The sequence below is a fragment of the Panulirus ornatus genome, chromosome 11, assembly GCF_036320965.1.
Source record: "Panulirus ornatus isolate Po-2019 chromosome 11, ASM3632096v1, whole genome shotgun sequence".
NCBI lineage: Eukaryota > Metazoa > Arthropoda > Malacostraca > Decapoda > Palinuridae > Panulirus > Panulirus ornatus.
In genome coordinates this window covers 61,655,549-61,727,637 of record NC_092234.1, presented here as the reverse complement: position 1 = coordinate 61,727,637, position 72,089 = coordinate 61,655,549, and the positions used below count along the sequence as shown (strand labels likewise).

Genomic DNA, 72,089 nt, shown 5'->3' with positions numbered 1-72,089 from the left:
GACGACCATCGTGTGTCACAGAAGGTCAGCAGAGGTCACACAAGCTTAAGAAGCCAAGACGAGTCGACGGCCAAGCCAGAGCGAGGCCTTTGCGGAAGCTCATCTTAATGACTGAAGATTCATGGATGTTCATGATTTATCTATGAAGCGGTTATGGGAGTTAATGGTAATCATGGATCTCCGCGGTGTAGCGGTTAGCCCTTGTGAGTCGCGGGCCTCGCGGTGTTGAGCCTGCGTAGATTCGAATCCCGGTCGCAGCAGTCGGGCCACAATCCATCCTCCCACAGAGGGTGGTCAATAAATTGGGTACCTGGCTAAGGATATATATATATATATATATATATATATATATATATATATATATATATATATATATATATATATATATATATATATATATATATCCCTGGGGATAGGGGCGAAAGAATACTTCCCACGTATTCCCTGCGTGTCGTAGAAGGCGACTAAAAGGGAAAGGAGCGTGCGTCTGGGAAGGGAGCCAAGTGAGGATATTCCCTCAAAGGTTCAGTCCTCTGTTCTTAACACTACCTAGCTAACGCGGGAAATGGCGAATAGTCTGAAAACAATATATATATATATATATATATACACGGTGGCTTTGTTTAGGCATTTAGTTGCCCACGCCGTTCCAGCTGACGTAAACCAAACAAAAAATCTAATTGGTACAGAAGAAGAATATAAGACCCTAAGACCACTATGAAATCTGCAGCACTCCATCGTGAGACGGCTTGGTGGATTGAAAAGCAACTCAAGCAGCAATGATTCAAGCACTATCATGGAAGCACACACCTATGAAACAATATCGAACCTTACAGGGAAAGTTATGAGGAACTCACATTGAAATAAGTAGGAAACTCACGTAAGACGTATGGAAATTATGTGAAGCTTTGTAAAAGCAAAGGTACTTTTGCAATCACTACGGAGGCATGTGGAAGTTCAAGAAGCACTGTAGAAGAATCTGGCACTTCAGGTGGCACTGTAGAGGCATGTAGTACTTCAGGAAGCACTTTGGAGGGATTTGGCACTTCAGGTAGCACTGTGAGGGCATATGGTACTTCAGGAAGAATGGTGGAGGCCTTTAGTAATTCAGGAAGAACTGTGTAGGCATGTCATACTTCAGAAAGAACTGTAAAGGCATGTGATACTCCAGGGAGCACTGAAACACTGTAAAGGCATGTGATACTCCAAGGAGCACTGAAGCACTGTTCAGAAAGTTGGTACTTCAGGGGGTACTGGGAAGAAATGTGGTACTTCAGGAAGCACTGCGGAGGCATGTGGTATGGAGTCACTGTGGAGATATGTGGTACTTCAGGTAGCACTGTAGAGGCATGTGGAAAATTTCAAGTATCAGCGTGGAGGCTTGTGCTACTTCATGTAGCACTGTGGAGGAATGTGGTATTTCAAATGGCACTGTCGTGGCTTGTGATACTTTATGAATCACTATGGAGATATATGGTACTTCAGGAGGCATTGTGGAGGCATGTAGTAATTCATGGAGCTATGTGGTACTTCATAAATTACTGTGTAGGCATGTGGTACTTCATGAAGCACTGTGGAGGCACGTAGACATTAAGGAAGCATTGTGGAGGTATAAGATACTTAAGAAATCACTGTGGAGGCATGTAATATCCAAGAAGTGTAGGGGAATGTGGTACTTCAGAAAGCATTGTGGAGGCATGCGTTGATTCAGAAAGCACTGTGTAAGCATGTGACAAAATTCAGGAAGCATGCTAAGGAGGCATTTGATGCCCCTAGAAAGCTATGTCGAGACATAAGGTAAATTTCAGAAAGCAATGTGAGGGCACGTTATACTTCAGGTGTGGTACGTCAGAGAACACTGTGGATGTAAGTGGTAATTCATGAAGTGCTGTGGTGGCATTTGATAATTCAGGGAACACAGTGGAGGCACAAAATTATCTACAATGTAACTCGACGTCTTTCTGGAGGAAGCAAAGGGACGAAAACATCTAAATTCATTTGTTCAAGGACCTGACTGAATGACCATAACTCCTGGTTAACATAACTACAACCTTTGTTCCGTCAGTGAGAAACTCATGACAAGCTACGACACACATGGGGACACGTAGACTCGGTTAATTACAAGCTACGAGATATGGAGATATGTACACTGGGTTTACATACTATGAGACACATAGAGACACCTAAACTGGGTATATTACAAGCAACGAGACAGATGGAGACACACACACACTGGGTTTACTATATACTACGAGACAGAGACACCTAAACTGGGTTTATTACAAGCAACGAGACATATGGAGACACGTACACTGGGTTTACTATATACTACGAGACAGATAGAGACACCTAAACTGGGTTTATTACAAGCAACGAGACAGATGGAGACACACACACACTGGGTTTACTATATACTACGAGACAGAGACACCTAAACTGGGTTTATTACAAGCAACGAGACAGATGGAGACACACACACACTGGGTTTACTATATACTACGAGACAGAGACACCTAAACTGGGTTTATTACAAGCAACGAGACATATGGAGACACGTACACTGGGTTTACTATATACTACGAGACAGATAGAGACACCTAAACTGGGTTTATTACAAGCAACGAGACATATGGAGACACGTACACTGGGTTTTACAGCTTAAATACATAAATGACCATCAATTAAGATGGGAAAAGAAAGGGTTGTAACTGTTACGTGATTCATAAAATTTGTTAGGGTTGTAGTATCGCTATATTACATATACATACACTCCTTCGTCAAAGGGTTTTGTTGCATCGAATACATTATTCTACGTCACTGGTCGCGGAGGCATACCCAACACCCTTCAAGAAAACCACACAACAAAGTACACTTCCAGAAGTTCCAGGTGGCTACACCCCAGCAGGCAACACGCGCCACAGTCACTGTTCTCCCGTCCGACATGCTAGCTTCCTCACACACACTGACTTCCACGAACTTCAGTGTCTAGCAAGCGGATCTTTTCTCTCAGTAATGTTGAATCATTTTAGTGTGATACACTTGCCAATATATGGAACACACCGAAGTAATGAAGATATAAATAGCCACACCTCTTGAAGTCAAATGTCTTAACCACAAACAGAAGCTAAATTTTCCATCAATCATTGAAACATCCTCAAAATAATTTCTATTATATCTTGCTCTCGTGGCCCACAATTCAATGTAACGAAGCAAAGGAGTGCAACTCACCTGCTCTCGACCAGATCCTCTCCAGCAATGAGGCAGAAATAAGCACAGCCATGATTCCATTGAGCATCCGCCAGCGCACAGCCACCAGGATTTCCGAGGCGCATTTTGACGGGGCCGAAACTTCAGTTCTACTTTACTCTCATCTTTCTCGACGAATAAGATACATTCTCAATCATCTCTATTTCAGTGTTGGTAAATGGATGTATCTGGTCCGAAATAAACCATAAAATCTTCCAGGCAGGGTGGCAAATAGAACAGCCATTGGAGAGGTTGCAGTCACATGCCAGATATTGCTATTTGTCACTGTTGCCTACTGATGGTCACAAAAATATGAGTGAGGAACCTACAAACCCATTTGGCTGCTGTTTTGACGTACGTACGTGCAGATTCTGCCCTTATGACTTGGAGGTGAAAGCAATTTCATCTAGTGTCATGCAAAAATAGCTTATATCATCAAAATCTTATGAAAGTTTTGTATATATAAGAGTTTAAAAAGTTAGACTGAAGATTCCTAATCATTATTAAAGCACTAATTTTTTTTTAACATTCTCAGGATAATGTCCCCAAGTTTCGATTACATGACATAGCGTTAGGTGCTCTGTTTGTGTGGTCTGCAGCTTTGTTAAGATTGCTTTTGATAGGCTGATGACCGAGCATATGATATTGCTTTTGATAGGCTGATGACCGAGCATACGATGCGTACTTTAGATGGAGCGGATGAATTGTTTACTGTGGATACTAAAAGATTCTTCTTCATCTTGTCCAAATCTGGTAACAGTTAATGTTCTACGGGAATCCAGTTCGTATTTTGCTTTTGTGCTGATGTTTGTGATTTATGAAGTCGTATGCGGTGTCCAGAATAGCTGGTGTTTTAATGAGTGGGTGTAACTGGCCACTTAGGTGACGAAAGGGTGCGGGTTGGAATCATGCCTGGCTGGGGGTAAAAAGAGTGACTTAAGACTTCTGTTATGATGCAGACATTTTGTTCTCGATGAGCCACTGTTCCTACTGTGCGAGGATGGTTCAGTGGACAGGCTGAGACTAGAACTCCACAACATCTTCAGGGTAGGGGATGGCTGCTTCGTTCCTCGTTAGCTTCCTCACGCCCTTGTGCGTGAACTGTGTCCACATCTGCACACCCATCTTTAGGCTAAGTACCTCTTAAGAGCACTCACAAATACTCTTAGAATCGCGCCAGGCACTGTAACTATAGAGAGGTGTTGCCTGCTTAATTAGTTTTGCTTATAAGAAGAGTATCATTACTTAGAGTCCACCCACAGACTGATCACGAAGGATAGTACTCACAATGAGTGTAGTGACGCTTTCGATGAAGCAGCCTTGAAAAATTGCTGCAAATTATTGTGTCATTACACCTGATGAATGACAGGTCGTGGTGTTCCTGGACTGCTGCGCTGCGCTTGCAAAAGGTAGCACCGCTAGTGAGAAGTTCACCTAGGTTGAGTTTGTATCAACGTGAACTGACGAAAGAGTTCAGCATGAAAGAGGTCGCTCCTACATTACAAGCGCCCATCGTCTCTGCTCCCGTGTGGAGTGTGATCACGAAGCTGTAGAAGCATAATGATATTAGTCATGACTACAACAACATCAACAGCAGCAGCAGCAGCAGCAACAACAACATCAATGGTAATGGTAGTAGTAATAATGATAATAACAAGTGATAATAGCAGTTAGTATTTGGTTACTGACACCTGTTAAGGGGGGGGGTACTTCTTAGTGCAAAGGGTAAATGACCTTGGTGGTAATTGTAGCATTTGAAGTCCCGTCTCTCAGGGCGCGCAGTATACCCTGAGCGCAGGATAGGGTTGGATAATGATAATGATAATGATAATGATGATGATGATAATAATATAGTAATAACAATGATAATGATAATGATAACAATAATGATAATAATAATGATAATAATAATAATAATAATAATAATAATAATAATAATAATAATAATAATAATAAGAAGAAGAAGAAGAAGAAGAAGAAGAACAAGAACAAGAACAAGGAGAAGAATCGTAATAGGAGCAGTATTAGCACTAGTAGTAGTAGGGATGGTAGTTGTAGTAGTAGTAGTAGTTGTAGTAGTCGCGAGGAATTCAAAAGGTCGCCTTGTGTACATTACTGTGTGCCTGTTCGTTCGGCTGTATCTGGGGTAACACATTTTTCATAGATTCTTGAACCCAAAATGTCTACTAACATTCTTTTTACTCTTTTTTTTTTTTTTTTTACATATATCTCTTTTGTTCCTTTGCTGTTCGAGGTGGCCTACACTGCTGTGCGTAGTATGTTCTACTTTTCTGCATACTGTGTTCCTGTGCAAGGTGTGTTCCACTGTTGTGCAAGGTGTGCTCCTCTGCTGTACATATAGTGTTCCCTTGCAAGTCATGTTCTTCTGTGTATGATGTATTTCTCTGCTGAGCTTGGGTTCCTCTACTGTGTATGGTGTGTAATTCTGTTGTGTATAGCGTATTCTTCTGCTGTGTATGGTGTGTTCCTCTGCTGTGTATGGTGTGCTGTTCTGCTGAGTGTGGTATGTCAAGCTTGGAAATTAGTCTGGGAGAGTTTACAAGTCTGACCGCTTTCGACTCAGTTCTGTCAAATAAGGATGCTGAGGTAGAACCACCCTAGCTATGAGAGCAGTATTCCATACAAGGACGTATCAGTTCTTTGTATGAATGGAATAACTATTCAGAAGAAAAGAAATTTCGACGTCTGTAGAAGACTCCCACAGTCTTAGAGGGAGACTTAGCTATTTCCGTAATGTGGGGTTTCCAAGAAAGAGTGGTTGTTACAGTAATACCAAGTATGTTCATTGAGTCAAGAAGTGGAATTACAGAATTATCATGTGAGAGACGAGAGTTGTGAGGAGTTTTCTTTAGAGAGATGGAAAGAAACTGGATCTTTGAGGCATTAAACGTAAATAGATTTCGTCTTCCCCCCTGAGATATCCTGTCTAAGTCGCAGTTTACTGGGGAAGCTGTGTCGAGACGAGAGGCAGATCAAGTGAGAGAAGAGAGCGCTGAATTAAAGGATGTGGATGAATGTAGTGTTGAGTCGTCAGCGTATGAGTGCACTTGATTATTTGTGGAGGAGAGGAAATCGTTGATATAAAGAGGAGTAAAAGTGTAAGAGACAGGACAGAGCCTTGGAGTACACCGCTGTTGCTAGATAAGGGGGAGGGGGACTGATCCATCAACAACCACAGAGACAGATCGGCCGGAGAGGAAGCTAGATATGAGGGAGCAAAGTTAGAGAGGGAAGCCAAAAGAGGGGAGCTTAGAAATGAAATCCTGATGCCACACCCTGTCAAAGGCTTTGGATATGTCAAAGGCAACTACATAGGACTCCCTAGCGTCTTTCAGGGGTGATGACCAGACATTAGTAAGATAAGAAAGAATATCATCAGTGGATCTCAGCTTAAGGAAGCCATACTGGTGATTAGAGTGAACTGTGAGATTCAAGTTACATAGGGAGGTGAGGAGTGATTCAAAGACTTTCGGAATGGTATTAATAAAAGGAATAGGACGATAGTTAGAGGGGTCAAAACGGTCACTCTTCTTAGGTATGGGATGTACCAACGCATGCTTCCAAGGAAGAGGGAAAATTGTTGCTTTTTAAACAGAAACGAAACAGAATCAGACTTGCATGGGTTCAAATCCTTCGGGCAGCAGTCGGCCCACGTCCAGCCCAGGTGTTCATTTCCTCATCCCTTTGGGGCTAGTTTGAGGTGCGTTTATGTGTACACCCGTTGCAGTAAAGACCAAGAACATATATACAAGACGGACACACAAGTGTCAAACTCTCTGTTCGTCACACACACACACACACACACACACACACACACAACTCGTCCAGCCCTTGATGGGGTCGGACCTGTGTCAGTGGCGCTCTCGAGCTGCTGGAGGTCAACTGTCGACCTGAACTAAACTCCTCCTCCTTCTCGCCCACAGCTGGATATTTGGATTGCGCCAGATTGGACCCACCATCTTCACACAAGATTGCCAACCTCTAATGAATTAAACTGTGAAATAGATATACATCAGATAACTGCTAGTGAGCTAATGAACCCATGACTCAGTGAGGGTTTCTCGAGGGGCCGTGGATTTAATGCTAGAGTTGCAATCGCCTAGTATAACAACACCATGACAATGGCGTGTACTCCAACCTTCCGACCAGTGAACTAGTGAACCAGCGACTCAGTGAGAATCTTCTCCAGGTTTTTTAGAGAGTCAGAGCTGCAGTCGCCCAGCGTAAACACCATGACACTAAAAGATAACAACACCAGCACGGTCCTCACACCACGTCACCCCAGTCACCGAGACCTCATCCCACCCCAGCTTTGAATGACCGACGTCCAACACCACAGTCACCTTGTACAACCAGTGGCAATACAGACAAGTACAAGAATTCTCCTATACTTACTATTGTGAATTTCATCAACATCCATGAACAAGTGCCGCAAATAGCTTAGTTTCCCCTTAAGTTATGTCAACTGTTGTATTACTATAACGCAACAAACGTGAAATGATTCATTCATTTATGTTCACCATTAACTACATGATGTATGTCAACCACAATATTATTGCGGCTCAACCAATGTGTAACCTTTCATCCCTTAATGTTCATCCGGTAACCACTGTATGCATATATTTTCTTTGCTTACGCTGGAGGCTCCATTCACGGACAAAAGTTCCACATCAAGGCCGGGCCTCACTTGAAACATATAAGTTAATGAAAGGGTAAGAGAACAGGCAAGTAAAAGAAAGTACTTACGAGTTTTGGAAGAGGTGAAAAACCTATCATTCAAAAAGTACCTGGTCATAGTTATTGGAAATGACATAAGAAGGTAGAGAGTTCTAAAGCTTCGAGGTGTAGAGAAACAGTTATCATAACGGCCCAGCCTTGAGTTGCCACCGGCCACACAGTCATCATGTGAAGCAATACTTTGCCTGACATTGCATAGTCTCGTAAGTAGTGAGGGCACACAAACAGCCAGCTCTCGAGAGCAAAAAACATAACAATATCCATGAAAGATGGAAAGTAAATCAACATTGCTGCGTAGGGCAGGTGGTCAAGTTTTGAAGTTAGGCTAAGAGAATTAATGTGTTAGATCAGGTTATTAGCTTGTAGAATCTGTGTGAGAAATACCTCGAGAAAGGAAAGGATCTGCATATGGCATTTATGGCCTTGGAGAAACGTTTGATAAGGTTGAGAGAAATGTTTCGCAGATGATGATACGAATATATGGTATTGGAGAAAAGCTACTAGTTAGGAGTTTCTATCAAAATTAGGGAAGACGTGTGCGCAAGTAGGAAGAAAGAAAGGCGAGTGGTACCAGATGAAGGTGGGTCTGCCGCAATGGTGTATGATGTCATTATGCTCGTTTAATCTTTTTATAGATAGGGTGGTGAGCGGGGTAAATGTGAGGGTCTTGGAGAGAGGGATAGGCCCTTTGGTGGATTGGAGGGCCTAGGAAGCGAAACAGTTATTGTTTGTTGACACGTCTCTTGCGGTAGATTCGAGTGAGAAATTGCAAAAACTTGTGTATGACTTTGGGAGATGTGTTAAAGGAAAAAGCTGAAAGTTTATGAGAATAAAAGGAAGGTTACTAAGTTTATCGCAGGAGAGGACAAGTTGATTGGAGTGTTGATGTTAAAGGAGAGAACCTAAAGAAAGTTGAGTTTTTTGATATTTGGAAGTGGACATGGCAGCGGATGGAACCATGGATCCTGAAGTAAGCCATAGGATGGGTGAGTGTGCCATGATGCTGTGTGCATTGAGAAATGTGTGGAAAGAGATGTGGCTGTCTGTGAGGGTAATGTGGGTACGTTTCATGGTATGATAGTCCCGGCGGTGCTGTTTGGATACGACGCATGGCACATAGATAAAAAGTACGGAGGAGGGTGGATGAGTTGGTGATGAAATGCTTGAGGACAATACGTGGTGTGTGTTGCGTTAAACTAACAAGATATGATAGGGTAAGAGAAAGGCCCGGAAGTAAGAAGAGTGTGGTTGAGGGAGATGAAACGGATGTGTTGAATTAGTTTGTACATGCAGAGCGGATGATTGAGTAAAGCTTGACAGAGAGGATACACTTATCAGAAGTGGAGGGAACAAGGAGAAGGAGGAAACCAAAGACAAGAGAGAAAGAAAGGAGTGAAAAATGCTTAGGTCGATCAGAGTCTGAACATGCAGGAGGGTGTGAGGCGTACATGGGATAGAACGAATTGAAGCAATGTGGCATACAATGGGCTGAGCTCGGGCATGTGAAACGGTCATGGGAAACTACGCAAAGGTCAGATTACGTTACTGTGGACGGGGGGCATTGAATTCAGTGTATTACACATAACAATTATATACTATATCAGAGCAAATTAGACCGTTCTCTGGTTTGTCTTGGTGAGACATATATATATATATATATATATATATATATATATATATATATATATATATATATATATATGTTATACTTTGTCGCTGTCTCTCCCGCGATAGCGAGGTAGCGCAAGGAAATAGACGAAAGAATGGCCCAGCCCACCCACATACACGCACACACGCACATATACATACCTATACATTTCAACATATACATGTATACTTATGCACAGACATATACATATATACACATGAAAATAATTCATACTTGCTGCCTTTATTCATTCTCGTCGCCACCCCGCCACACATGAAATGACAACCCCCCTCCCCCCGCACGCGCGCGAGGTAGCGCTAGGAAAAAACAACAAAAGCAACATTCGTTCACACTCAGTCTCTAGCTGTCATGTATAATGCACCGAAACCACAGCTCCCTTTCCACATCCAGGCCCCACAAAACTTTTCATGGTTTACCCCAGACGCTTCACATGCCCTGGTTCAATCCATTGACAGGGAGAAAGAATACTTCCCACGTATTCCCTGCGTGTCGTAAAAGGCGACTAAAAGGGGAGGAAGCGGGGGGCTGGAAATCCTCCCCCCCCCCCCAGGTTTTACTTTTTCCAAAAGGAACAGAGAGGGAGGGGGCAATGAGGATGTTCCCTGTGAGGCTCAGTCCTCTGTACTTAACGCTACCTCGCTAACGCGGGAAATGGCGAATATGTATAAAGAAAAAGAATATATATATATATATATATATATATATATATATATATATATATATATATATATATATATATATATATATATATTGATTACTAGTCAAGGTGAGCTTGAGAATTAACCTCTACGAATTACTTCGGCGAAACGCGTGAAATTGCAACTTATCCGAGTTTGTCTTCCCGCTTTGCAGGTGCACCAGATGTGTTATGTGAATTGATCTCGTTCTTTCTGTTCAACTATATTCACGTCATGACCTCACCAGACATAATTTTTTTCTCTGGTGAACAGAGAACTGAGAATTTGAGAGCACCGGATATTTGTATTAAGCGCGAAGAATGGGCGCGTCTTCTTTGAAACAATTCAGCCAGAGTCATGCTGAGATCATATCAACCTGGTTTGGATGCTCAGGTCCTTCCTATGGATACTTATACTTTCTGTACCTTTTTCATCTGATTATCATAAACTTCCTGAACAGTCAATGAGCCAAAGTTCGCACCGCCCCTGTCAATACACACAAGTGAAAGATCCACAATCCCAGCTAAAGAACCACAGTATGGCAATTCACACAATACCAATCCAGACATGCCTTTCGACGACGTTATTGATATTTGTAATACTACCTACACAGAGACCAGGGTGGTGGCTAATATATCCTAAGTAAAGAACATCAGCACAACGAAAGCCTGGAAATGAAAAATTGATAATGATGAATCAGCGTCACTTGGCAGCATTATGATATTGTCAGAGTTCACCATGATCTTTATTTTGCACTCTTCAAAAGACATACAAAGAGGACGATTTTTATCTCTCATTATTTTTCATAGCTCTATGATATTTTTTCTCAACGTTTTATTATATTTATATTTTTCATACACTCTTCATATGAACGAAGAGTATTATTCTGTGTAGAGCTCTCGCAGATGCTGGCATTAGTGACGTCATCAGTAGCTCGCTAGCGGAAATTGGCGGGAAATCTCCAAAGGTGTGCCTCGACCTTCGGAAGGATTAAAGTAAACTTTGAAATTCTAGTTTATGATAAGTATTCTATTTCTGTTTATTTTTATTCCTTTTATTTTTTTCACTGATATTTCCTTAGCTCCTATCCACTTCAAGTACTTCTCATTTGTCTTTCTCTTTTTTGTTTCTATTGTCTTTACCCACTCCAGGGATGTTACCAAGACTTCAAAGCGGTGGGGATTGGGGTCCAGACATTTCTTTTGTTACACCTTTTGTCTAATTCTATTTGAAGCTGAGCCTTCCGGGCTAGCCCAAATTTGTTTTCCTTATATACACCATACATTTATCTTATCTTCATCATTTACCTTAACGCTCTTTCTTAATAACTATATCAGTTTTCTTTACTTCTTGCTTTCACTCAAGACCAGAACTTTATGAGGACTTCTTTCGGCGACTGGCGTTTTTCATACAGAAAACACAAGAAATATGATAATGAAAAAAGGGGTTTTAGACAGAGAAATTTGAGTGAGTGAGTTGACTAGAGTAAAACACTTTTGGCTCAACTATGTCTAAAAGGATGGTGAAACAAGAGCTCCCTAGGTGTGTGGGGAGCACTCCATACAGGAAGGGATTGTCCTCTGTATTGCTAGTGTGGCTGTTCCCACGAGAAATACACTCGAGTGTTAAATGTTGTGATGGGTGGCGGGCGAGGCTTTATGTTAATGAGAATGGGCGTCCAGAGGGCAACGGGGAGCGGGTAACAACTCAGCCCACACTGCGCTCAAAGAGGTGTCTTTGTACTGTACCGTCCGTGAAAAAAAAAAAGAAGAGAAGATAGAGGTCATTGTGTTAATGGCGGGAGTTGCTTGGTCCCGTTCTGAGTGTAAATTTGAAATAACATTTGTAAGCGTAACTATATCCGGTTACATTTCAGACATATGTAATCTCTGAAATTTATGAATCATCGAGTTCTCTGTCCCAGGGGAACCGGACATACCTAGTCTCACTCCTCGCGACCAGGCACAGTGGCCACAGCCAGGATCTATACGTCATAAATATTCAACAATGACGCCATTATGATAGTATCATACGTTCAAGTAAACAAGTATGACAATATCCACAACATATTCATTTAACATTTACATTTACTCATGTTTACTCGATATAAAAACAACATTTCAGCTTAGTGTGTTATTGTGAAAGATGGACGTATTGTTACGTGCACGTTACTAATTTGAAACTTCAGACCACGAGAATATAGGGACCATTGGGTTGGACAGCAATAGGACATCATCTATAACAGATAAAAAACAAACAAACATGATAGATTACGTAAATTACATAACCTTACCTAATGTCAGCGATATAGAGCACAACAAAGTCCACACAGACGCAACCCACACCGTTACCTCCAACCCCCAAAACACACACACACACACACACACACACACACACACACACACACACACACACACACACACACACAAACCCCAACACTACGACGCCAGACACTGCACCTAACTTGTCCTCGTACTGCACCCTCTGTACCCATGGCCTCCCTGAGCCAGGCCTCTCCAAACTGTACTGCACCCTCTGTACCCATGGCCTCCCTGAGCCAGGCCTCTCCACACAGTACTGCACCCTCTGTACCCATGGCCTCCCTGAGCCAGGCCTCTCCACACAGCACTGCACCCTCTGTACCCGTGGCCTCCCTAAGCCAGGCCTCTCCACACAGTACTGCACCCTCTGTACCCATGGCCTCCCTGAGCCAGGCCTCTCCACACAGTACTGCACCCTCTGTACCCATGGCCTCCCTGAGCCAGGCCTCTCCACACAGCACTGCACCCTCTGTACCCGTGGCCTCCCTAAGCCAGGCCTCTCCACACAGTACTGCACCCTCTGTACCCATGGCCTCCCTGAGCCAGGCCTCTCCACACAGCACTGCACCCTCTGTACCCGTGGCCTCCCTAAGCCAGGCCTCTCCACACAGTACTGCACCCTCTGTACCCATGGCCTCCCTGAGCCAGGCCTCTCCACACAGTACTGCACCCTCTGTACCCGTGGCCTCCCTAAGCCAGGCCTCTCCACACAGTACTGCACCCTCTGTACCCATGGCTTCCCTGAGTAAGGCCTCTCCACACAGTACTGCACCCTCTGTACCCGTGGCCTCCCTGAGGCAGGCCTCCCCACACAGCACTGCACCCTCTGTACCCGTACAATGCACCTCCCTGAGCCACGGCAGAAGGCATGAGTCAGGCTGGTACAAGGAGACTATGGCGGCCTGTGGTGTTACTCGTGCCACCAGCCTCACTGCTCTGCCAACCTCTTTCTTTCTCTGATGTCAACACGAGCTGATAATTCCAAATAACGGCATCTAATGCCATCAGTTCTGGAGTGATGTAGTCCATTTTACTGCTAAGAAACCAAAATACCCGTTGCCCTCACCACAGGGCTCAGGAAGACTCACTGTCGCCCTCACCACAGCAAAACAGACATCAGTTGGCCTCAACACAGCGAGGCAGACACCCGTTGCTCTCATCATGGCCAGGCAGGAGGCACCCGTTGCTCTCACCACAGCAAAAGAGACATCAGTTGGTCTCAACACAGCGAGGCAGACACCCGTTGCGTTCACCACGGCGAGGTGGACACCCTGTGCCCTCACTACAACGAGGCAGACACCCGTTGTCCGTACCAAGGAGAAACATACATCCGTTTCCCTCACCACAGCGAGACAAACACCAGTCACCCTCATCTTAGAGAGGCAGACACCCATTGCCCTCACCGCAGGGAGGTAGTCAGCCGATGCCCTCACCGCAGGGAGGTAGTCAGCCGATGCCCTCACCGCAGGGAGGTAGTCAGCCGATGCCCTCACCGCAGGGAGGTAGTCAGCCGATGCCCTCACCGCAGGGAGGTAGTCAGCCGATGCCCTCACCACAGCGAGACAAGCACTAGTTACCCTCACCTGAGGCAGATAACCAATGTCCTCACCTTGACGAGGTTTAGACTCCCGCTGCCTATACCACAGCGAGCCATAAATCTGTTACTCCTCACAATAGCGAAATGGACATCTGTTGCCTTCACCACGGTAAAGCAGACTTCTGTGGTGTAAAGGTTAGCACTGCCGACCGTGACGCATTCATAGGCCACCCGAAGAGAAGCGCATGGGTTCGAATCTTGATTGCGGCAGTCGGTCCATAGTCAACCCAACTGTTCATCCTCCCTCAGCAATTGGTCGTTAGATTGGGTACCTGACTTATGCTAGGATGTATATATATATATGTGTGTGTATATATATATATATCTATATATATATATATATATATATATATATATATATATATATATATATATATATATATATATTTTTTTTTTTTTTTTTTTTTCATACTATTCGCCATTTCCCGCGTTAGCGAGGTAGCATGAAACCCAGAGGACTGAGCCTTTGAGGGAAATCCTCACTTGGCCTCCTTCGCTGTTCCTTCTTTTGGAAAACCAAAAACGAGAGGGGAGGATTTCCAGCCCCCCGCTCCCTCCCCTTTAAGTCGCCTTCTACGACACGCAGGAAATACGTGGGATACTTGGGAATATTCTTTCTCCCCTATCCCAGGGATAATATATATATATATATATATATATATATATATATATATATATATATATATATATATATATATATATATATATATATGTGTGTGTGTGTGTGTGTGTGTGTGTGTGTGTGTGTGTGTGAGTGTGTGTGTGTGTGTGTGAGTGTATTACTTTAAGTCCACGGGGAGATGAAACACGATAAGTTCCCAAGTGCGCTAGGGTTAATGAATTGGCCTTGGTTAGGGCATTCAGTTGCACATATTGTCTCAGCTAACATAAAAGAAAATGCAGTATCTTTGTCAAGAGGGTAACACGTGTGTGCGAGAAGCATGGGAGTCGAGTAAGTGGTATTAAGTGAAAGTGGGTCTGCGTCAAGGTTGTGTGATGTCACCATGGCTGTTTAACCTGTTTATGGATGGGATGGTGAGGGAAGTAAATGCTAGGGTCATGAAGACAGGGGCGGGTCTACACTATGCTAGGAGTGAGGGAGGCGGGGGTGATTCAGTTTCTGTTTACAGAGTTTACAGATGACACTGCAGAGGTTGGTGTCTGAATCTGGGGGAATACGTGAGAGGAAGTTGATTATTTATATGTAGAAGAGTAAAATCATAAGGTTTATCAGGTTAGTATGACAGGTCGATTTAAGTGTTAGAACCTGGAAGAGAAGGTGGAGAAAATTGGGCGTTTTAGATACCTAGGAGTGGACATAGTAGCAAATGGAAGCATGGAAGTTGAAGTAAACCATAGGATGGATGAGGGGCAAAAGTCCTGGGTGCGTTCACGAGTGCGTGGTGAGAGGGGTCACTGTATGTGAAGGTAAAGATACGGGTCTGATGATGATGTATTAGGCCCGACGGTACCTACCCTGTGCGAGTGATGGGCCCTAAAAACAAAAGAAGGAAACTAGGTGGATGTGCTGGAAATGAAATCGCTGAGGACAACATAAGGTTTGAGAAGGGTTGATCATGCAAGGAGTGATAATGTAAGAGAAGTGTGTTAGTGAGCGGATTATGAATCGAGTGGAAATGCTTTAAATATAGAGAGGATGACTGACGAGAGATTGATTAAATGGATATACGAGTACGTACTAGAGGTGACAGCATGAAGGGGGACACGTAGACTGAGGAAATAGAAGAACTTTACGAAAGAGGCCTTGAGTTATCGAGAGACCCGAACATGCAGGAGAGTGAAAGGCTTGCACGGATAGAGAGAATGGAACGATATAGTACACAGGGTGTGACCTGTTGTCAATAAACTGAAGCAGGGTATTGAGGAGGTTAGGGGCACTACTGTCAGGCTTGTCTGTGGATAAGAGGCTCTGGATTCGGTGCATTACACATGACAGATAAAAAAAAAAATGTATGTGTGTAAATGAGGCCGTTCTTCGTTTGTTCCTGAAGCTACTTCATATACAAGGAAAACGGTGAGCAAGTATGAAGGATATATATATATATATATATATATATATATATATATATATATATATATATATATATATATATATATATATATATATATATATACATCAATTGCGAACACTTGTTTAATCCTTTGAGAGCTGTACTTGTCCTTATACAATTTACGATGCGGGGACCGTGGTCGTACTTGTACGAGTTGCCCCTGACAGCTCTCGTTTAAAAAGAGGTGCTTTAGATCATGAGCAACACAGTTCGCACCGGCACTTATATCCTAAAGTGTCAGTCACCCATTTGAAACATGTCTTACAGAAGGTGTATACGTGAATGTGGTGGATGAGTGGAGTTGATAACTGAGCAAAGGAGAAGGTTCCCGGGCAGCAGGTGGGATGCCTGATCAATGCGTGATGGAGGCGAGTATAATGGTTTTAGGAAAAGTGGATATGATTAGTGTGGGAAGGAGGTGGTCGAAGTGAGTGAGATGGAAAGGAGCCCCAGGGAGACTGAGTGATGCTAAGTGAGACAAGGGAGGGTGACCGAGGAGGAGAATGTATTTGGGGAGGCAGTACTTAACCTGTGTAGATGAAGTGTGTGGTAAGAGGAAGGTGAGCCGTGGAGCTTATGAGAAAGGGTGGTTAGTGGCGGAATGAGGAAATCAAATTGCAAGTGAAGAAGAAAAGAAAGGTGTATGGAGGGTACCTGCAGAGAAGGAGTGCGAGTGCTTAGGAAGTGTGCAAGAGAAGGTGGCAAGAAATCAAAAGGAAGTTGCATGATATGTAAAAGAAAGCTAGTGAGAGATATGTTGAGAGTTTTGGTGAACTTCAGGGAGGATATGAAAAAATTTAGAAAGTGAATATTGTGAGGAGAACAAATGAGAGCGTCAGGGAGGGGGAACAGATGAGAAAGTGGTAAAATGCAAAGAAAAGTTGAAGAGATGGAGTATTTTGAAGGACTGTTCAATGTGTTGCATGATAAGGTGGTGGATGTGATGTGTTCGGGATGAGGTGGTATGAGGAGCAAAAGTCATGGCGAATGGTTTGGTGAAGTAGGAGGAGAGAGTAAAGGCCCTGCATAAGACAAAGGGAGGCAAAGCGGCAGGAGTGGATTGGATTGTAATTGCGTATAAGAAATGGAGTGACATTGGTGTTGAATGATCAGCCAGGCTTTTCAATAATTGTATGGTTCAAGATGAAGAGTCTGAGGACTGACAGACTGCATGGATGTTGCTCTTATATAAAGGCAAGGGGGGAAAAAGTGTCTCTTGAGTATACATGGAACACTGTATAAAAGAGTAGTGACTACGAGGGCGTTGGCATCCTCTGAGCATCAGATCAGGGAGGAACAATGTAGCATCAGCAGTGGTAAAGGATATGTGGACCAGGTGTTTGCTCTGAAAACATGTGTGGGAAAATCCTTGAAGAAAGGGATTTGTATGTGGCATATATAGAATTGGAGAAAGCCATGATAGAGTTAACAAAAATGAGCTGTACAAGATACTATAGATATATGTGGTGTGTGGGGAAGGGGTAAGTTAGAGGTGCAATGAGGAGTTTTTCCCGGGAAGGTAAGGCGTGAGCACGAGGAAGTTGAGTGATTCATACAGCTTTCATAGGTATCAGCTGTTGAATAACTATTTTGAAGATTTCAAAGACACAGATGTTTATCTGTTTAATAATGCTCTATGATATATTATACAAGTTAAAACAGTGATGACAAAAAGTGGACCTTTTCTATCAAGGGCACCGATGTATGTTGCTCGACCCCTCCAACCCTCCCCCCTTGCTTGCGGGGCTGCTAATAGATAGCACACGAGGATTTGCCGGTAATAGATTAAGCTGAATGTGAGCCAGACGAAGGATGGCTTTTTTTTTTTTTCCAGGACCGATACGCCGTGTCTCTTGCCCGAATGGCCTCGGAATAGGAATGATTTTATCAAGGAGTGAATATGGCGCAGTCTTAGAAAGACATGGGATAATCATGCTTCCGCTCCTTTAACAGTAACGTTTGTGGAGACAGAAGCATCACCAGAAGAGAGACAGTAACCTACCCAAGTGAAACATAATAGTAAATGTTTGCAAGTTGGTCCAGTTACGGCTAATGTCAATATACATGCCTTAGATTAGGTAGAGTAGGACTTGCAATTGATAAAAAATACGATGACATGAGTGTTGGTCTGATGAACCAATTGGGGACGGACGAGATATTTGGCGCGGAGGAACAAAGGTGAAGAACGGAGCCTCAGTGTCAGAAGAGTGGTCATGATACTCTGGTTACCGTACGAGGAGGGTGGGCAACAATTACCTCCAAATCATTAAGAATGGAAAACATAAGAGTTTCAGTCTCCACCAGTCCCCACCATCTCTATGGGAGGAGTTGATCAATTTGTTATGGTGTGTGTTGAAGTCTCCTGAGCAGAAGGTCTCACCTTGAGGATGTAACAACCTCATGGCAAGAATTAAGACAGCCGAAGAGAGAGATAAAGGTTATGGAGTTAAGAGAACAAATTGGAGAAACAAAGGATGACAGTGGCAGTTGGAAGAAAACACCTTAACTCAGATGACGTAAGAAATTGGAGTTTCGAAATCGTTGAGGTATGTTCCAGGCATACTGGTGTTTAGGTAAGCACAGGCCCCTCCTTTGAAACGGAATCGTGGTGAAGATTATAGTTGATGGGAATGGAGACTAAGAACATCACTGGACAGTTGGGATCTGAAAGAGAAGTGGCGTGAAAAAAAAAATAAAAAAAATCATAGGAAAGCTATGTGGTCTGGTTCGTTTACCTACAAAAGCTGAAGTATGAACTGAATTAAAAAAAAAAGTCATGGGTTTATATTACAAATACAAATGGTATTCAACTTCTATCATTCTAAATATAGTTTGAGAGGAGACTTCTTGGCTTTAATCTTTTTTCACGTTGGAGGCTTCAGTCACAGACAGAAGTCCACATCAAGGCCGGGCCTCAAGCGAGATATAGAAAGGTTAATAAAAGTGGAAAAGAAGAGATGAGGAAAAGTATTTACGAATTTTGGAGGAAGTGAAAATCCTAATCGAGGACTTATACATCATTAATAAGCATTTCCTGTTGGCTTTCCAAAAAGAACTCAAAAGAAGAATGTTTAGTCTCTATTACAATTTATAATTTAATAATCAGTTTGATTTCCAGTTTACTCTACGGTCCAATTTTTCAACATGAAATTTTACGTTGTTACAAAAGGGAATCGGGCTGTTATCTAACTTTGATTGCAAGTTCTGGAATATTGTCAATTTGAGGTAAAAACAGCCACTACACTATTAGCTGATGTAAACTTAAATTCCCACCGAATCATCTAACATTAAACGTTCCCGAACATTGTGCATTAAGCCAAGCATGCCGTCCGTATTGCCCAGTCATCGTCATACAGTTAAGTTTTCAAGGTTTCGAGGAACGGAAGCTGTTGGTGGGTTATTGTTAACCGTAACGTTACATATGTTGGGGTAAAAACGCTACCTTGCAGTACCCCATTCTCTTAGGAAAAAAAAGTGTCCGAGATGACGGAAGATAACGTAGTTTTGACAGCAAATGTTCTATATCTTAGTAAAAATCATAGAAAATGGTCAAACAGCCTCACTAACCAATACCATGAAGTTTCCTGAAGATTCCGTTTCGACATATCTTATCGGGTTTGTATATATATATATATATATATATATATATATATATATATATATATATATATATATATATATATATATATATATATATATTCCTATGAGTCCATGGGGAAAATGAAACACGATAAGTTCCCAATTGCACTTTCGTGTAATAATCACATCATTAGGGGAGACACAAGAGAGACACAAGAGAGAAAGATTCTCTTTCATTAATGTTCAAAATTCAATGCTCTAGATTTATCAAATAATAAGCAGTACATATGTGTTTACGGAGACCAACCTGTTGATCATCTGAAAATGTTTTTGATTAAAGAATATAGCTAAGTCTCTTAACTATGACCTTGCAACAGGTCGAAACGAACTGACATTCGCAAGGCGTCCACAACCCTTTGGGATCGGGGTAACGTTCGCAAAGTACTATTAGTTTAGGAACGTTCGAGTCCAAATCTTATTGTACTCTGCTAACAGCTTAATCAATAGTGCCTGATTAAGACGTTGAATCATCTCGGAAGTTATCCCGCTAGACGGCAACCTTAAAAAGATTTCAGGACTCTAAGTAATATTTGTTTCCGACCTTTATGGCAAAGTCATTAATGCTTAGCTTTCCCTGGCTTTTTATAGTGGTGGATGAAACAATGGTCGTAATCAATTACTTAATTCTGAGAATTTTCCGGCGATGGTGTTGGCTGTATCAACAGGATTGTCTAATATTAGGTTTTCATCTGTTATTCTTGCTAGTGGTTTACTTTTTAAATGTTTTTTGATTGTGGATTAAACCCTATTAATTGTTAAAACAACTTCAGGAGTTTCCTTTGGCTTTTATTGCAGTTCTTGCATGAGTCCTCACATGTTCATAGGCAACGAAATTGGTATCTGAAGGCTCTTTGTCGGAAATTCTCTACCTGGTTTAATGCTCATCAGTACGTTTCGGCAATCTGGTGTCCAATAAGGAAGTGTGTGCGTTCTGGAACTTGTAGTGCTCTTTGGTATAGAGATCTCTGCAGCCTTTAAGAGTGATGTAGCGTTATCTATCTTTGTATCAGTGCTATCTATCCTCAAGACGGGTATGCTTGACAAAGGACATTTAATCTGCTTTCACTTGATCAGATTTACGAGGTGTTAGTATAGATATCGAATAAGACTAGGAAGTGATCATTTCCCATGGAGTCGTCATGTGTCCAGATGATAAAGACAAATCTATTCCTGAGGTTTTTCCAGTCCAATCATCTATACAATTTCCACTCCCGTTGTTCACGAGATAGAAGCTAGAGTTGACGATAAAGTTCACTATATGTTCCCTGCGAGAGTTTGCCCGAATGCTTCCCCACTGATAATGATGAGCGTTGAAATCTAAAACTAACTTTTACGCGTCATTTCACCGTTAGCCCAATAGGTGCCATGGAACCCGGGCAGTATATGGAACGAATGGAGAAGTGTTATCATATCTTATTCCCGAGTAAAATTTAAAGTCATCGTTGTATAAGGTAAGCTCTGGTGGACATGAGTAGCTGCCCAAAGACCTTCGCCTCTTCTAAACGGATAGTAGCTTAGTCAACAAAGTTCTCGATAATTGTGCTTGCTTATACCCAAGACCTTTCCAGTTCTACAGAATGTGTTGGTTTTAGAGTTGTTTGACCTACCAATTTCTTAAACCTTTTTCGGACTGGGTTGAGTTCACAAGGCAACGAGATCAACCTTTGATAGGAATAACGTTGCCTTGTGATCGATGTTTCCAATGATTCCACCGAAGAACAGAGTTCCCATTCGTTGGTTGTCTTCGGAATAGTGTATTACATAGTTTCTCTTGTTAATATCATTCATTCAATCTTGTTCTCTTTCACTTTTTCTGGATGAGTGGAAGATTTGAAGTTTATTTCAGTAGCATTGTAGATGAAATCATTTTGTAAGACTGAGCAAGTTTTTTTTGGGTTTTGGAGGTAGTTCAGGACAACATTCGGGACAAGGATCGGATGCAAGCTTTGGTTTGGTGGAATGTATCGTGATGCCTGCGTGGCACTGGTGCACATGGTAGGATTGCATATGATTTCAGTGCCATAACGAATGACTGATTGTGTTAAGCAGTCTAGTGAGTCTCCTTAATAATCTTTCTCGCTTCGCCGTATGAAATGTTTGTTTCATTGCTATAAACGAAAAGACCTTTTCAAACCTGAGATAAGGACATTTCCGATCTGTACTTAAGGGGAAACCATTATATTCAACGCATTTCACGAATCCAGATGCCCAGATGCACATTGCCGGCTACACTTTCTTTTGGCGCACTTCCCACATCGAGCTGAAACAGTTTGAATGTTTTCGGTATGTCCAAATCTCTGGCATTTGTAACAACGCAAGGGTTGGTATGATGGGTCTGACAGGATGTCTGTTACAACCAACCGAGATTGCTTCGGAAAGTCGAGATTTCACGAAGGTCAAGTAACTAACTAAAGAGGGACAGTGTTGCTCACCATATTACAAACGGAAATAAACTTAGCACGAGTGGCGTCCTCGGGCGAAAGTTCCTGTTCTATATTATCCTTATCTATGTCCATGACATCAGAACAGATGACTCCCATGCATTAACTCATAACGTGAGTATAGAGGCATCGTGACAATGGAGCATTGGAAGCTTCAATAAATCCTTCACTTGCTTGGCATATTTTCACCTTAAGCAATATATTACCACTAGCCAGGCACCGATAGGACGGGGAAACAGGCAAAATCCCCGAGGCTCTGGCCAGGCCTTTGAGGTTTCCGGACGAGGAATATGAAATTTTAAAAAGATATCAATAAAGTGATCAAAAACAAAATGTAAACAATATTCAAATTCATAGAGAATTGAATTTTTGCCGCCGTTTACTTGTACATCCCAGCTGTCTCTTCGGGAAGGCCTTAGGGACCATAAAATTCCATCCCTTCACAAGGGTGCGCGTTAGTTCTCGGTGGCTTTTCGCGAGCCAGTCGTTCTAGTCTCAGCAGCCCCAGTTGGACCATCAATAACTTTCTTAATAATAAAGGACTGAGAGAAAGAAAAGTTCCCGTACAATAAGATGTAATCGGCGTTGACCGGTTTAAAGTCAACCAGAGTTCGTATGGTCTGGAGTCAGTCGTTTAGTCATGGTATTTTACTCTGAAGGACAGGGATACAAGATTTGAGATATTCATTTGCTTTGCTTTGCCACCTCGGTGTGACGATATGACATATACATAAAAATGCGTGGAGATCAGCCACACAGCAGAGTTTTTGAGTTAAAGTTGCGAGAAAGGTAAAACAGCTTGCAAAAATACTCTTTCACCTAGTTTAGTACGGGAGACACATAGGAATGAACGTTTTCTGTACATTAACCACAATGGCAATAGAGTGCGTATGTTCGTTTGAAATAGATAAATCAACTTTAGTTATCTTTCTTCATCTAAGCTTGCGTAGCTCAGTCCTGTGCCACAGTCAGTCACTAAGTAATTCACGAGGTTACTCAATGAAAATAATCCACTATCCGCCAAATAACGTTTCACTCGTCGGTGCCTTTTCGTCAGCAAATCAGATACAATGTACTGTAGAGTATATTATCCTTATCATAGTTATTAGTCATTATTGTTATCATTATTAACGACACTAATCAAAGGCATCATTACCATCAATGGCACTGTCATCATTTCAAAGTTACTGCCATCAGGATTATCAGCAACTACATAACTGGAACGTTCAGAAAGAACAGACCTCTGGAAATGCTTTGGCGATAATTTCACGCCACAGTTTCGGTAGACCAAGACGCCACACTGGCAACACTGGTAGCCGCGACACTCGGTGTACAAGCGCCCGACACTGGACGACCTGACAGGACAATTTGAACATATTGATCCGTTTTATCGCGTTACATCCTCCACCGATCGCAGGATGAACGTTGCTCGCGCCTCACTGAAGCGTCCTCGGCAGGAGGACGAGGTAGAGAGGAGAAAAAAAGTGCAGCACCGTGTGAGGCGGGAGGAATTGTCCATGGAAGTGGAGGAAAGAGCAAGTTCTACTGCCCCACTACAGGTTTTTTATTCCAGATTTCATAAACTTAGAATAGTTATAAAAAATGGAAGCACATTTGTAGTGAGCGACAATGCTATACCTTTAATAATGATAGTGTAATCTTTATGGTAGGACTGTGAGATTATGACAACTCAAGTGCCTGTGGCACCATAAGTATTTGTTGGTCTTGCGTCATGATAACTGTTGTGCTCTTTTGGCAACAGGTGTAACATTGGCAATGCTGCACGTACTGTGACAACATCAAGTTCGGGATTATATGGCACAGTGCTTATATATATATATATATATATATATATATATATATATATATATATATATATATATATATATATATATATCAACCGGATAGCACTTAGATGATGGAAATATACTATTTTCCAACGTTGTACTCACAGTATATACAATATGATTAAAGGTACAAGTTAAGAAAGAATATATGAAATGTAATGATATATTGACTGAAAACTAATAATGAAGAACTAAGCACGGTTACGGGGCTATTGTAGAATTCAGAATTAGTTACATATGCATTAACAACCGAATATTTACTGAACTAGGCAATGCCATGAATAATTGTACTTAAATGGTATTATGGGAACACTGTAGTGACTTGCTTTGGTATTGGGACGGACCATAGTACCGTACTAATGATTGCAGAACTGGCACTCCTTTATTATACATTTTTTTTTTACTTAAAAGCTGTGTAACCATGTTTTAACAGCTTAAGGCTGACTGGAAATGTAACAGGACCCCTGTGGCAGATGAATTTTTAGTGCCTCGCTAAATCATTATGTGTATAGGTATACTACTGACTATTTCCATAGCTTAATCACGTATTTGCTCAGTGTGGATTGATAGTTCTGCTTTACTATTATAAAGATTTTTATACTTTTTATATTTTAGCATTTGCAATTTCATTACAGCTTATTACATCCATATATTAGTGAAATTATTGAAATACTTCTAAACATCATATTTGTCAAGATTTTTTTTTATTGATACGTCATCTGGCTTAGAAACTTGAATATTGTGATCAGGTCACTCATTACTCTTCTCTCTTCCATATTGGATGAATTTATGGCCTCATTATAACATAGCTTTTTTATGTGGCTATCTTTGTTGCCCCCCTTTTTGTAAACTTTATGTAATATGCTGAATAATTTAGGCAGTGCTGTCCAGTCCTTGTAAACATTTTTCTCACCAAATGATCAGTAATGTAATTCAGTCATTGAAGGTGCCCAGTCACTGGACCATTATTGTGCTTTGTGTCTGCTGTGGTGTCACTGCATACAGGATGGGTAGGAGTGCCCAATGAATAAGCCACTTTTGAGGCAGTCATATGAGTCTCCTGAACCCTTCTTTATTAGTCCTTTTTGCTTCTTTAAGTGTGGGGACCAGACTTGAGAAGCATATTTAAGTTTTCAGTATTCTGTTAATGGTAGGGTTTGATTAATATTTCTTTAAACTTTTTGAGGTTTTGATAATTGCCAATAGACAGTTTGTCTTCACCAGATGGTTTCTTGGAATAGATTACATACAGTGTCATCTTCCACATGCCTTTCACTCAGATTCCTGTAGCTTTTTCTGATAATATTTGTATTGATCCTTTTTTTACCATATCAATCTATTGCCATTAGTTTGCATTTACTTTGATAGAATTTCATCTGCCATGTATCAATCCAGTGACGGAAGTCTTCTTGTAAGTTGATGCAGTCCTCATCACTTTATTTTTCACAAGACTTTGCCATCATACACAATCATATTAAGATATGAGTCCTGTTTTCTGGTGGCATATCTTTTACCTTGATCAAGAAGAGCATGGGTCCCATGACTGAGCCCTATGGCACATAACTAGTGACCCCCAATCCATTTCAAGAAAACATCTCTGACTTGCACTTCATTCCTCTCCACAAAAGTAATTTTCAAATCACCAAAGGAGTTTCTCCCCTTATTTTTGCCTGAAGATCCAGCTTCTTTATCAACCTCTTTTGAGGCACTGTGTCAAGGCTGTCTGATATTTCATAAAGACTGCTTATCCATGTCTTTTATCTAAGTTAAGCTCATTCTCTTATAGAAATCTAAAACATTTGTCATTTATGACTTCATCCCCCTGAATATGTGTTATATCACTTTGGAAATTTCTGTGCAAGTAATCATCTATTTGATTTGATTATCTTTTATGTCATCAAACACCACACTCATCAAAGAGACTGGACAGTAGTCTAGCACTCTTCTTGAATTATTTTCTTAAAAGATAAGTACAACATTTTCCCTATGCCACTCCCTTTGTGTTATACTTTCCCTCAGCAACATATTGAACATTTCATGTGGCTCATCAAGTGTATCCACACAGATTTCCAGCCAATATGGATAAACTTCATTAGGACATGAGCCTTCTGTGGATCAAAGCCCATTAGCAGTGTGCTTATGTCTTCTAACTTTTTCACTGTTCTCCAAGACCTCCCCATTCCAACTCACAAGTGTTAGTGCTAACTATATTGCCTTTCACTGTGAAAACGTTTTTGAACGCCATTTATCAACTTACATTGCCTTGTGGTGACTAGCCCATAATTTGTAGTTTTAATTTGTGTCATATTGGTCATTCATCTTTTCTTTACACTTATTTGATCATAAATGCTCTCTGATATTATTTACAGCTCAGTTGAAAATTCCTTTGACTTTCTTCTTTCCAATGACTGTTCTGTAATTCCACCTTTTCACTTGGTGAACATACCTGGTGTGACTGTAACGTCCACTCTATCTTGGAAACCCCACATTACAGAAATAGCTAAAGCTTCCTCTGAGAAACTGTAGGTCCTGTTTAAATGTCAAACTTTGTTTTTTCTGAACATGTGCTTCAGTTATACAAAAGCATTGATCTCAATCTTCAGATTTTAAACCAGTTTCATAATGTCCACGGGGAACAGTTCTTTGAGAGATGCAAATAAAGAGTAACCATAGGTTACAGCAAGAAATGAAGCAAAAGGTTTGTTAGAAAGGATGTAAAGAAGTCTTTCAGTAGCATCAGTTTTAGGTGAATGGAAAGAGCAATGTTGAAAATTATAATGCAAAAATATATGCAGAATTTTTAAAAGTTGTATGCTGATAAAAGTTCAAGAAATTGGGCCCTGCAAGTGTAGAACTCCCTCCTCATAGTGTATGAGTTAGTAATGACAGAAAATTACTTACACAAACACAGGTATAGGTGGTACAACAGCAAGCCAACATATGAAAGGTATATGAGACTGAAGAATAAGATCAGAAAGAGGGAGCAGAGAATCTTGGAAGGAAAAATGGGCACAACAGGTAAAAATTCAAAACTGTTCCATAGATTTTTCAGGCTTAGGGATGCACAGGGATGAGCTAAGACAACAAAAAACTTGCAGGGTAGTGAATAGGTGAAAAGTGTATTCACATTGGAGGAAGCAGTAACCCCAAGTGCAGAGATGAGATGGGAAGGATAACTTGGAAGACATAGAAAATACACATATGTGACCACAAAAGCCTTTTCCACCTCTATATACATTTTTCACAGGCAGTATTTTAGTATTTTTCATTTTTCTCTTGGCCTGGATTACAATCTGAAGACTTCTGGGCATGGAATGATTAAGGTTCCTGAAGTATTCTAGGTCCATGTTTTAGGTCCACAGGGTTTTGATCTGAATAAGATGAGGCACTGATGAGGTGTTGCAGGAAGCAGCTATCTCATCATGCTTTCTGAGCATACAGTGCACCTAGAAATCTCTCATGTAACAACATTTTCCTGCTTCCAGGTGAGAATTTGGGCTCTCCCCTCCTTATAAAGGTAATAGCCAACCAACTTGAAGTACAGGTGGAAGAGATACAGTGTTCAGAAGCAAAATTCCCAATGTAAAATAGCACCTAGGAAAAGTACAGAATATCCTCCCCTCAAGATAGGCCATAGGCACATTGAGGTGGATGCTGGTGCTTACATCATTAGAAGCAATAGTCTCAGTGACCAGATGTGTGAAGATTTCACCCTGAGAGCATCATATGCTTGTCCCTACAATAAACCTTAGCCATGTATTGCCTTTGAAAATGTATGGGAGTAGACAATGTTTTCTTGCGGACACTGTATGTGGTCCTAATAAAGTTTCTTCATTTGTACCCAGCAGTGTTTAGAAACACTGAACAGACAGCATGAAATGCTTAAAATACCATCAGAGAAGGCATATGGTATGCCTACTTTCAGGGAAGGAGATTGGGCTGTTATACTAAACTGCATACCAGTAACATTGGTAAATATCATCTGTAAAATATTGGAAAAGATAATCAGAGAGAAAGTTGATAATCTCTTGGGAAGGAGAAACTACTAGTTTGAGAGATAATATAAGTAGAGAGAAAAGAAGTTATGCATAATAAATCTTCAGGCTTTTATGGTAGATGAGCTGTGTGTTAGACACTGGACATGGAAGTGTAAATTTTGTTCCCATATTGCTAGAAGGCCTTTGACACTTTCCCACATAGGAGGATGGTATAGGAGCTGGATTTTCAGGCAGGCATTATGGAAAGCCTCCTGTTGATCAGAAATTAACTTAGAGGAGGGGGACGGAGGGGTGCATGTTGAGACTTTTTCAAGAGGGTTCATTGTATTTGTGGCATGTCTCAGGGCTTTGACATTAAACTGTTACTGTTTTAAGTAAATAACTTGCCAGAGGAACCAGATTCATTCCTGTGAAGATTTACTGATGATACTGAAGTCATAAGAATAATGAAAAATGATAAGAATCACTTTAGCTTACAAAGGGGCTTAGGCAAGCTCCAAAGTTATTCTGATGTATGGATGTTGAAGTTAAGCCTAACTGAATGCAAATTTATGAAGATGGAACACTGTGAAAGATAGCATCAGTATTACTGTAATTTAGCAGGAAGTGAATCATGTGAAAGGGATATGGGGTCAACATTGCACCCACCTTAATGCTTAAACTATAAGTTTGGAGAATTGTTAAGGACCCTAACTTTAACTGGTTAGCATTAGTATCACATTTAAATCCATGGATAAGATTTTGTATAAACATTTACAATTTACAACAGACCTGAATTAGAATATATATTTAAACTTTTGTATCCTTTTTCTATAGAAATATGAATATTCAATAGAGAAGCTGAAGAGGGCAAATATGATGATACCTGAAATAAGACAGCTGAGATTCAATGAATGATACCTGAAATAAGAGAGCTGAGATTCATTGATAAGTAGAAGCTATAAAGTTGCCCTCTGTGGAAAAGATAAGAATAAGGGGAGACTTGAACTCAACCTTCATTTCTAAACCTATTTGACAGTGTCAGCATTGAACATTTCTTTGAATGATTTCAAAGTAAGAGCAACCAGAGGTCATAGCAAGAAACTTTTTAGAAAAGAAGTAAAGAAGTATTATTACAGAATCAGTTGTGTGAAATTGAATAGCTATGATGAAACTGTGAGTGGAGATGGTATACAAAAGTTTAGAAAGTTGTATGACACTAAAGGTTGAAGGGGATGGTGCCCTGCAAGTGTAGACCTCCATTTCCTTACTTTGAATAATTATGCATAATGGTAACTGGATATATTAGATAATGCTGCAACATTTAAACTTTAAGGTAGAAAGTATAAGATATGTGCTTGACAACTTTCTTCTTATTTTAGATAGGAACAGACTTTTTTTTTAAGATGAACATGGATAACAGAAGCTATCTTTGTTTTTACTCAGGTGAGCTAACTCAGGCTCACTATACCTTCCTAGGATTGGAGTATTACATAAATTTCTTGAAACATATACAGGTTGAACCTCTTTCATCCTGCAACTTTGGGGCCTGGCCATTGCCAGACCACAGAAAATACCGGAAAACAGAAATTGACCCTTAAGGGAACCCCATGTGTAAACATATTCCCGACCCCTAGTCTTGCCAGCTTGTTCCACATACATATTGCTGTTATCAAAAGTAGAACTAGACTTGAAATAGAAAATAATACAACCATTAAATCTTTCAAACAAGGCTTTTATTGTTACATCAGTTCACATCAGAAGTATCCTCAGATGGAGACTCCTCAGTATCTTGGGCAAAAGTGTTTCATGGCATATGATGTCAATACACGGCAGATTCGTTAGCATTATGCACTTGTTCTAGGGTGAAGTTTTCTGCTGCCATTAACTGCAAATTCATCCTCAAACTTTGTCGTAGCTTTGTGACGAGCATTTAGTGTAACAGATGACCATAAGTTGGTAGTTAGCTTTGGTCGACTCTTGTTACTATTGTTATTTAATTGTTTTCGTCAAGGCAGCCAGCCTTTGTTACGTCAGTCCCAGCCAGGCAGCTGGTTCGTGCTTTCTCTCGTACTGTACGTATTGCTGTTGGTTGTTTGATAGAGAATTGGAGTTTTTATAGATTTTTTTTTTAATATGACCTCACACTACAAACTTCCATGTCAGCACTATGCTTTTCCCCTTATACACTGTGTGCTGACGTTCCATGTCTCCAATTAAACTTGTGTAACCATCCTTGCGAATATTCACAGTTGTATTCTACCTATACTTCTCTGTGAAAAATTTTGGCCTGCTCGATAAGCTTACATGTTTATTACATTGGAGCTTAAACCACTACACAAGCACTGTCTAATTTTGTTCTCCTGGCACCTTTCAAAGTTTTCCAAGACTAAACTTTTCTGGCTTTCATTTTCAGCAAAAAACTAAATATAAGAAGGTTAATGGCCGGTTAATTAGCTTGGCTGCATTGTGACCAGATTTTGGCAGCCTTAGCACTGCTAACAGTGCCACCCTGATGGCAGATTCACAGACTAATGGCAGCAGATTCAAAATGTGCCAAACCATGGGAGTTACTGTACAATGAAGTGCTGGACTAGAGAGTTACAACCTGTAGTATAATTTGACTGTGTTGATTGGTTACTTAGGGTTTTCATTGTATGTGTGGAACATAGTGAGGTGCTCAAGGATTAGTGGAATGCAATAAAGGTAAAGGGGGCAAAGGTGAGTGTTCAAACTAGAGGTATAGGTTTGTTGAGTGTTGCTGGTAATTTGTATGAAAGAGGTGATTGAAAGGGTGGAGGCATGTACAGAGCATCAGACTGGGGTAGAACAGTGTGGTTTCAGATGTGTTAGAGGATGTGTAGATCAGGTGTTTGCTGTAAAGATTGTAAGTGAGAAATACTTAGAGCAACAGAACGATTTATATGTGGCTTTTATAGATGTGGAGAAAGCATATGAAATGTTTGACCGAGATGCCTTGTGTAAGTTCTTATAAATATATAGTGTAGAGGGAATGCTGCTAGAAGCAGTGAAAAGTTTTTATCATGAGTTAAAGGTGTGTGTATGAATAGGAAGAGAAGGAAGTTTGTGGTTCCAGGTGAAGGTGTGGTCTCTGGCAGGGGTGTGTAATGCCACCATGGCTATTTAAAATGTAAATGGATGGAGTTGTGAGGGAGATAAATTCAAAGAATGCTGGAGAGAGGTGCCAGTATGAAGCCTGTAGAGGGTGAGGGGGCTGGAGAAATGAGTTATTTGTTGTTTGCTGATGACAGCACTGGTGATGGACTTGAGTGAGAAACCGCTGAAGTTGGTGACTGAGTTTGTGAGAGTGTTTTGAAAGGAGGAAGTTGAGAATGAATACGAATAAAAACAATGTTATCAGCTTTAGCAAGGCAGAGTGACGGGTTAGTTGGGGTGTTAATTTAAATGGAGGAAATTTGGCAGAAGTGAGTGTTTCAGTATATAATGAGACCATGGAAGCAGAAATGAGTCATACAGTAAGTAAGGAAGTGAAGGTTCTGGGAGTACTGATGAATGTTTGGAAAGAGAGGTCATTATCTGGAAGGGTAAAAATGGTTATGTTTGAAGGTATAGTAGTCCCAGTGATGATGTAAGCAGAGCAAGAAGGTGTTAGAAATATAATGTTTGAGGTCATTATGTGGCATAAGGTGGTTTGGTCAAGTATTAAAAGAGTAAGAGAGAGCTGTAGTAGTAAGAAAAGAGTGGTTAAGAGGGCTGAAGAGAGTGGGCTGAAATGGTTTGGATTAATGGAGAGAATGAGTGAGGATAGTTTAACAAGAGGATACTTATGTCAGAAGTGGAGGTGACAAGGAGAAGGGGAAACCAAATTGGAGTTGGAAAGGTAGAGGGAACAAGATTTTGAGTGACACCTGAACATGTAAGAGGGTGAAAGGCTTGCATAGGATATAGTGAATTGGAACAATGTGTCACATGAGGGTCAATGTGTTTCCAGTGGACTGAACCAGGGCGTGTTACAGGGTCGAGGCAAACCATGGAAAGGTGTGTGGGGCTTGGTAATGGATAGGGGGCTATGGTTTCAGTTCATTGCACATGACAGAGAATGGAAGTGAGTGAATGCAGCCTTTCTTCATCTGTTTCTGGGATTACCATACTAACATGGGAAACAGAAAACAGGTATGAAAGAAAAGAAAAAGATACAGTATGGTAAAGATTAACTTTGCAAAGTTTGAAGATGGATAGGTGGGAAAATATTAGTTGATACCAGCAATGCACTTGTGAGAACAACTCATTTTTTTAGGTTACTTGGTTAATGATACTGGAATGGGAAAGAAACATCTTGATTTGTATGATGTTCCCCACAGAGCTCTCAAGATGTTGACCTTCATGTTGGTGCACCCGCTCCACACTTCACATGTGATGCTGTTTTGGACCAGAAGTTTAAGAGAGTTTCACTTGAAGATTATTATGGAAAATTTGTTGTCATCCTATTCTACCCAATGGACTTCACATTTGTGTGCCCAACGGAAATAATGTCCTTTGCTAAGCGGATCAGTGAGTTCCATGCTATTGGATGCGAGGTGTTGGGTTGTTCAACAGATTCCAAATTCACTCACCTTGCATGGTATGATACTTGTTTCATTTTACTATCTGGAAAGAGACCTGATGTCTAATATGGTATTAACTGTGTGATCCATGTCACTCCCATCTCACAAGGCATGAGAGCCATTCTTATTAGCATTCTTTTCCATTGATTGTACCCACACATAATTTTTTTTCATCTCATACCTCTGTCTTTATCCTTTGCTATATTGATTTTTATATATTCTTCACATTTTGTAGCATCTGTTTAGAATTTTTGATCGTGTGTATTTGCTGTAGGTACATGTAAGTTTGTGCTTGTACAGTAAGTTGTGTGCTTTTCATTATTTAAGATATAATCCACTGTAATATAGCCTGTTTGGAAAGTTACATTTTATTGCACATTTGATTTTTTAAAATCTTAGTCACTTTTTAATGTTTTCTTGAAAATGTGTAGCATCTGTACTTTACAGTGAGAACTATGAAATATGGTGCTTACTGAATAAGGAATTGCTCAGCCTTAGCCACACAAGGTACTGTCAAGGGGAATTATATGACTGTTTGAAAGAAAAAATTCATCCTTGGGACCTTGGGCTACTGTTTTTGTCTTCATGCACATACAACCCTTGTTAGCGGTATACAACACATTCTTAAGGAGGAACAAAAAAATTTTGAAAAAAAATTCTGGACAAGTTAAGTGATATTGTATAATTTCCTTTAATTTAATAGATGTGGATTGTCATTTAAATAACATGATTAGGCTACTGGAATCAGAGGGAAGAATTGTTGAAGATGAGAAAATACATGAGCAATTGGATCCTATATTCTAGATACTCACATTTAAGGATGCTATAATCCCAACGCTAATAAGATGGGATGGGGGGAAAGCTAGCTAAGCATGAAATTGTTAGGAAGATACGAATAGGATATTGAAAGATCATTAACTATGTAAGAAGTATGGACATGGTAACATATAATCATATGAACTTAGAATGTGTAAATCTCGCTGAAAAAAAAATGACTATACTGCCAAGGGAGTGGAAGAGAACAAATGTAATTATTGTTTGTGATTACTATTTTATACATGTGTTGCCCCATCTCATAACCTTGCATATATGATCCATGCCTTTACTCCTATACGTATATGTATGCATATGCACACACACCCTAGCCTGTGCCAAGTACCCATTATATTGACCTCACCGTATGGAAGGATGAACAATTGGGTGGACTGTGGACTGGCTGTTGCAACCAGGATTCAAACTCATGTGAGTTTGATACCAGGCAGCCTATGCATGTGTAATGCTCAGTAACTGTTTAGAAAAAGGAAATGGGGAACATATGTTGAGGTACAATAGACTAGTATGTTTCATGAGTATGGTCTTAACATAGTTGAAAAGATTATAGAAAGTGAGATGTTTATTTTCAAGGTAGAAATGCCTTTGTGAGTATAGGAAAAAGTGTATACTAAATTAATTTTCTAGACTTCTATTCAAGGGTAAGTTCTGGTTTAGATAAAAGAGAAGGATGGGTAGATAGTGAGTTCGTGGACTTGTAGAAGGTATTTGACACTGTTTCACACAAGATGTAGGGAAAGTAACCGAGGTTTAAGGCAGACATTAGGAATAGGCTTCTTTGGTAGCTGCTTGATTAATTTTTAGGGGATGACTTGTTATTTTATTAATTTTCAGTAATCCATCAGAGAATTATATTAGCAATTTTATGAACATTTTCTGCTACTTTTTCAGCTTCAAAAGATATATTTTCTAGATCTGGTGTTAAAATTCCTTAAAAAACATACGATTGATAGAGAAAAATGATGATTTACATGAAAAATGTAAAATATATGAAAAAAAATTTTCTCCCATAATCTTTTTTTCATACTTGATTGCTGTTTCCTACATTAGTAGTGTAGCACCAGGAAACAGAGACTCATCCTCTCATACATATACGTATATGCACACACTTGTTCATACTTGCTCACCTTCATCTATTCCCAAGACCACCCCACCCAACAGGAAACAGCACAAAAAAATGCAAGGAAAGAAAAAAGATAACATGTAAATTCTCCCCCATCCCCCACCCAGTCACTGCACCTTGCATCACCAAGATAGTACCAGATAACAGACGAAGAAAGGCTGCATCTGCCCACACTCATTCTCTTGCTATCATGGATAATGCTCCAAAACTGCAGCTCCCTATCCATATCCAGGCCCCACAGACCTCTCCATGGTTTACCCTGTTTGTTTCACATCCCCTGGTTTAGTCCATTAACAGCATGTCGATCCTAGTATACCACATCATTCCAGTTCACCTTATTCCAGGCTCACCTTTCATCCTTCTACATATTCAGGCCTTGATTGCTCAAAATCTTTTCACTCCATCCTTCCATCTCCAGTTTAGTCTCCCAGTTCTCCTAGTTCCCTCCACTTCCAATGCATATATCCTCTTTGTCAACCTTTCCTCACTCATTCTGTCCATTTGTCCAAACCATTTCAACATACCCTTTTCTGCTTTCTCAGCCACACTCTCTTTATTCCCACACATCTCTCTTACCATTTCATTACTTACTTGATCGGACCACTTTCGCCACATAATGTCCTCCAACATTACATCTCCAACTCATTCACCCTCCTCTGCACAACCCTATCTATAGCACATGCCTCGCAACTATATGATATTGTTGGAACTACTTTACTACTATTCTTTCAAACAAACCCATTTTTGCCCTCCGAGATAACGTTCTCTCTTTTCACACATTCTTCATTTCACCCAGAACCATTGCCCCCTCCTCACCCTTTGACTTCTTTCCACTTCCATGGTTCCTTTTGCTTCCAAGTCCTCTCCCAGATATTTAAAACTCTTCTTTTTTCCCAATTTTTCTCCATTTAAACTTACATTCCAACTGACTTGTCCCTTAACCGTGCTAAACCTAATAGCCTTACTTTTATTCACATTCACTCTCAACTTTCTCCTTTCACAAGCTCTGTCACACTTTTTCACCAACTTTTGCAGTTTCTCACTTGAACCAGCCACCAATGCTGTATCATCAGCAAACAACAACTGACTCGCGTGCAAGACCCTCTCATCCCCAGCACACTACACTCTCGCCCTTCTCTTCTCTCACAACTCCATCGGTAAACAAATTAAACAGCCATGGTGACATCACACACCCCTGCGGCAGACCAGCCTTTACTGGGAACCATTCACTCTCCTCTCTTCCTTACACCCTTGATAAAACTTTTCACTGATTCTCACAGCTTACCACCCACACCATACATTCTTGATACCTTCCACGAAGCATTTCTCTCAACCCTATCATATGCCTTCTCCAGATCCCTAAATGCCACATACCAATCTATGTGTTTTTCTAGGTTTTTCTCACTCTTAATTTTAGGGTCAGAAAAGCACCCCAACCCGCTTGATTATTTTGTCTCAATGACTGCATTTGGTTGTCAGGATTTTAGGGTCAGAAAAGTGTGCCAACCGACTTGGGTGTTTTATCTCTTTGACTTCGTTTGGCTGTCGGGATACCCTCAAGCACCACAGGTCTGTACCTGTGTTGATTCTAGGCTCAGAAAAGCTCCCTGACTGACTCGGGTATTTTATTCCAATGATTTCGTTTGGCCGTCGGGATACCCACACTCTCTACAGGTCCATACCTGTGTCAATATTAGTCTCAGAAAAGTGCCCCAACCCACTCAGGTATTTTATCTCAACAACTTTGACCCCCCCAGGATACCCTCAAGCACCTGTGTCATTTTTAGGCTCAGAAAAGTGCCCTGACCAACTCAGGTATTCTGTCTCAGCAACTTCATTCATCCCCAGGATGCCCTGAAGCACCACAGGTCTGTACCTGTGTTGATTTTAGGCTCGGAAAAGTGCCCCAACCCACATAGGTATTTTATCTCAAACTTTGTTCGACCCCCAGGGTACACTCAAGCACCACAGGTCCATATGGACCTGTGTCAATTTTAGGTTGAAAAATGTGCCCTGAATGACTAGTATTTTATCTCAACAGCCTCGTTCAGCCCCCCAGGATGCCCTCAACACCTCTTCTAAAACCACACCGCTTCTCCCCAATCTCATGCTCTGTACATACCTTCACCCCTCTCAGTCAGTACCCTTCCATACAACTTACTAGGTATACTCAACAAACTTACACATCTGTAGTTTGAACACTTGCATTTATCCCTTTTGCCTTTATACAGTGGCATTCTGCATGCATTCTGCAAATATTCAGGCACTTCACTATGATCCATTCGTACATTGAATATCCTTACCAACCAATCAACAACACAGTCACCCCCTTTCTTAATTAATCTAACTGCATTGCCATCTTCATTTCATCTTCCGCAAGGATTTCACCACCTCTTCTCTTTCACCAAACCAGTCTCCGTGACTCTCACTTTGCATACCACTCTGACCAAAGCACCCTACATCTGCCACTCTATCATCAAACACATTTAACAATCCTTCAAAATACTCACTCCATCTCCTCCTCACTTCATTACTACCTGTTATCATTTCCTTTTTGCCCCTTTCTCCAATTTTCCCATTTGCTCTTGTCCCTCATGCACCATTTATTCCTTCCTTAACATCTTTTTATTCTCCCTAAATTTTGATGATGCTCTTTCACCCCAACTCTCATTTGTTCTTTTTTCAACCCCTGCACCTTCCTCTTGACCTCCTGCTGCTTTCTCTTACACATCTCCCAATGATTTGCACTTCTTTCCAGTAAATACCATCCAAACACTTCTTAGGAACTTTACTTCTTCATCCCACCACTCACTACCCTATCTAATATGTCCACCTCCCACCTTTCACATGCTGCATTCATCTCTTGCACATGCCATCACTGCTTACTTAAATACCTCCCATTAGTCATCTACTCACCTTACTTCATTTGCTCACACCTTTTGCCATTCTGCACTCAGTCTCTCCTGGTATTTCTTCACAGAGGTCTCCTTTACAAGCACACTTACTATCACCAGTCTCTTCTCTCTGATATTGTTTCCTCTTTTTCAAAAACTTCTACAAATCTTCACCGTCACTTCAAGATAGTGATCAGACATCCCACCAGCTGCCCCTGTCACCATGTTTACATCCACAAGTCTTTCTTTCACATGCCTATCAATTAATACGTAATCTAATGATGCCCATTGACCATCTCCTACTCCTATCTCTCTTTTTTAAACCTGGTATTCCCAGTCACCAACCTTTTTTCAGCACACAATTCCACAAGCTCTTAACCATTTCCAATCATAACACTGAGTACCCCATATGTACCAATTATACCCTCAAATGCCAAACTACTTACCTTCACATTTAAATCACCCATCACTAATTCCTGGTCACATGCACCAAAACTTCTAACAGTCACTCAGCAGTATCCAAAACCCTGCCTCTCTTGGTATTTCGTCTCATGGCCTGGTGCATGAGCACCAATAATCACCCATCTCTAGCCATCCACATTTAAATTTTACCCACATCAATCTAGAATTTAATTCCTTACACTCTATTGCACAGTACCACAGCTCTTGCTTCAGTAGTAATACTACTCCTTCTAAGCTTAGCTCTTTTCCACTCACCAACCCCTGACTTTACTCCTAACTCATTTCCAAACCATTCAACCCCTTTACCCTTGAGCATGTTTCACTCAGAGCAAGAACATCCAGGTTTCTTTCCTCATACTATTCATCTCTCCTCTCTTCTCATCTTGGTAACATCCTTACAAATTCAGACACCCCAAACTAAGCCTTCAAAAAGGATGAGCACTCCCTACTTGGTTTCTTCTATTTCCTCATTTAGAAATTGAAATACAGGGGGAGGGTTTCTAGCCCTCTGCTCCCACCCCCTTTAATCACCTTCTATGACACATGGGGAATAGGGAAGTAGAATTCTTTCTCCCTTACCTCAAGGATAACCTATCTATCTATTTTTATCTCTGATGCCTGTTCCCTTCAGGAACTCATTCAGGGGGGTGACCACAGCAATAGTTTCCATAACTAGGGAACAACAGTGCTGCTTCATAGCCTTTTGTGCCTCACCCTTAAGAAGCCACTGGCTAAGGGCAACTCTTGTGCAGTGTTTGCAGAGGCTCCTACATAATGTTCCTGACAGACTATGTACTTCTACCTAATGCTTCTGCCAAATGCTCCTGCCTGCTACTTCTGCTTAATGTTTCTGCCTAATGTTCCTGCCTAAATGTTCCTTCCTACTACTTTTATCTACTGCTTCTACCATTTTGCCAAAAGGCAGGGCTAGCGCATAGTATTCACTGCAGCTAATTTAGTTATGAAGAATGAGGTGCGAGTTCAGTGTTATTAAATGTTATGTGTGACTAGGAGAGATTGTATGTTTGTGGACAAAATGCCAGTAGTCCACATGTGGATGAGGTAAAAAGACAAGACAGATACCAGGGTTAGAGGAGTGCAACTTGACAACCAGTGAAGTGCTGGCTCACAACATAGCTGTCACTAACCCTCCCAATTCCCAGGCAGGTAGTACTGGTAATATACCTACCTGGTTGTTGGCTCTTTACCAACTACTGCCTAAATGATGCATAAATCACTCAACTATGCCAGTATAGTACTAAAGTCATAAGTTCAAAGAAAATAGACTAGAACACCAGTGATTTGTGTACAGGAGGTTTGTCTACTGGTAATGGAGTTGGGTGACGGAATTTGGTCGTGTTTCCATCTCCCCATCACCCAGTTATACCTTTTGTGGCATCATAATCACAATCAGTGAAACCCCTCAAACTCAATTCTACTCCCAGAAATTGCTAAAATGGCTTAGATTTATGCATAAGTTGCTGTACTCTTGCAACTCATTATTGCTTTGGAAAAAAGGAAGCATTTTGGAAATCATAACCAACTTATTCTGTAACTTCTGACTATATCACCATAAAGGGAAAAATACATCATATTAGATGCATACTAGTCCGTAGATAATTGACTTAGAAATCAATAACATTACAATGAAAACACAAGAGGCAAATGGCTACTCAATCATTGCATAATCAGTCAGCTGATTGAATGTAAATAAAACTACATGCTGTACTGCTTACTCTCCATTACTTCTGTTTTATATGTGCTTATCAGAGGATATAAAACATCCCTATAGATATCAAACATGAGAAAAAACATTTTAGAAATCATAACCAAGTTATTCTGTAAACCTTACATGTGTCAGCATAAAAGGGAAAATAGATCACAATATATACATACTGTCAGTAGATAGTTGACCAATATATCAGTAACATTACTATTAAAATTCAAGAATTAAATGGCTATTCACTTACTGCATAATCAGTCAGCTGATTGAATGTAACTAAAACTACATGCTGTACAGCTTATACTCTCCATAACTAATGGCTTATATGTTTTTATCAGAGGCAATAAAACATCCTTATTGATATCATAGGAAATATAATTCCAAGCTCAAACATCATAAATATGGACTTTGAATGAAACTAAACACCGACTGTAAAAGCATTTTAGGAACATACTGAAAAATATGTGGCATTTCATAGCATCTCAGAAAATAGTAACTTTATTACTGGATATATCTATAAGATATTAGAAAAGCAAATGGATTTGTATGTAGCATTTATGGATCTGGAGAAGGCATATGATAGAGTTGATAGAGATGCTCTGTGGAAGGTATTAAGAATATATGGTGTGGGAGGCAAGTTGTTAGAAGCAGTGAAAAGTTTTTATCGAGGATGTAAGGCATGTGTACGTGTAGGAAGAGAGGAAAGTGATTGGTTCTCAGTGAATGTAGGTTTGCGGCAGGGGTGTGTGATGTCTCCATGGTTGTTTAATTAGTTTATGGATGGGGTTGTTAGGGAGGTGAATGCAAGAGTTTTGGAAAGAGGGGCAAGTATGAAGTCTGTTGGGGATGAGAGAGCTTAGGAAGTGAGTCAGTTGTTGTTCACTGATGATACAGCGCTGGTGGCTGATTCATGTGAGAAACTGCAGAAGCTGGTGACTGAGTTTGGTAAAGTGTGTGAAAGAAGAAAGTTAAGAGTAAATGTGAATAAGAGCAAGGTTATTAGGTACAGTAGGGTTGAGGGTCAAGTCAATTGGGAGGTGAGTTTGATTGGAGAAAAACTGGAGGAAGTGAAATGTTTTAGATATCTGGGAGTGGATCTGGCAGCGGATGGAACCATGGAAGCGGAAGTGGATCATAGGGTGGGGGAGGGGGCGAAAATTCTGGGAGCCTTGAAGAATGTGTGGAAGTCAAGAACATTATCTCGGAAAGCAAAAATGGGTATGTTTGAAGGAATAGTGGTTCCAACAATGTTGTATGGTTGCGAGGCGTGGGCTATGGATAGAGTTGTGCGCAGGAGGATGGATGTGCTGGAAATGAGATGTTTGAGGACAATGTGTGGTGTGAGGTGGTTTGATCGAGTAAGTAATGTAAGGGTAAGAGAGATGTGTGGAAATAAAAAGAGCGTGGTTGAGAGAGCAGAAGAGGGTGTTTTGAAATGGTTAGGGCACATGGAGAGAATGAGTGAGGAAAGATTGACCAAGAGGATATATGTGTCGGAGGTGGAGGGAACGAGGAGAAGAGGGAGACCAAATTGGAGGTGGAAAGATGGAGTGAAAAAGATTTTGTGTGATCGGGGCCTGAACATGCAGGAGGGTGAAAGGAGGGCAAGGAATAGAGTGAATTGGAGCGATGTGGTATACCGGGGTTGACGTGCTGTCGGTGGATGGAATCAAGGCATGTGAAGCGTCTGGGGTAAACCATGGAAAGCTGTGTAGGTATGTGTATTTGCGTGTGTGGACGTATGTATATACATGTGTATGGGGGTGGGTGGGTTGGGCCATTTCTTTCGTCTGTTTCCTTGCGCTACCTCGCAAACACGGGAGACAGCGACAAAGCAAAAAAAAAAAAAAAAATCACTCTCTTGTAAGCTCCACCCCACCCAGCATATACCCTTCAGAAGCAACACTTCCTTGACAAACATTAGTCATTTACACTTCCCATCTATGCATTGGATATCAGGCATCAATATGACACCGCAAAAACCATTTCATCATATCACAAGACCCTTTATGCCCACAATGCAACTTGCACAACAAAACAACAAAGACACATAACATTTACTATATATGTTTTTGCCCTGCACTCACCACACGTACACATATCACTACACTTTATGACCTTTGGTCCCGACCACATAAAAATAGAAAGGAATTCTGGTACAGGAAGTAAGTAGAATATATTATAACATTCACTAATACATTGAATTGGTAAAATCAGCCTCAGTTTGGAGATCAGTTCAACTTGTGGTCATCAGTTGGTCTCTATATGTATACAAACAGTGAATTTGGTGTTATTCACAGATGGCAGCATGCAAAGGGGTATGTTATGCTTTTCAAGGATGTTTGGGGTATTTCTGCTGGTTGCATTTGAAAGGAAATTTTTGTAAACCATTGAGTAAATCCAGTTGTCATTGTCAACAGGAATAAATGTTTGAGTGCATATATGTCTGCTTGATGTAGGAAAATGGGTTAAGAACAGTGTGATTGGAAGAGTGCAGATGACATATGGGTTGGAGTCACCAGTGGCGTACCACAGGGCTCGGGTATAGGGCTGCTATTATTCTTGCCCTACATAAATGACTTGCCAGGATTGGAATCATGCTTGGTTATGTCTGTGCTTGAAGCTAATGTTACAGGAGAAGTAAGGAATAACTAGGATTGCATCAGCTTGTAAAGGGATTTAGACAAGCACTAGAGTTGGTCAGATGCATGTTTGATGAAATTCAGACCAAGCAAACCCAAGTAACAAAGGTGGGACACAATGAAACAAGGCTTAGATATTATCATAATCTACCAAGAAACAAGGTACATGAAAATGTGTGTAAAAGAGATCTGGGGGTCGACATAGTACTAAGACCTTATCTGGAACACCACATTAAGAGCATTGTTAAGGAAGCTAATTATCTACTGATTAATAATAGCATTTTATTTACATACATGAATAAGATGTTTCATGAACTGTTTACAGCATATATTTCATCTAAGAGTTATGTTTCACATTTGGCAACTGCACAAAAAGAATCTTAAGGATCTCATAGAGAAGATCCTAAAGACACAACAAAGATGGTACAGTATTTTCAAATAGAGAGCTGAATTACAGAGATATCGGGCTATAGGTTTGCCCATGATGGAAAAAAGAAAACCATGGGAAGACCACTGGAAATTGCTTTTTTCTTTATGAAGTTGATGGTGCTCTTAGGGAACACTTCTTTCAGAGATGCAAAGAAAGAGCATCAAAAGGTTATAGTATGAAACTTGAAAGAAAATATGTATTTAATATTAAGATGCTTATGACAGAGAATAAGCTAAGTAATGAAACCAGACAATATGCAAGTTTTGAAAAATTTAAGGAAAGGGGCCCTGTGAGTATAGAGTTCCCTCCCTTTTCTTTATGAATTGGTTACTACTGTACTGAAACACATTGTTATTCAGAAAGTCAATGGAAGCAAGATTACTCTTAGTTACTCTTAGCAGAGTAGAATAGTGCAAACATCACCTTTCTTTACAAAGAAAATAAGGATATACTGTAACTCAAATTTGCAGGCTGGTATTTCTGAAGACCAAAGTTTGTTATAGACTGCTTTATAGTATGCTAGAGAAGTTGATAAGGAAGCAACTAGGTGAAGACTCGAAAAGGAGGTGCTGTCTAAGTGAGAGACAGTAAAAGGCTCTGATGGAAGTATTTATGCAATATTTATTTTATGAATTCATTGGGAATGAGCACCAGCCTACACAAAGATTATGGGTAGACTGTGACAGAGTGTCAGAAAGCTTCACACACACACTGCACCACATAAAACTTTAATCAAGAAATTAGAGCTATAAAAAGATGTGAGAGGGGGAGCTCCAATGAATCAAGATCTACCCAGGTGTTACAAAAATGCTTGTTGAGGCTTCCTCAGTTACCATTTAAGTAATAAGTGGAGTTCAAAAGGGCTTGGTCTTAAGGCCTAGTCTGTTGCTAGTCTATATAAAGGACTTGCTAGAAATACTGGAATCATACCCTTTTATATTTGTGGATGAACCTAAAACTGTGAGAAATAAGGAATGTTCAGAAGTGGCTGATAAAGTTCAGACAAACAAACTGTAAGATGATGAAGATGCAACAGAGTAAGGGAAGATCTTAGTATAACAACTAGGTGGCAGCAATCAGATTGTGAAAGGGACTTGAAGTTTATATAATACAAAGAATATTCTTAGAATTTCATGAGGGGAATTGTTAAGGAGCCATTTTTTTTTCATACATACTCACTATTTCCTGCATCAGCTAGGTAGTGTCAGGAAATGACAAAGAGATGGCCTCATATGCTCACATTCACGCTTTAGCCATCATGTCTGATGCCCTGAAACCAGAGCCTCCTATACACAACCATGCCCCACATTGCTTGCCATGGTTTTCCCTGACTGCTTCAAATGCTTTAGTTCAGCCCATTGATAGCATGTTATCCCATGTGAATTACATTACTCTAGTGCATTCTGTCCCGCATCTGTCCCTTGAACATGTCTCACCCTTCTGCTCGTTCATGCCTCAGACTTTCAAAGCAACTTGAGCTTCATCCTTTCACCTCCCACCAGGTTTCCCTTCTTTCCTTGTTCCCTCCATTTCTGACATGTATACTTTCTTAGTCATCTCCCCCTCGTACATCCTTTCCATATCCCAGGGGATAGGGGCAAATAGATACTTCCTGTGTATTCCCTGCATGTTGAAGAAGGCAGTTAAGAGGGGCATAAGTAGGGGGGTTGGAAACCCTTCCCATATTTCACTTTCTAAAAGTTGTAACAGAAGGAGCCAAAGAACTACTACCCATCCTTCTCAAAGGCTAAAGCTTGAGTGTCTTAAGGTTTTTGGATGTAACCAAGATGAGAAGAAAGGAGAAACAAGTAGTGTATTTGAGGAAAGTAATCTGGATGTTCTAACTCTGAGTGAAACATAGCTCAATGGTAAAGGGGAAGAATGGTATGGGAAAGTCTTAAGGTTAGGGGTTAGTAGGAAGGTGAGAGCTAAGGATGGGGTAGCACTCTTGGTTGAATGAGAAGTTGCGGGAATGCTTGAAAGAGTGTAAGGTAATGAGTTCCAGACTGATGTGGGTAAAAATGAAAGTGGATTGCAAGAGATGGGTAATTATTACTCATTATGCACCTGACCAAAAGAAGAACGATAAAGAGAGGCAAGTATTTTGGGAGCAGCTGAGTGATTGTGTTAGCAGTGTTGATGGAAGAGACCAGATAGTAGTGATAGGGGATTTTTGTGTGAAAGTGGATAATAAGGCAGTTTAAGATATAACTGGCGAGCATAGGGTATTTGTTATGGTGAATAGAAGAGGTAAATAGCTTTTGGAGCTGTGTGCTGAAAATGGAAAGGTGATTAGGGATACTTAGCTTAGAAAGGACATACAGATGCTCCTTGACTTATGATGGGGCTACATTCCAATAAACCTATTGTCAGTGGAAAATACCGTTAATACTGTAAACCCTTGTTTTAATGGACTAATCAGGAGAGGGGGTTTCTGTTAATCTTGAAAATCTGTTAAATCAAGAATGTAACCTATGGGCCATTTTTTTTATACAATATACGGTAATACAGTGTACAGTTCACGTGCTCTCTTTGAACTCCTCTATCACTTAATGCCAATTTGAATTCTAAGGATTGCAGAATTATTTAATAAGTAAAGTCAGTTCTCTGTATACAACCTGACCGCATGGTAGCTTGAGGCCGACTGAGACTGACACAAAGCAAGTATACCCAGCGCTCCCATAAACAAGTGCGATATGAAAAGCACATGATGCAGTGTTTGAGATTATTTATTCTTTGAATTATTATTAATTAATGTATTTTTATTTGCCTGATCTGTTAAATTCGAAATTCATTAAATCAAGGGTTTCTGTACTATACATCTAACCTACCAAACATCATAGCTTAGCCTAGCATACCTTAAATGTTCTCAGAATGCTTACATTAGCCTACAGGTGGACAAAATCATCTAACACAAAATCTATTTTATAATAAAGTATGGAATATCTCACCATCATATAGTCAGAAAATCGTAAATTGAACCATTGTAAGTCGGCTGTCATCTGTACGTAAATTTGTAAGTGAATAGGAAGGAGGGTAAGCAGGTAAAATTGAACTGCATGCCAATTGATAGATATGCAAAAAAGAGACTGTTGGATGTGAATGGAGCAGCTGGTGGGATGTCTGATCACTACTTGTTAGAAATGAGGGTGAAGATATGTTGAGGTTTTCAGAAAAGAGGAAATGATATGGATGAGATGAGGGTGATGAAAGTAAGCAAGCTTTGAAAAGAGATTTGTGTGACAGACACCAGGAGAAAGTGAGTGTTGATGCAAGATATGAGAGTAAATGAAGCAAGGGGGTGGGTTAGGAATGGGAAATATTTAGGAAAGCAGTGTTAGCATGTGCAAGAAAAGTGTGCAGTGTGGAAAGTGGGAGATGGGCAGGCAGGAATGTGTATTGAGTGGTGGGATGACAAAATTGCTAGTGAAAGAGAGAACAGAGGTGTACGGGCAGTACATAAAGGAAAGGAGTGCAAGTGATTGGGAGATGTACAAGAGAAAACAGCAGGAGGTCAAGAGGAAAGTGTAGGGACTAAATTAGAGGATGAATGAAAGTTAGGGTAGGTATAAACAAACTTCATGAAGAATGAAATTATGTTTTGGAAGGAGGTTAATAATATGAAAAAAGCAAGAGAACAAATGGTAAATGCCCTACACCACAATATTGATTCACTTTCCCTCTTCCATGGGTATTACTTTGGTTTTTGCTCCCAAGATCTGGCTGTTTGTATTCCCCACAACTAGCTAGACCATGCAATACTCAGCAAGCTGCTGCACTACATGATTAGCAACTCATGGGTGGGCCATTTTGATAACTGTTTCTTTACCTATACCTTGAAGCTCTGGAATTTTCTACCCTTTCACATCTTTCCCAATAACTATGAGTTGGTGCATTTTAAGGCAGGTTTTTCACTTTCTCCAAAATTTGGAAATACTTTCCCTTGTCTTTTGTTTTTCCCTCTCATAATCCTCTCAGTATTTCAATTAAGGCCCAGTCTTGATTTGGACTTTTGTCTGTGACTGGAGTCTCCAACATAAAGAAAAAAATGGGGAAGTGGCAACAGGCAGTCTTGAGGTGATGAAATGAAGTTAGTACTTTGAAGGATTATTGAATTCATTTGATGATAGGGTGGCAGATGTAGGGTGTTTGGCTTAGGGAGGTATGCAAAGTGAGAGTCATGACAAGTAGTTTGGTGAAAAGAGAAGTGGTAAAAACTATGCTAAAGATTAAGTGTGGCAAAATTGGATGGAGTGTATGGTATTGCTGTATTCTTAAGAAATTGTTGTTGACTGGTGCATGAGGATTGGCAGGATGGATGTGTATAGTGCCATTGTATAAAGCCAAGGGGTACAAAGGTGAATGTTCAAATTACAGAGGTGTAAATTTTTTAAGCGCACCTGGTAAATTGTATGGAAGAGTGTTGGCATGCACAGAGCATCAGCCTGGGAAGGGAGCACTATAGTTTCAGGAGTGTAGGGGATATATGATCCGATCATGTGTTTCCTTTGAAGAATGTGTATGAGAAATATTTAGAGAAGCTGAAGGGTTTTTATTTGGCATTTATGGAAAACACTTCATTGGGTAAATGGGAGGGTGTTACGAGTATATGGTGTGGGAGGAAAGCTGTTAAAAGTAGTAAGCAGCATTGATCAAGAGAGTGAGGCATGTGTGCAGGTAGGTAGAGAGGGTGAATGGTTCCAGGTGAAGATGGGTCTGCACCAAGGGTGTTTGATATCATTATGGCTCTTTGATTTGTGTATGGATGGGCTATTGAGGAAGGTACATGCAAGGGTCTAGGAGAAAGGGGGTGCATATGCAGCCTGTTGAGGGAGATAGGGGCCTTGGAGGTGAATCAGTTGCTTTTAGCTGATGACACATCATTGATGGCATATTTGAGTGAGTGACTGCAGATGTTGGTGTCTGAGTCTGGGAAAGTGTGTGAAAGGAGAAAGCTAAGAGTAGATGTGAATAAAAGCAAGGTTATTAGGTTTAGCAGTGCAGAGACTGGTTACTTGTGAGTTCAGGTTGTGAAAACTTGAAGGAAGTAAAGCGTTTTAGTCATGTAAAGTGGACATGGCAGCAAGTGGAATCATGGAAGTTAAGGTGAGTCATACTTTAGGTGAGGGGATGAAAGTTCTGGGAGCATTGAGAGATGTGTGAAAGGAGAGGTCATAGTATGGATAGGTTGAAATAGGTATGTTTGAAGATAAGGTACTCCCGACAGTGTTGTACGGATGCAAGGCATGGGCTGTAGATGGGAATATATGAAAGAAGGTGGTTGTAATGGAAATTAAATGTTTGAGGACAACATGTGGTGTGAGGAGGGTTGATTGAGTAAGTAATTATAGGGTAAAAGAGAGAGGTTTCAGTATGTCGAATATGCCCGAGAGAGCTAAAGTTAGTCTGCTAAAATGGGTTGGACATATGGAGAGAATGAGTAAGGAGAAGTTGACAGAGAGGATATATCTGTCTGACATGGTGGGGACAAGGAGAATGGGGATACTGAATTGGATTTTAAGTGCTCTGGGCATGAACATGCAGGAGGGTGAAAGGCATGCATGGGATAGAGTGAATTGGAGCATTGTGGTACTCAGGGGGTGACTATGTCATTGAGTTGAACCAGGGCCTACGAGACAGAGAAATCCACGGAAAGGTTTGTGAGTCCTTGTTGTTTATAGGGGGCTGAGGTTTTTGTGCATTAAACAGGACAGCTAGAGAATGAAGGTGAGTGAGAGAACTTTTATTTATTTGTTCTTGGTGGTACTTTACTAACCTGGGAAATGGTGAGCAAGTATGAAAAAAAATAATACCATACCTTATCTTCCTGCCCCAAAGTTCCTTCTGTCCTTAAAAAGCTCCTGCAGCACTCAGGAAGCTGGCCATATCCACCAATTGGAGCCACAAGTCCTAAAGTGGTGTGATATTGTATGTGCATTTATGTGCAGAGAGTGCAGGGTAGTTAAATAGTAAGTGCCTGGTGTCGTCTTCATGGTAATTGAAACATGGGGATGAAGGGTCTTAGGACATATTATGATAGTGTTTGTAGTGTTGCTGTGATGGGTGCCAACTAGAGCATAAATCGAGAATGTGGTTTCTGATGGATATGTCTGTTGGGTTGGAGTTTAAGGCTGAGTTGGGAGACTGGTTATTCATTGCTGGTTTTATTTCAGTGTGTGTTTTTAGTTATTATATTTTCTGGTTGAGGAGGGATCTGTGAGTAGAGGTTATTGGTTAATGAGGCAAAGATAAGCTCTTCATATCTGTTTAGGGGTTGGCTGTTAGTTGTGGTGTTAGTGGTGGTTTGGGTTAGTGGGGGGTGGGGTTGGACTAGTTAATACGCATGGAATACAGTGCTGACCATATTGAGGTGAGGCTCTATTAGGAGGATATTTGTTTCATTTGTTGAGTGTTTGTAGTTGCTAGACACCCAGTGATTGTTCACAGTGCACTATTTTGTGTGGCTGCACAGCTTGTAAATCAAAGAAACCAAATTGGACACAACCATTCACCATCAGTAGAAATTATAGAACAAATCCAAACTGTAAATAGAGCCATTACTAAGTTATTCACTGAAAGACATACTGAAACCTGGCACTCCTTCCTCAGTATAATGATTCACAAGACCTACATCAACCAACTGTGGCGCACTGTGAACAAAATACACTTATCGCACTAGTCTACCACCTACTCATAAAGCACTCCTGACCCATTCCAGTGAAATCCCTTCTCTCAAAGAACACACATATCACATATATACTCATGAGACACAGCGCAGAAATCAGCAGCATATCAGCAGCACCCCTAAAGAGGATAGTCATGTATGAGGTACACAAAATCCATCCAGAAACAACTGCTCACCCATTGATGCAAGCAATATTGTTAAGACCTTAAAGAACTCTCTGCTATAGGCTCTGACAACATACTGAACTTTCACATAAAACACTATGGCCCATTTGCAGTTCAAGCACTCAGATATCTTCAGCTACTTTTGGCAATGAAAAAACCTTAACAAATGGAAAGTTGTCAACATAATACCAGTTCTGAAACCCTCCAAAACACCCAACTCCCCTTCACCCTACTGCTTGCTAGAATAGATAGAGCTGCAGACTACAAAAAAATATTGCACTTGGAACAATCACAGGCTGCCTATGTCAAAGCTGCAACCACACATAGAAGTGCACTCAGATCAAACATTGGCTTTTAGCAACTACAAACACTCAGTAACTTCACAAAGAAGCAAAGATCCTCCCAATACAGTACAGTGCCACCTCAACATGCTTAGCATTTAAATCTATGGAACAGCACTAGACCCTCCCCACCCCAACCACTCTAAAACTTTTTTTTTTTTTTACCAGACAACCCAGTCATGGGCCAATCAAGCCTCCTGTTGTCTGTCTTTCTCATGTAAACTTATGTAAACCCCTTAGTTGAAATAAAACAATTACCCATGCATCACACTGATAATCTCTTCTCACACATCCCCTCACCCCCAACAAGTATAATGCTGACAGAACGCATACACTCTTAAATAATACAACAGGCTCATTCAACCTCTTGACTCAGTCTTAAATGCCACCTAACCAGATATACATCCATAAGAAACCACACTCTCCAGACAAACACAAGTCACACTCTCCTGCTTATGCTTTTCATGTATAGAAGATATCTGTAAGTGCTTGGATTGTAACTGGGGCAAAGTATTTTATGTGTAAGTTTGATATGTTATTAGGATCCATTGCTAGGGGGTTCTTCAAGGTTTTGATTATACTGATTATATCATTGGTAGTGAAGAGTGGATGAGCAGTTGTTTTTAGATTTTGTACAGGTTTTTTGTAACTTTACTGTTCTGGGGTGTGGTTGGTTTGTGGCTGATAAATTAACCCATTAAAGGCGGGCAACATGACCTAATGTTTGAATGGTAGAAGCTGGACAACGTTACGTAACATTGGGCTATTTTGCGTCATAATTCTATTTTGGATTTTGGTGATGTGGCATCACTGTCATCTACTATCATGATCTTTGTTTACCCATTCCTGTAAACAGCTACCCTTGCTCATCCATCCATGGCCAGAGTCAGTATTAGCTGTTATCTAACATTAGTACAGTAGTAGGCGGACAATGTTACATAACGTTAGGCCCTTTTGTGTTGTAATTTTATGGTGAAAGTGGGTGGTGTGGCATCTCTGTTATGTAAATAGATGCACATAGCAGGTGTAAATGAATGCATAAATGATAAATTTAATGTAAAACAAAAGTTATCGCAGAGTCCCCAAGGCACGCATGATAAGCTGCTCACCCCTGGATCATCCCGCACTACTCCTTCCCTCCTCTCACAGCCAGCTGTGATGCAGTATCATGTAACTGATACCTCTTAGTTTTGTTTTTCATTCAATTTTATCTATTTATGTAAGTATTGGCTTATTCCATGATACTTTATTGTTACTAAAATATGCTGCCTTACACAGATATATGAAAAATATGTTGCCTGACTTTAAGGCGTTAAGGAGTGTCTCATGAGTCAGTTTGTTTGCTCTTTGGGAGAAGGGATTTCATTTAAGTGGGTCAGGAGTGCTTCATGAGTGAGGCTGGGTTGTAGTGATAAATGTAGATCTTCTTTAGATTTTATAAGAGTGTAATTACTTATTTTTACTGTATGAGGAGAGTGTTTTACACTTGTGGGGCCCCTTCTCTTAAACATTTTCGTTTATCATATATCTTAAATTGTGTATCTGCATTAACCATGTTCTCTGTCAGTCTTTCCCATTCTTGTACTATGAAAGTACCTTTTTACATCTTTTTTACTAAGTTTTTTACGTAAGTCCATATTTCTTCTGGTTGTTGTATCCCTACATCTCTCAAAGAACTGTTCACTGGCCACTTCGTTGATCTTTTTTAAAAAACTTAGAGCAGGGGTACTCAGTTATTGGACTGAGGGCCAGATCCACACTGCAGTGAGCTATGGTGCAAATTTCAGCCTCTCCCCCCTCTTTAGTTCAACTTGCTCATGGTTTTCTTTTAGTTTGTCTGTTATTGTTAGCATTTTATAAAATTATCTTCTATATTAACTTAAGGTAGGGTTGTGCAGAGGAGGGTGGATGTGTTGGAAATGAGATGTTTGAGGACAATATGTGGTTTGAGGTGGTTTGATCGAGTAAGTAATGAAAGGGTAAGAGAGATGTGAGGTAATAAAATGAGTGTGGTTGAGAGAGCAGAAGAGGGTGTATTGAAATGGTTTGGTCACATGGAGAGAATGAGAGAGGAAAGATTGACAAAGAGGATGTATGTGTCAGAGGTGAAGGGAACAAGGAGAATTGGGAGACCAAATTGGAGGTGGAAGGATGGAGTGAAAAAGATTTTGAGCGATCGGGGCCTGAACATGCAGGGGGGTGAAAGGCGTGCGAGGAATAGAGTGAATTGGAACGATGTGGTATACCAGGATTGATGTGCTGTCAGTGGATTGTACCAGGGCATGTGAAGCATCTGGGGTAAACCGTGGAAAGTTTTATGGGGCCTGGATTTGGAAAGGGAGCTGTGGTTTCGGTGCATTATACATGACAGCTAGAGACTGAGTGTGAATGAATGTAGCCTTTGGTGTCTTTTCCTAGCGCTACCTCGCGCATGTGCAGGGGAAGGGGGGTGTCATTTCATGTGTGGTGGGGTGGCGAAGGGAATGAATAAAAGCAGCAAGTATGAATTATGTACATGCGTATATATGTATATGTCTGTATATGTATATATATGTATATGTTGAAATGTATTGGTATGTATATGTGCGTGTGTGGACACGTATGTATATACATGTGTATGTGGGTGGGTTGGGCCATTCTTTCCTCTTTTTCCTTGTGCTACCTCGCTAATGCGGGAGACAGTGACAAAGTATAATAGAATAGAAAAGAAATGATTAAGATAATTTTTCCACTATTTTGAGAACCATCATAAGCATGAAATAAACTGTGTACTCTTATTTATTTATACATGTACTCCTATTTATTTTTTGCTGCGTTATTTTAGATGAAGCTTTTCATCTGGTCCTTTGCCAGACCCTAACATAGAGGCTGCGATCATGTCACTCCTCATTCCTGTCTCTTCCAAGAAGGTCAAATTTACTTACACAGACACAGACACACACACTGGTGTAATCAGACTTCATGTACATGAATTATCACTGCAAATGTAAAGTCAGCTTTGGCAAGAGTGTCATAGGAAGTACATTCCAAAGAGTTTTTCATTCCAAATTAGTGAGTGAATTCACACACATATACACAAGGGGGGGGGGGTTATAGTAGAGCATGAATGAGCTCCTGAATGGTATATGCATTAGATATTTAGTTTAAGAGTGGCAAATTGTTTGAGTTTAAATGGGTTTGGGAGTTCAAATTTAATGGAGTATTGCCAACTTGAGTGAATCAAGATATTTTCTTTCTTTTTTTATCCTTTTAAGGAGATACAATTTGTAAGAGAGTGAGTGCAGTATGTTAGTGTATGAAAGTGCAGCTTGCTAAAGGGAAGTGATATTTTGATTTTTAATGTAACCAAAATGCAACACTTTGGCAGTTAAACATCTAAATTCTCCTCAAATCATAGAATGATATATTCTAGTAAGCTTCGTCACTGCTCCTAGTATAACTTTAGAGGATGATTTAAGACCTCTAACACTGCCTAAACCAGAAATAGCTGTTATGGACTCACTAACAGGAATGTAACAAAATCAGTCAGTCAAAACCAGATATGCAAAGAGAAGGCTAGAGATAAAAGTTAAAAACTAAAAGAGGATAGAGATGAAAACACCAGAGGGCAGATGTTTGGAGATGTTTTGGGAACTTGTGAAGGAACAAGATCAAGGGTTAATACAACCAGAGCGGAGTCAAGAAAACTGAGGAAGCATCTCAAAGAACAATATGGGTCATAATACTAGAGAGTAACAGAAACACAGTTTAGTGGAGGGGGTTGAGGATATGCAAATACAAAGGAATTCAAGCGGCAACAGACCATTGGGTCCTTGCACGGCTGTTTGTGATCGTGAAAGATATCAGAAACTCAAAGTAGTGTGGTAAAAGTTAGAAGGCAAGCAGATATTCGAAGAAAATAACCTTCAAATTTTCACTTTGACTATGGATGGAGTCACAAATAATGGAAGTCGTGGACTTGAAGTGAAGTATTTATCAAGTCTATTCTTATACTTAGTTAAAGTACTGCTTTCAGCCAATCTACTTGTAAATTGTTCCATATGTTAATGATTCTTTTGAAGAAAAAGTATTTCACCTCATTCGAGGGAAATCGTGTGCCCACAATTTTTGTATCCATTACTACGAATAAAATCAGACAAATCAAGTCTTGGGTAACTTAATAGATCAAGATTATCAGTGTGTTTGATGATTTTCAGTACTTGTATAGGACTTCCTCTTAACCTTCTCTTTTCTAAGCTAAATAGATTCAAGGTGTTTAATCTCATTTCGTACAATTTGTTTCTTAGTCCAGGAATTATCTTGGGAGCTCGACATTGTACTCTCTCCATTCTGTCTGTCTTTTTTTATTAGTAGAGTGACAGAAACTGAACACAATATTCAAGACATGGATGAACTAGTGAATTGTAAGGAGTAAGAATGATTTCCCGAGACTTAAATTTGAGGGCTCTGCCTTTGAAACCAAGAATTTTGTTCACCCTTTACTCTGCTTTTGTGCTCTGCTTACTTGGTTTTAGGTCACCTGAGATTTTTACACCTGAGTCTTTTTCTTCATTTACCTTTTGTAGTTCAACAGAGTTCATATTGTAGCTTGCCTTTTTGTTTTTACTGCCAATATGTAAAACTTTTCCTGTTTCAGTGTTAAAACTCATTTGCCACTTTTAAGCCCAGTTCATCATTGTTTCTATGTCAGTTTGAAGTTGTAGACACTCAAGTTCACTTGTAGATTTATTTTCCAGCTTTGCATCATAAGCAAATTTTTTATCTTACAATGTAGCCCATTGTCAGTATCATCAATATATATGAGAAAGACAACTGGTCACAAGACTGATCCTTGTGGCACTCCACATTTTATGTCTCACCATTCTGAGGCTAGACCATAAATCAATACTCTTTGCTTATGGCCAGTTAACCAGTTTCCTGTCCACTGAAGTACAACCCTATCATTGCCATATGACTTAATTTTTGCAAGAAATCTTTAATGTGAAACCTTATCAAAAGCTTTTTGAAAGTCTAGATAGGTAACATTAACTGCTTTACTTTTGTCATACATGTTGATTTTATCATGAAAGAAATCAAGCAGATTTGTCAGACATGAACAGTTTCATCGAAAACCATGCTGAGAATCATTCTTTAAGTGGTTGTCCTCTAGTATAAAGTTTACACTTCTATCCTCCCAAATGATGGTTTCCTTAAGAATTCCAGTTGCAGATGTTTAGCTAATTGGATGATGATTTCCAAGTAGTGACTTATTACCCTTTTTGAATATTGGTGCTACTTTGGTAAACTTCAATTCATCTGGAACTTTTCCTGTAGTAAGTGATTTATTGAAAAGGGCAGTCAAGGTCCTATCTCATTTTTTGCCTCTTTTATCGTTCTCAGATAAAACTTATCAGAGCCTGCCGTTTTAAGTATTTCATTTCGTTTATTACTGAAAGTATGTCCTCAGCTATTATGTCATTTTGTTAAAGAATGTTCCCCTCTCTTATCAATGAAATTGGATTCAGGACATTGGTTATGTCCTCATTTGTAAATACAAATGTAAAAAGTCATTACTGTTTTCTGTAATGAATGGACGTATTGACTGGGTAATGACTCTCTTAATTCTAGCATAATTATAAAACTTATTAAGGTTTCTTTTGCTATTACAGCAATATATGCTTCATATTGTCATTTACTTTGCCATATAACTCTCTTACTTTCTCTTCCCAAATTTACATACCTTACTCTCTCATGTTGGTTACTGGATTATCCGAGTTTTTTATGAGCTACTTCAAGACAGTAGGCACTTGTTTGTTTCACCATTCCATCATCTTGACTTTGTGTTTTAGAAGTAGACTGTCTGTTATGCACTAGTACTTATGTTTTCTCCTGCTTTTAAGGTTTTTGTAAAGCTTTTCCTCCCTAACTTCATGTCATTTTCATTGACAGTATTAGGTTTGTCTATCAAGAGCAGTGCGAAGGTCATTATAATTTGCACATCTAAAATTGGGTGTTTTTTCGCTACTGTCATTTTGACCATTACTTGCAGTGTTGAAAGCAACCTCAAAAGTGATTTTTCGGTGATAACTTATACCAGACTTTTCTCCAACTTCAACATTATTAACAAAATCCTCATTTGTAATAAGAATTAAGTCTATTTTTGTCACGAGTAGGTTTCTCAACTAATTGGATCAGGGCACTATCAAGTAAATTTAGGAAGAATCCATGCCTGGAACTACTGGAAAGGTATTCGGCATTTTTAGACTAGTATGTTAAAATCTCCTAATTTGATAGAATCTTGTTCATTACAAATTTCTGTTAGCGGATAAAATTTTTTGTCTACCTCTGGTGTCTGTGCAGGGGCCCTAGAAACTAGTTCTACTTTTTTTTTTTCTATGTAGTTCATCTTTAAATCCACAAAAATGAAATTGACACTTCCAGTGGCTACAGTTTCTCTACATGATTTAAATGAGCTTTAACAAAGAGCAGGCTGCCACCACCTTTTTTGTTTGCTCCATCCCTATTAAACAGAGTGTACCCTTGAATTGAGTATTCAGCAAGAAAATCTCTATTTCTGTTATCCAGCCAAGATTCAGGAATAGCAATTGTATCATATTTTCCTTCTAACACTTGTCACTAACTTTGAGACTTTATTTCATATGCTCCGAGTGTTAACAAAATATTTTTAGATGAAATTGAGACCTATTTGGAAAGATACTTATAGAGGGTATGTGTCTGCTCTACACGAGTTGCATTTTTTGACCGAAATGCACATGTAGACTCACAAAGGGGCCCAGCAGAACATGCAACTCTCACTTCAATCAGGTGTAGTCCATCCTTCATAAACATATCAGACTACATGCAGAAATGCTGCCACAAATTTTTGAACTCAATTCCTTCCTGAACACAGAGGTTCACTAATCTGTTATTTAGACTGAATGCTGTACTTCCATAGTCAGAGAAAAGGAGATGAAGCCTTTAAAAACCAAAGTCTTATGTGTTTTCTCTGGATGTGCTGGAGGCTGTGCAATTGGAGGAAAAATCTTGAGACAAAATTGGTCAGGAAATTGCAGGAGCATTATCAGGAGCCTTTCAGATAGAGGTAAGAATGAAAGCGCCTACTGATTCTACTGAAATGACATCAAAAGCTGTTCAGGTAGGGAAAAGGACTATCATACGCACACTCACGCACACACTGATAAAAGTAGGGGCAGGGAGGATTAGAAGGAGCAAATTTGAAAGTGGATCAACAGCATGTGAAGAATTAGGGAGAGGAACATATACCTGGGATTATGCAAACAGAGATACACAGGAAATTGAGTGAAGTGGTCATAAGAATAATATGCTCTGTTAAGAGATGAAGCAATCAAGGAAATATGTGGGCTAGTTGATGGAAAATTTAGAAAAGTACAAAGAATACAAATACAGCACAGGTGCTTGCCAGCCAAAAGAAAGATTATGCAGAAAGTTAGAGAAACATTTTGACACTACCATAGTGAGGGATCAAGCTGAAAAGTGGGTGGCACCAAAATTAGAAAGATTGGGAAAGCAGGAGGTTGATAGACATAAATGGCAGATTATTTTTTACTTTGAAGATCATATACTAGATACGAAAGAAAGGGAAAAGAAAGGAAGAAATGCTAATTTAAAGATTGCTGAAGGCCATGGGACTGCCAGAAGCAATTTCCAGGATAAAGAGAGGGAGAAAGATAGTAGGTTATGATAAAGACATAAGGGGCTACCTGTTATGGTTACATTTGACTTTGAGTCACCAAGCCAGGAAACACTTAGAAAAGCTGATAATCTTGAAAGCATGGAGAAATTCAGTGGCTCAAGAGTGACAAATCATAGAAAGAGGGCAAAAAGCAAAGAGTACTTTTTTTAAAGGGTCCAGTCATGGACAAAAGTCCACATCAAGGCCAGGCCATCATTGAAACACAGAGAGAATAATGAAAGGAAAAAAGAAAAGCAAGGGAAAGTATGTACAAATTTTGGAGGAAGTGAAAAACCAGTGTTTTAACATGAGCCAGGTCTTAGTTATTAGGAAAGACATGAGAAGGTAGAGAGTATCAAAGCTTCTACGTGTAGGAAAAGAAGCAGTTATGAAAACAGCCCACCCTTGAGTTGCCGAAGGCCACACAGTAATTGTGTGATGCAGCAGCTTGCCGAGTATTGCGTGGTTTACCTAGTGGTGAGGGCACACAAGCAGCCACCTCTTGGGAGTAAAAACCAACATAATACCTATAGAAGAAGGAAAGTGAACCAATATTGTTGCATAGGGGAAGAGGGTTAAGTTTAGAAATTGGCCTGAGACAGTTTAAAAGTCAGACCACTTTCGACTCAACTCTGTCAAGTAAGGTTGCAGAGGTAGAACCACCGAAGATGCGAGAACAGTACTCTATAAAAGGATTAATCAGTTCTTTGTATAGATGGAGCAATTGATTAGAAAGAAAGAAGTTTTGACACCTAAACAGGATACCCAGTTTTTTAAAGGCAGACTTAGCAATTCCCATAATATGGGGTTTCTGGGAAAGAATGGATGTTACAGCAATACCAAGTATGTTCACTAAATCAAGAGGTGGAATTACAGAACTACCAAAGGAGAGACAAGAATTGTGAGGAGTTTTTTGATAAAGAAATGGGTAGAAACTGGGTCTAGACTTTGTCTACCCCACTGAGATATCTTGCCATGTCTTGAGTTTAGTGAGGAAACTGTGTCAAGATGAGATGCAGATGGAGTGAGAGAAGAGGGAGCTGAATTGAAGGATGTAGATGAATGCAGTGTTGAGGCATTAGCATATGAGTGCATTTGATTATTTGTGGAGGAGAGGAAATCATTGAAAAAGAGGAGAAAAAGTGTAGGGGACAGGACAGAACCTTGAGGTACATTGCTGTTGATGGAGAAAATGGGGGAGGCTGATCCATCAACAACGACAGGAATAGATCAGCCAGAGAGGAAGCTAGATATGAAGGAGCAAAGAGTGGTAGAGAAGCTAAAAGAGGGGAGCTTTGAGATGAGACCCCCTATCCCACACCCTGTCAAAAGCTTTGGATAGGGTAAAGGCAACTACACATGACTCCCCAAAATCTTTTAGGGTTGATGACCAGACTTAGTAAGATAGGAAAGCATATCACCAGTGAATCTCACCATACTGATGATCATAGAGAAGATTGATTTTCGAGATGTCTATGGATATGGGAATTGAGGAGGGATTCAATGACTGGAAATGGTAGATGTCAAAGCATTAGGAATATAGTTAGAGGGGTCAGAACGGTCACCCTTAGGGATGGGATGTATCAGTGCATGCTTCCAAGGAGAAGGAAAAGTTTTATTTTTCAAACAAAAACGAAATAGACAAGTAAGCACAGGTGCAAAATCAGAGGCACATTCCTTCAGTGCGTGATGATGGATGTCACCAGGACTATAAGCCTTGCTTGTGTCCGCAGAGAGAAGCACTTTTTGGACAGTCCAAAAAGAGATTACAGGGAGGGGCATAGGATTAGTGAGAGGAGCATCAGGGGATGAAGGAATGTTAGAGTCATCTGAGGTGGAGTTAGAGGAGAAACAAAAACCACAGAGAGTTGCTTTGTTTATGACAGAATGGAAAAGTGAAGGAAAGGTAGAGTGATAGAAGTTGTTAGAGATGCCTTTAGCTAAAGACCAGAGAGACCTATTACTGGATGACAAGGAGAGGTTATCACACTTCCTTAGAATAAAGGAAGGCTTTGTCTCGTGGATAATGTGCTTGCAGTTATTATTGGCAGTGATAAAAGCTGAATGGGAGCCAGAGGAGGGAGAGTTTTTCCAAGCCCAATATGCCTAATCTCATGCCTGAATGGCCTCTAAACAGGAACAGTTGAACCAAGGCTTGGATGAAGAAAGTGTTGTGGAGAAAGAGGGGAACAAATGTTTCCACTCTAGCAAGAATGACCTCTGGTATGTGTTTAGCAGAGGCAGAAGCATCACCACATAAGAGACGGTAATTACCCACGGAAAGTCAGAAAAGAAGTTATGTAAGTTATTCCAGTCAGCTTAGAAGACAAAAAAACTGGAGATGCCACACATGGTAAGAGGATGTATCAGCCCTGCTAGAACTGCAGGGAGTGTGAGAAGATTGTAATAGACAAAGTAACATGTTGATATGTTGGGAGATTAATAGTCAGTTGTAAAGAACTGGAATTCAAGGATCATATAAGGGAAAGTGCACCGGAAATTATTGGAGTTATGGAAAGTAAGAATACCTAATAGATAACCTCTTTCTTGTTCTGCCTAGAGAGATGCATGATAGCAAGAAAGGAAAGGAAAGGTAAAGGAGGGGAGGATTAACCTGCATTATTTACAACATACCAGTTGGAAAAAATAGTCATGTAATGATCAAGTTAGAGTATATGATGGGAGAGGACATTAAAAGAGCAGAGATGATACAGGAAATAAAGGGGCGATATAAGTGCAGAAAGTACACAGACCTCAATAATTTCTATGGTAATGTAGACTGGGAAATGAAAGATTTTGGGGAGTCATGTGTAGTTGCCCTTGGCATATCTAAGGCTTTTGATGATGTGGCATCAGGGTCTCATCTCTAAGTTCCCCACTTTTGGCTTCCCTCCCACACTTTGCTTCTTCATATTTAGCTTCCTCTCCTGCCAATCTATCTCTGGTTGTTGATGGATCAGTCTTCCCCTTTTCTCCATCATCAGCAGTGTCCCTCAAGGTTCTGTCCTATCCCCTAAACTTTTTCACCTTTTTCTTCAGTGATTTTTCTCTCTACAAATAATCCAATGCACTCATATGCTGACGACTCAACACTGCATTCATTCATATCCATCAATTCTGCTCCCTCTTCTTTCACTCGATCTGCATCTTGTCTTGACACAGCTTCCTCAGTAAAGTCGGACGTAGACAGGATATGTCAGTGGGGTACACAAAGTTTTGTTAAGTTTAATATCTCCAAGACCCAATTTCTACCCATCTCTCAATCGAAAACTCCTAACAATTCTTGTCTCTCACCTGACGGTTCTGTAGTTCCACCTCGATTCAATGAACATACTTGGTATTACTTTAACATCCACTCTTTCTTGTAAACCCCACATTATGGTTAAAGTTAAGTCTGCTTCTAGGAAACTGGGTGTCCTGTTTATATGTCAAAACTTCTAAACAGTTGCCCCATAAATCCAAGGCATTGATTCGTTCTTGTATGGAGTATTTCTGTCGCATTTGGGGTGGTTCTAGCTCTGCATCCTTATTTGACAGAATTGAGTTGAAAGTGGTTTGACTTATGAACTGTCCTAGGCTAACTTCCTAACTTGACTTCCTTGCCCTACACTGCAATCTTGGTTCACTTTTTCTCTTCTATAGGTATTTCTTTGGTTTTTGCTCCCAAGAGCTTGCTGCTCATGTGCCTACACCAATAGCTAGACCACGCAATACTTGGCAAGATGCTGTGTCACATGATTATTGTGTGGCCATCAGCAACTCAAGGGTGGGCCATTTTGATATCTGCTTCTTTCCCTACATGTTGAAGCTTTAGAACTCTTTCCCTTCTCATTTTTTTCCCAATAACTATGACCTGTCACATTTCAGAAGATATGTTTTTTACTTCCACCAAAATTCGTAAGTACTTTCCCTTGTCTTTTTTCCATTTCATAATTTTGTCTATAGTATTTCAGTAAAGGCCTGGCCATGATGTGGACTTTTGTCCATGATAGGAGCCTTTGAGACACACATAAAAAGAATCAGTAGCCAGGAACTGGCTTGTGTAAATTTTTGAAATTTGCAATGAAGGAGTAAAGACATGGGGACCTCAGGCCTGTAATAGAGAGGGAGCAGTAAGAAAAAGGAAAGAATTGTATGATAAAAGATATCATAAAGCAAAGGAGCTTTCAGATGTGCAGTATGAGAGAGTGAGAATAGGAGGATAAGAAAAGAGGAACAAAGAAATGTTTAAAAGAATATTGTGGACATTGGAGGAAAAATCTAAAATTTTTCCATAATTTCGTTAGGAGTCACTTGTCAGTTTGGAAACAGCTAATCTGGCTGAGGGATTCAGAAGAAAAAATTGTAGTGGATGATGTAAGGGTACATGAGGAAATGAATAATTGGTTTAAAAGTGTTTTGATAGTGGAAGACACTATAGCCCCAACACCAGAGAGGAATGGGGAAGAGATTTTGGAAATTGCTGAGATACCTAGAAAAGATAGTGGAATATCGTAAGGACTAGACCTATATCAGGTTCATGGTCATGATAAATTTTCATAATATATGCGAGTGATATGTGCAGATATGCTTGATAAATCACTTCAGTACTGTTCAAGATATCACTGGAGAGAGAGACTGCCAAGGGAATGGAGAAGGGCAAACATCATACCTGTAAACAAAAAGGGAGACTAGGAGCGGGCATTGAACAACAGTCTGGTCTCACTAGTGAGTTGATGTGTAAGGTTTTGGGAAATAGTTTAGAAAACAATTGAATGATTTTCTATGGAGAGGTTTCCTAAGATAGAGCGTAGTTATAGGGAAAGGAGTTCATATGCAACTAACCTCTTTGAATTTTGCAAGAGAGAACTAGATCCTGTACAAGAAAGAAGGGTAGGTGGACTGCATATCTGGGCTGCCTGAAGGTATCTGGCACTGTACCACTCGGGAGGTTGATTAAGAAGTTGGATCACCAAGCAGGAATAAGGGGGAAACTCCTACAATGGATAGATTATGTCAGTGTGAGGGTACAAGGGACAAAAGTTAGAGGAGCCTTTTCTGAATAGATTAAAGTGACCAGCAGAGTGCCACAGGGTTTCATTTTGAGACCATTGCTCTTCTTGATCTATATCAGTAACTTGTGTAAAGGTAAGGTTGGAATCCTATCTGAATATGTTTGCAGATCATGCAAAGGTCATGAGGGAAGTGAAAGGTGAGGAGGATTGTTTCAGCTTCCAAGGGAACCAAACAGACACCAAAGTTGGTGTGAAACATAGTTGATGAAATTCAATCCGAGCAAATATAAAGTAATGAGGATGAAACAAAGTGAAAGACAGCTTCTGTAAGATTATTACCTAACAGGAGATAAGCTAAAGGATTCTGTGTTTGAGAAGGACTTGGGAGTTGACATCATCCCTAACCTGTTGCTAGAGCCCCATATTAGGAGCAAAGTTAAGGAGACAAACTGCCAGCTAGCATATATCAGAGTAGCTTTCAGATGTATGGATAAGTAAATATTTGGAGAGGTATTCATATTCTACATAAGGCCAAAATTAGAATATCTTCTCAGGTTTGGTCACCACACCTAGAGAAGCACAAAGAGCTCATAGAGAAGGTTCAGAGGCAGGTAGCAAAGATAGTACCTAAATTAAAAGAGCTAAGCTACAGGGAAAGGTTGGAGGCTTTAAAGGTACCCTCCTTAGAAGAGTGAGGGATGACCAGATCACAACTTTTAAGTTTATGAAAGATTTTATCAAAGTAGATAGTCAACAGTTCTTTGAGAGATGTATGGATAGAGCAACCAGAGGACATAACATGAAATAGTAATGTAAATAAGGATATAAAGAAATACTTTTATAGTATAAGAGTGGCAGATGAATAGAACATTAACTGAGGGTATGTTAATGCAGACAGCATGCATAAATTTAAGAGGTTGTATGATAGTAAAGGGGTGTTTAAGAGATGGGGCTCTATGAATGTAAAACTTTTCCCTGTAAGACACTTAGGTAATAAAGTGTGGTGATATTGTATGTATGTGTCTGTGTTGGTAGAGTGCAGGGCAGTTAAGGAGTAAGTGTTTGGTATCTTCATTGTGGTAGTTGCACTGCAAGCATAAAGGTCTCGTGATAAAGTAAAACTGTATTTGTAATGTTGGAAGTATATTGGTGTCTAGAGTGTAAACAGGAAAGATTATCTCATTCATGTGTAGGAGTGTAGTTTCTAATGGGTGTTTGTGTGATGGAATGTTGTTTATGTTGGGAGGGTAGTTGTTTAGTGCTTAGTTCATTAATCTGTGTATATGTTCTGTCATTTATGTAAGTTCTGAAATGAGACATAAGGACCAGTTTTTTACTTGTACTTGACTTATTAGATGCCTGAATTACCAGTCTCACTAAAGTTTAGCTATAGGGAGTCTCGTGTTCCTTGAGGCTTCTTCTTTCAACATGGAAGGGTGGCAGAAGTGAGATTGTTGGGCCCGTGGGGGCCCTTGCAGTTTATGTATGCCCTAGAAGTATTGATATAGAAATAATCATATTGTATGTTTGCTAATCTTACTTTTACTAATTTTGACTGTAAGGAAATCTCTGTTATACACTTAAATTATATGTATTTGGAATTTTTGACATAGAGAATTCACACACTAGCAAAGCATGAAGATAGCAAAAAAAAATCTGGACTGAAACATGTCCCTTAGTGGTACATATTTGAAGAAAATCATGTAGGCTCTTCCCTACTTATGACCTATGTGACTTACGACCATTCATACATACGACTGGAAAAAATAAATTAGAAAATAAAAACTGAAATATGAAAACTAAAGAATCTTAAATAAAAGGTATAAAGAAACTACAGAATCATATAATGAAGCTAGTTAATAGAAAATGAGATAATCATGATAAAAATTGAGTAGGATAAAAGAATGCTGTACAGGTATACAAATTCTACAGGCAATGCTGACATGTGTCCAATTTACATTCATTTTGAGATTTGACCGGTTGGTCGGAATGAAACTTGGACATATGTCAGGGAGGGGTTGTACTGTATTAGCAAGCCATGAGAGGATGAATTGGATTTAAATTAGATACAGATACAGTCATTTTGCCTGTTGAACAAGTTACTGCTGTTAGAAGCACAAACAGCAAATGAAAAATATAATAATCTCATGATCAAGACCAGTTGGGTATCCCACAGAGAACACTCTCATTGATATCTTATATTTTTGTACTTATGTCGGCATTGAGCTGAAACGTATTTCTGTATGTTTATGCAGATCCTAGTATGCTTATTTGCAGCTTATTTCTGAATATTATTGCAGATCCTAATATGCTTGTCTTGCCTACCTTTAGGACCCAGACACCTCGAGCAGAAGGTGGAGTAGACCAAATCACGTTTCCTCTCCTGGCAGACAAGTCAATGTCATTATCACGGAAGTATAGAGTGCTAAATGAAGCAGAAGGTGTTGCGTATCGCACTCTTATCATAATTGATGACAAACGAAAAATCCGAGAGGTAGGTATGAATATTTTAGAAAGATTAGTGTCTGAGTTTCAGATACGTTTTTTTAATCATATGCCTTTAGAAATTTAATAAATTAGCCATCAATCCACCATACAGGCAGGGACAGCTAGGTTAACCTTTAGTAAGGTGTACCTTTTGCATATATTCCTGGTGGGTCAGGATACTCTCAAACCACCTTAGGGGCAAACTCAAGGGAACCTATAGATCTGATTTTCAACTTCCATAGAGTTTCTTTGACATACATACATTTTTTTTTCATACATATTCGCCATCACATGTATTAGTGAGGTAGCACTCAAAAACAGATGACAGAGCCATGGAGGGAAGACTCCCCACTTGGCCCCCTTCTCTGTCCCTTCTTTTGGAAAAGTAAAACTGGTGGGGAGGATTTCCAACCCCTTTTAGTTGCCATCTACGACATGCATAGGAAGTATTCTTTCTCTCCTATCCCCAGGGACACGTATACATGTTACATCCTTTATAATAAGGTGTAACATAGGTTACTTAACCACAAGTAACTAAAGTAGTGAGGTTCGGGTGAATACGTTGTGCATCTTGCTATACTTCTTCCTAATGAAATTACGTTTGAGGTATTTGAATGGTTCATAGAGTGGAGTGGAGGCAGCAAAAATTTCTTCAGAATGTAGAATCAGTAAAATGAGGAACTAAGAGGAATGTTTGGTATCAGAATGCAAAATTTGAAGATAAGATTAAAGTTTAAAGTATGACATTGCTTTTCAGTTTTCCTTTCCACAGTGCTACAATAGGAATATATGTATATTGTTCCAGAGAGGCTTTCAGGTTTTTTTTATCAGTTATTATATTTCTTCTCAATCACATTAGCGAGGTAGTACCAGGAACAGAAGAAGAAAGGTCACATTCACACCCATAATCTAGCTGTCTTGTGTAATGCACCAAAACCACAGCTCCCTTTCAGCAACCAGGCCCCACAGACCTTTCCATGGTTTACCCCAGATGCTTCATTATTCCCTGTTTCAGTTCATTGACATTACATTGACCTCAGTATAGTATATCCTTCCATTTCACCCTATCCTGTGCATGCCTTTCACCCTCCTGCATATTTAGGCCCAAATTAGTCAAAACCTTTTTCACTCCATCCTTCCATCTCCATTTGGTCTACCCATATTTCTTGTTCCCTTCACATTGACACAACTGTCCTCATTTTCTTTCCTCATTCATTCTCTCCATATGTCCAAAATATTTTAGCACACCCTCTTCAGCTTTCTCAACCATACCCTTTTTATCAAAATGCCTCTTTCTTACCCTTTCATTACTTACTCGATCAAACCACCTCACACCACATATCCTTAAACATTTCATTTCCAACACATCAGTCCTCCTTTCACACATCAGTCCTCCTTTGCACAGACTAGTCTATAGCTCATGCCTGGCAAGGGAGGAGGGTAGAGTGGTTCACATTGAAGATGGATCTGCACAAAGGATGTATGATGTCACCATGATTGTTTAATCTATTCATGAACAGGTTGGTGAGGGAGCTGAATATAAAGGTGCATATACTGTTTTGTAAAACTTTTGTTGGTCACTGGGTTTTGCTTCATTTGCAGTTGTATAATATCATGGGCAGATTTATTGCATACTTGGACGAGGTTTGAGATAAGATTTGAAATGGAGAGGACTTGGAAAAAGCATAATGCCTTAGATACTGTAGAGTGTACATAGCAGCAGATGGAACAGTTAAAGGCAGGAATGGGTAATGGGTTAGCTGGGGGGGCAGGAGGTGCTATGTCCTGACCACACTTGAGGAGTGTGTGTTACGTAAGGAGTGTTTGTTAGGTCGAAGATAGGTATGATTTAAGGTTTTGTAGTCCCGACAGCATTTTATGGATGTGAGCCTCGAGGTATGAATGCAAAAGAATTGAAGAGGGTGGACGTATTGGAAATCTAATGCCTGAGAATGGTATGTGGGTTGATTATATAGGGAATGACAAAGTAAGAGAAAAGTGTGGTAATAAGAGGATTACTACTAAGAGAGCTGACCAGATGTGCTGAAATGGGTTGGCTATGTGGATTTTTGAGTAAAGAGAGACTAAGAAGATATACATGTCAGAAGTGGAAGGACCTGGGGGAAAGAGGAGACTGAGAAGATGGAAGTTGGAGGAAAAGAGGCTTTGAGTTATCAGGACTTGAACATTTAGGAGGGTGAAAGGTGTGCATGAGATGCATTGATATACAAGGCATTATGCAGTCAGTGAACTGAAGTAGGGCTTATGAAGTGGCCAGGAAAAGGATTGTTCTGTGGGGGCTTAATTCAGATAGAGGGCTCTTGCTTCTGCGCATTGTACATGACCGCTAGAGTTGGATGTGATTGAGTGAGACTAATAATATTTGTCATTTGAAGTTCCCTTGCTCTTGGGGGAAATGTTGACTAATAAGAAAAAAAAAATCATACATATTGCAAATGTACTTAATGATAGTGTGATGAAGCATCTGATTTCAGATAATTGCAAATGACAACAGTGTGGGACGTAGTGTAGATGAAACTTTGCGCTTAATCCAGGCACTTCAGTTTGCAGATAAACATGGTCAAGGTAGGAACTTCAACCAGATCATTGCTCTTTTGAGTAACAGTCATTAGATCTTACAACTGTCATTATTCAGTAACTTTTCATGGTACATATACTGTTTTGTAAAACTTTTGTTGGTCACTGGGTTTTGCAGTTGTATAATATCAGGAACCAATTGTTTTCATATATTGTTTATACTTATGGTATATTTTTTCTTTAGTGTGCCCAGCTGGTTGGAAACCTGGAGACAAAGCCATTGACCCAAATGAGAAGAAAATGGACTTTTCAAGGGCATGATTGTGCCCATGCTCTCAACAGAAGCATTATATAACTTATGATGCAGTACTTCAGTTCTTGATTTACCTGGTTCCATCTTTTCTAGTATTTTGTAATCTCTTTTTGAGGGAAGTATGATTGTTCTGAAACTTGTAATTGGCATGCAAGTAGTGAATGAAGTTGAACTCTAGAGCATTTGTATATTCAAGGCACCAGGTGCACAAGTGGGTATCATTTACCCCTTATAGGTTGCTGATATTTGGAAAAAGACCTAATAAGATTTTATAGATTTGGGATTTTAGCTGTTTGTAGGATCTGAACTTGCCTTGAACTTCTATGGTGCTGTACAAGTGTTCACAAAAGCATACAAGTTTGCAAATACTCACAAAAGCTATTTAGGTCATGATAATTGTTTTATATCTGAATCATGGGAACGACTATTGAAGAATACGTAAGGTTTTTAACCCCTCTGCTTCAATAGTTCTAAATTCTTTTGTACACTCCTCTATGGTGGAGATTTTTGAATACTCTGAAACTTTGTTTTCCTTAATTCTGTTATTAGAATTAACTAGAATGTAATTTTCCAAATAAAATCGTACACAGCTCAACATAGTGAAGATTTACGTACGTGTGCTACACCCTTGAACATATGCTGCTTCACTGACAGGCTCACGAGGTAAACTAGCATTACTGCCAGGCATAATTGGTGATATACGTGACACTTTTAGAAGTGTTTTTGTTCCAAAAATGTTATTTACTAAGGTTTTCATCACCAGTATCTAATCTTTGTTACGATTTCCACAGACTCACAATTATTGTAAAAGGGCAAAGATCTCGTACACACTTTCTTGACATTTTTACATACACTTACCAGTTTATGCAAAAAGAAATAGGCTGTAGTATCTGGCACAGTGCATGACAGGTCACTGCAGTTACTGAAAGGCTGTATTGTTTGCTTCAAAGCAGAGATGGGTGATTCAAGAATTTTTATTGTATTCATCACTATAACATAGGCTACAATCACAGTGAATTGGTTAAAGTTATTAGGTATTGTTAGAACATGGTGATTTCAGAGTGACATCATTTATTTGATAATTTTATCATATCTGGTGCACATAACTGACTGCAGGCTATTTCTCAGAGGACTTTGTATGCCAACATGGCAAATATACTTTTTACATTTTAGGTTTTTTCATGATTTTCTTAATATCTGAATTTTTTTGTTGAAGATCCAGTGTTCTTTTCTTTCAGGTTGTGAAGTAAGTTGTAGTACTGGTGTTAAGTATTACTTTTAAATTTGAAATCAAGACTTGAGGTACATATACTCTTAATACCTTCCACAGAGCATCTCTATCAACTCTATCATATGCCTTCTCCAGATCCATAAATGCTACATACAAATCCATCTATTTTTCTAAGTATTTCTCATATACATTCTTCAAAGCAAATCCTCTACCACTTCTGAAACCACACTGATCTTCCCCAATCTGATGCTCTGTACATGCCCTGACCCTCTCAATCAATATCCTCCCAGTATAATATTCCAGGAGTACTCAACAAACTTATACCTCTGTAATTTGAACACTTACCTTTATCCCCTTTGCCTTTGTACAATGGCACTATGCATGCATTCTGCCAATCCTTAGGCACCTCACCATAAACCATACATATATTGATTATCCTCACCAACCATTCAAAAACACAGTCTCCCCCTTTTTTGATAAATTCCACAGCAATACCATCCAAACACGCCGCCTTGACGGCTTTCATCTTCTGCAAAGCTTTCACTACCTCTTTTCAGTTTACCAAATCATTCTCCATGACCCTCTCACTTCGCACACCACCTTGACCAAAACACCCTATGTCTGCCACCCTATCATCACACACATTCAACAAACCTTCAGAATATTTACTTCATCTCCCTCTCACTTCACCGCTACTTGTTATTACCTCCCGATTTGCCCCCTTCACCAATGTTCCCATTTCTTCTCGTCATACACACTTTATTTACCTCTTTCCAAAACAATTTTTTATTCTCCCTAAAATTTAATGGTTGGTAACTGAGTTTGGTAAAGTGTGTGAAAGAAGAAAGCTGAAAGTAAATGTGAATAAGAGCAAGGTTATTAGGTTCATTAGGGTTGAGGGACAAGTCAATTGGAAGGAAAGTTTGGATGGAGAAAAACTAGAGGAAGTGAAGTGTTTTAGATATCTGGGAACGGATTTGGCAGTGGATGGAACCTTGAAATCAGAAGTGAGTCACAGGGTGGAGGAAGGGGCGAAGGTTCTGGGACCGTTGAATAATTTGTAGAAGGTGAGAACATTATCTCAGAGAGCAAAAATGGGTATGTTTGAAGGAATAGTGGTCCCAACAATGTTCTATGGTTTTGAGGCATGGGCTATAGATAGGGTTGTGCGGAGGAAGGTGGATGTGTTGGAAATGAGATGTTTGAGGACAATGTGTGGTGTGAGGTGGTTTGATTTAAGTAACGAGAGGGTAAGAGAGATGTGTGATAATAAAAAGAGTGTGGATGAGAAAGCAGAGGAGGTTGTATTGAAATGGTTTGGTCACATGGCGAGAATGAGTGAGGAAAGATTGACAAAGAGGATATATGTGTCGGAGGTGGAGGGAATGAGGAGAAGTGGGAGACCAAATTGGAGGTGGAAGGAGGGAGTGAAAAAGATTTTGAGCAATTGGAGCCTGAACATACAGGAGGATGAAAGGCTTGCAAGAAACAGAGTGAATTGGAACGATGTGGTATACCGGGATTGACTTGCTGTCAATGGATTGAACCAGGGAATGTGAAGTGTCTGGGGTAAACCATGGAAAGCTTTGTGGAGCCTGAATGTGGAAAGAGAGCTGCGTGCATTAGGGTGCATTAGACATGACATTTAGAGACTGAGTATGAATGACTGTGGCCTTTTGTCTTTTCCTATTGCTACCTCGCACACATGCAGGGGGGGAGGAGGTGCCATTTCATGTGTGGCGGGAATGAATGAAGGTAGCATGTATGAATATGTACAGGTGTACATATGTATATGTCCGTGTATGTATATGTTGAAATGTATAGGTATGTATATGTGTGTGTTTGGGCGTTTATGTATATACATGTGTATGTGGGTGAGTTGGGCCATTCTTTCATCTGTTTCCTTGCGCTACCTCGCTAACACGGGAGACAGTGACAAAGTAGTATGAAAAATAATGAAAAAAAATATATACATTAATGAATGCATAGGAATAGGAATACTTCAGTGAAACACATCCCTAGTCATACTGTAGACAAATCATATAAATGTGAGAGTGACCAAAGGCCTTCTCCCAGAAGGGTAATTAACTAAAGTTCATGAGAATTCCTACAGGAGAGAAGCCATATGAATGTTCACAGCAGTTCATGAGAGTTCATACAGGAGAGAAGCCATATGAATGTTCACTGCAGTTCATGAGCATTGATACAGGAGAGAAGCCGTATGAATATTTACAGTGCCAAAAGACCTCCCTGATGATTCAGTATATGAGACACATGAACACTCATACAGGTGAGAAACCACACTAATGTTCATTTTGCTAAACACTTTCCCCTCGAGTAGTCTTTTGATGTGGTACATGATTGTTCATTAGGAGAAAAGCAATTTACATGTTCACATTGCCCAAAGTCCTGCTCCCAGGGGAATACTCTAGTGGCTCATAACTGTTCATACAGGAAAGAAGCTACAGAAATTTTCATGTTGCTTTAAGACCTCCTGGAGAAGTGGTATATGACTGTTCATACAAAAGAGAAACCACATGAATGTTACCAATGCCAAAATGCCTTCTCCCAAAAGATTAATACGATGTGACACATGATTGTTCATAGAGGCGAAATGCCTTATGAATGTTTGCAACCCCAAAAGACCTTCTTCGTGAAGATTCCCTTAATATGGCACTTGAATGTTCATACAGGAGGGAGCTACGTAA

At 40.0% G+C, this 72,089-nt stretch overlaps 2 protein-coding genes across 2 annotated transcripts in view; one reads left to right on the top strand and one right to left on the bottom strand.

Annotated features, from left to right (window-relative positions):
- The window catches only part of LOC139751598 (uncharacterized), an 83,692-nt gene extending 80,311 nt beyond the window's left edge, over positions 1-3,381 (bottom strand). The window contains exon 1 of the mRNA XM_071667198.1: positions 3,229-3,381. Coding sequence (XP_071523299.1) covers positions 3,229-3,332 — 104 coding nt within the window. The 5' untranslated portion in view covers positions 3,333-3,381. The remainder of the gene's footprint in view (positions 1-3,228) is intronic.
- A 20,335-nt stretch (positions 3,382-23,716) lies between these two features.
- On the top strand, positions 23,717-68,745 carry LOC139751597 (peroxiredoxin-2-like). Its single transcript, XM_071667197.1, has 5 exons — positions 23,717-23,979; positions 32,588-32,847; positions 65,144-65,306; positions 67,795-67,885; positions 68,082-68,745. The coding sequence occupies exons 1-5, from the start codon at positions 23,839-23,841 to the stop codon at positions 68,156-68,158; spliced, it is 732 nt and encodes a 243-aa protein (XP_071523298.1). The 5' UTR covers positions 23,717-23,838; the 3' UTR covers positions 68,159-68,745.
- The last annotated feature ends 3,344 nt before the right edge of the window (positions 68,746-72,089 follow it).

Bases quoted from the DNA above. Each gene is read 5' to 3' on its own strand.
- LOC139751597 (XM_071667197.1), top strand. From the start codon at position 23,839: ATGAACGTTGCTCGCGCCTCACTGAAGCGTCCTCGGCAGGAGGACGAG. The intron at 23,980-32,587 runs GTTTTTTATTCC...TGTTCCCCACAG, and splicing joins GTTCTACTGCCCCACTACAG to AGCTCTCAAGATGTTGACCT. The intron at 67,886-68,081 runs GTAGGAACTTCA...TTTTTTCTTTAG, and splicing joins TGCAGATAAACATGGTCAAG to TGTGCCCAGCTGGTTGGAAA.